We start from the raw sequence: 72,089 nt of genomic DNA, 5'->3' as shown, positions 1-72,089 counted from the left end.
TTTTTAGGTCAGGGATCCATATTTTGACTATTAGAGCAATTTATGCACATTTAATAGTGAGAAAATATTTTTATTCTTTTTTCTGTGTTAACAGAAGAAAATGGAAAAGGAAGGTAATCTTTTCTTTTTCTATTGTGTGACCTTGCTCTATTGAACTTAATGACTGTTTTTATGTGCTGCTCAGTAGGAGCAGAGCCAGCACTGACTGCCTCCCACTAGAGTAACACTGAGTGGATTTCCTGAGCTTGCTGTGCTTCATCTCCTTGGTGTGACCCTGCAAGCTACTTGTGGCATGGGAGAGAAAAAAGTGAAAATAAAGGGAAAATAAAACCTTTCCTGCATGCATTGGGAAGGAGTAATCATGGATGGCTTTGCCCTGGTGCAAGTGGTGTGGCTTCAGGACCTGGTCTCTTCCCCAAGCCTATGCAGAAGATGTGGAGAGGTTTAGATCCCTCTGTGAGTAGGGATTCCCATTGTGCACAGCCCTGGGCAGGCAATTCCTCTACTCAGCTGGAAGCTTCATGTCTGCTTTATATCTTTTGCTCACAAGCACCAGACACCAGGATCCTGGTTCAGCTGCTCCGTGAGGTGCCCTGTGGAGCTGGAGCTGCAGAAGCAGCTGGTGGCCCTGGAGCTGAGCAGGAGCAGGTACATGACAGCTGCCTGGGGAAGCAGTAAGCAAGCTCCATGGCACAGTGGCTTTAGGGGTCCTGCAGCAAACACCTCCAAACATGGGGCAAATCTGGCCTGTTTCTGCTCAGAGGCACAAGTGTCTCACACAGTGTGTCCACTGGAGAGTGTGGAGCAATGCTGAGAAGCTGGAGAGTCAAAGGTCTGAGACCTTCCCTCACTACCTCTCTCCTAATCTCATCCCTCTTTGCCAGGGCTTACAGCCCAAGAACTGCCCTGATCCTTTGATCCTCTCCCAAAGTCTCTTTTCAGACTATCTCAAAAAGTGGCCTCCAGCACCTTTGGAGCATCTGGCTCTATCTGTGAACCTAGGTGAGAAGCTAAATAGAATTACAACAGCTTTCTTCCCTTTTTCCCCTTTTATTCTTCTTTTTCTTTTTAAAGCAATTTAAGCTATTTTTAAAAGACCAAGATAATTTTATGCTTTAAGCAGCACTTCTCTGATTTATCTATTTACACTGTAAGCACAGAGAGGGTTTAAAGTGCCCATTGTCCAGGTTAGCCCTTCTTGTTTTTCACCTGCATCAGGAGGGCTTTTTTGCTCTGGTTTTCCTTCATTGTCTGGACAGAGCTGGATGTTGAAGAGATGAGACTTTATCCAAATAAAGCAGCAGTATTTGGACAGTTCAGATCATCATCATAAAGCAGAGAAGGAATAGGGCCAGAAAGCAGACATTTTAGCCAGAAAGATCCATGTATTTATAATCCTGGGGCTAGTTCTTGCTAGTTAAAGCTCAGAGATGATGCTTGAGGGACTAGTAATTTTTATTTTCATTTTTACCTGGAAGAGGTAAAACTAAGCTACGGCTGCAGTTAATGATCAAAGACATAAAAGTACAACTCTGTGATAGAGCCTGGCATTAGGGGAGCATGCACACTGACCACAAGAAACATCTGGGCAGGCTTAATACAGATTAACTGATACCTGGTGGCAAGGTAGTGCTGTCAAACACCGATTTCTGGGCATTAGCTGAGCCCTCAGGATAGGTCTGTGCTGTCCTGTTAATCCCTAGCAGATGCTGGGGCTGGCACAGCCAGTGCCTGGCTGCAGCTGCGTGACCTGGTGCAGAGAGGAGCTGGTGCTGCAGGGGTGGCTGCCCTGCCTGAGGATGGGCAAGCCTGGCGTGGAAACCAGGGCCACTCGCACAGAGAGTCCTGACAAACACTGGTAACCTTTCAGGGGAGCTGTGCAAATGATCCTTGTCAATACCACCATTAGATTAGTGAGGGACAGGGACTACTCCAGGGCGATGAACTGCATTACAGTCACTTAATAGAGCTCATTGGTACTAAACTGACTCGGTGATTTGCTTTTCATCAGCTCTGCTGGCTTACTTGAGCCTCTTCTATTCAAATGGCATGTGAAATCCCTGGTGTCAGCTGGCACCTGTGGGGTTATTTAGCAGAAGTTCACATGAAGTCAGCCAGATTGGTAGCAGCCATCGAGGTGCCTGTGAATTGTAAGTAATGCTGGCAAGAGTTTGGGATTTCTCCTCTGTCAGCTTGCTTCACGTGTTTGTGCAGAAAAGGTACCTGTCTGATATTTTCCAGTCCTGTTGTTTGCACATGTCTATATGTGTCTGTGGTTTGCAGCTTCAGAGTTTGTCCCCTGGGAGCTGCTGTGGCAGTGCCAAGGATCAGGGACAATGGATGGAGGGGTGGTAGGTGATGGAAAACCACCAGCTCTCCTCTTTGGCTTCTCCATATACACTATAAGCCAAAGGCTTCAAATAATTACCATTTTCTGCCAATCTTTGGTTCATATATTTGTGTGAAACAGTAGATAAAAGATGGTTGTATACTCAAACACCCTCTGAAGATGCTTTTAGCTTGAACAAAATTGAGTTTAAAAGCCTGCCCATCACCTGAAACCTGATTCATATCCCTAGAATCAAGGTAGGGGAGATCTCCTTGTTTCACAAAAGTAGTTGTGTGACAAGTTATGGATAATGTGTAGGTGTGCAGAGGCTTTTCTCTCCCAGCACTCACCCAGGGCTCAGACAGCCTGGCCAGCAGCAGGGCTGGGAGCCTGCAGCTCCTTGATGGGAGTCCTGCTTGCAGGCTGCTCAGTGACCTCTCCCAGCTCCTTTAGCTTTGTGTCTCCACCTTTCCCTTATCGTCCAGAGGGGTTGTGAAGACAGGTTTATGCTCAGAATGATCATGAGCTCAGTTAAAAACTGCCTGAGTGTGATTATTGGCTGCAGCAATATTGTACTTGGCAGCAAGGTGGCCTCTTACAATTATATCTCCAAGGATCCTGCAGATACATAAATGCCTCCAGCTCTCCCACCAGGGAAAGGGGACTGTGAGCTGGCCTCTGCAAGAGCATTTTGTCCATGGAGGTTGGGTTGTAGATGTTTACATCCCTCCAAGAAGAGAACCTGCTGGTGAGCTTGAGTACTGCTCTCTACCAGGAGTTCACCTGGCCCGGTGGAGTGTGCTCAGTGATCCCATCACCTGTTTTGGGGGGGCACAGGGGCCTCCAGCCTGCTCTGTGCTGTGGGACTCAGTGCTGCAGCTCTTCTGGGAGCAGCTCCTAAGGCTCAGGCTGCTCTTCCAGTGACATGGCTCATTTCACTCACAGAGGTGGTGTTTCACTGTCACCCTGCATCTAGCAGACACAGATCAGCTCTTTTATGCCTTAAAGAAAATATAGCCATATCCCAGGGTTTAGTGATGACCCTGCTGAAAAACTGGATGGAAAAATTTGTTTTGTTGAAATGTTATTATAGTTTTTTCTTATTATTCAAAGTGCAACTTTTTTATTTCACTTGTGGTTCGTTCAAGCTGTTCAGAATTGTGCAGATGTCTCAGAAGGATTTTATAGAGAAATGCTTCATTTTGAAGTGTCACAGAAAAGATCTGAAAATTTTAGGAAATTCTAGGGCTCAGTTCGAAATCCAATTTATTTGAAATAACAATGAACAGCAGATTTAGTTTGGAAAACATCACTAAGATTTTATTTCAAAGTTATGGGATGAGGATAAAGAAAAAAAACATAAAGGAAGAAGGATTAAAAATTTCTTTCCTCACAACATGCAGTAATAAGAAATGAGAAACTTCTTCTGACAAGTATGACTGTTGTCATGCTTTCAGAGGGATTTTTATCCTTTGGAAAACCAGTGTTTTAGGCAAATAAAGCTTACCCAAACATTGTCCTGATTAGCATAGCTGATTAAGAAGCATCAGCCCACATGTAGCAAAGGCTGTGACTGTCAGCCCCTGCACTGCAGTGGGGTGCTACCTTTAGGTTCAGAGTCCAGGTGATGCTTGTGGGTCCCTCTATCCTGGCTGGAAGGGTGGCTGCCCCCTCCCTGGGGTCTGGTGTGGGATGGGAGATGCTTTTGAAGGGATATGTCCCTGCCTGGAGGGCCAGAGGATGGTCCCAGTAACATCTGCCCCCAGCTCTGGCTCCTTGTTGAGCCACAGCCCGGGGTGTTGCCTGTCCCAGGGGCAGGCAAACCCTGGGGACACACAGGTAAGGCAGCAGTGTGCTTCAGGAGAACTGGTTTCCTGTCCCTGGGTGACAAGGAAGTGTACTCAGCACGTCACCCATGTCTGGTGAGCAGTCACCCTTGTGTGCTGTACCCTTTCTGTTCCCTTGCCACTCTGTTTTCAAAGGAAATCTCTTTGGGAGCAGAGATTCTATTGATTTCACTTGTCTTCTCACCAGAGTAATCAGGACACCATGGGCTCACGTGAAAATTAAAAGGGAGGTGACTAATTTGCTGAGTCCCTAATGCAGGGAGTGAGATGGAAATGGTTGTTAGCCATTGTACATCACAGAGCAGAGGTGCCACTCACAGTGAAACTCATCCCAATAAGAGAGCTGGCAGCTCTTGTTCCCCCACAATTCCTGCTTAAGAGTGAATTGCAGTAATCCCATGTTAAGGTGACACAGGTGTAGATTCATTTCCAAAACTGCCAGTCCCTCTGGACTCCTTGTTTTTAATTACTTTTTTTTTTCCCCACTGATGTCAGTACAGCAGCAGATTTAAATGCTAGTACTGCACTGATTAAAATTGTATTCCCAAAATAACTTTGTCCTTTGGTATCATTCTGTGGGATGCTTTTGTTTGTTTTTGAATTGCAAGATTTTCAAAGTGAAATCTGAAGCAGAAATTGGATAGGAAAGTTTCCAAATAACTTTGCCACAGGTATGTGCTGCCTGTCCTTGGACAGTCTATTTTAAATAAAAATAGGCACAGCCATTAGTAAGAGGAACAATTTATTCATATGAGGACTGCTGAAGGAGCTGGCTGGTGTCTCCTATATATTTTCCCCTCTTAACATGTAAATCTGTATTACTCATATTACCTTTTTGTGAACATTTCTATGCACAGCTGTGGTAAGTTGTCTATAGTGTCACTGGTAGTGATAAGTGACTTTCATTTGCTTTTGGTGAAAATCTTGTGCTGTCCTGAGAATATGAAATACAACTTGTTCACTGGGCTTCAGTTGTTGTACATTCCTTGTGTTCCCCTGGTGTTTGCCTCCTCCTGGATGCACCCAGCCTGAGTGACCACCTTGCCTCCTCTTCTCACTCATCTTGCACCTCTGGACTCTTTATTTCTTTTTTTGCTTCCTCCTTTTGAGCTACACAGCACTAGGCAAGGACTTTACTCCAGGTAGCACTAATACTGATTTTCAAAATCTTCTCTTTAATAGTCCTAAGGCTGCTGGTGTTCCTCACAAATGACTATGGAGAAGAAAAGTAGCTAATTCCTGTAGGACATCCCAAAGTCCTGCTTGCTCAACTCCACTTCTAATCTAGATTTTCTATTTAGATTGACTGTTTCAGCTAATTCAGCTTTTTTCCTCGTTCAGGAGAGCAAGAAGGTGGCACTTGTTACTTGCTGTGGTGGCACTGCTCTGGGTCCTCTGTGAGGGCTTCCTTACCTCTGAAATGAGCCCTTCATGGAACTATGTCACCATGACTGCTAACCAGTGTTTCTCTTCATGACCAATTTTAGCCCTATTTTCCTGGCTCACTTTCCTATTTGCATGTCTCATATCCCTGGAAGCAAAGTTTCCTGCACCTTTTACCTCAGAGGACCTCTGTCAATTTTTTACTGTCACCATCATGCTTTTATCTGAAATGAGTGAAAGGAGTGGTGCCATGCTGTGGATCTACCACAGGTTGACATGACTTCACAGAGAATTTAGACTCTTCTGACTATGATTTGGGAAAATTGGCAAAAGGCATTAAATAGAGCTGAATGAACTTTTGCACTTTTGGCAACACCATTTCTTCTTTCTGGCATGATCTGGAGCTGCCATCTGTTCTGTCTGATTCTATTTCCTGCCAGAAAACTTGGATTCTTACCTCTGGCTGGTGTGCTCTTTACATTCAAAGTCTAAAGAACAGGCTGACCTAGAGGTTTCCAGCTCAACCAACTTAACATATTTCAGGGAAGGAGCAGAAAAGCCCCAAACTTGGATTCTTAAAAAGTCCATGAGAATTTTTCTCCATAATTCACTCTCATCCATCTTAAAAATTTTGTTTCCCTTCTGTTTATCATGGCAAAAGGCTAAAGAGGAAGGAGGAAAGATTTAAATAACAAAAAGTGGTAGTTTTTAACTCTTTTTGTCCTGTTTTATACAGAGGAGAAAGAGGTACTAGAAAACCTACATGAAGTTTCTGCCAAGATTTGCTTATATTTTTAAGAAGTGCAATATTTCAGTGAGAAATTTGTGACTCCCCCTTTTTTAACAAGTATCACTGAGAGCTGTATTTAGAAAATATAATGTTTCATGTATCTGCAGGTTAAATCCCCCATATTTGTCAGCAATAAACACAGCACATGAACACACCATGGATGTCTGATGGCTCTTTATAAATTAGAGCCCAGTGCTCACCTGTGGCTTTGCAAGTCTAACAGCACAAATCCTCCTCTTTCCATCATTAGAGGAGAGTTTAGAAGAGACATTACAGAGGAGGAGAAGGCACCTGCTTTTCCCATTTGCCCATTAGATAACATAAAACTGTAAAATATGGAATAACTTTAGAAGAAAATGCTGAGATTTATCAAAGAGAGACAATACTGATATATTAGCTCAGGAGATGATTATATTTGCATCTTCTGAGTGAGGGCTGTTTCAGCTAGTGCTGATGGATTTGTCTGACCAGCAGATCCACTGCTATGATAAAAAGAGAACCCCTGACATGACTGTCTGCATGAGAATGGTGACTTCTGGGGATGGCATTTCCTAGGAATATCTTTTATATACATATGAGCTTTAGCAGAAAGGTGGGTTTAGTGGGATTTACCCAAGTGCTCAGTTATTTAAACTCTGAGTGGGTTTGTATTCATCGTCATATCCTTCAGCCGCTTTGGAAATCTGGCCTTGAAACACCCAATATATCCTTGTGGGCACATTTCAGGAGCTCAGAGGAGGATGAGAAGTGGGTAAGGAGAAGTCACAATGGTGTGAGGCTCCTGCTGGTAGAAAGAGACCATGTCAATAATGCTTGTGAGGCCTACTCAAATCTGTATCAGAGAAGAAGTGAGATTCATGAGTCCTTTTTGTTACAAATAGGAAAACACTCTAAGCATTGTTTTCTAAGTGATTTCTCGGATCACTAGAATTAATTATTTTTATGGTTACTCCTGCAGAGCAACAAGGCAGATTCCCAGGAAGGTATATCCCAACACCAGTATGTAGTTGGAGGATTACAGACAAAATTATCCTCAAAGGTACTGAAGTAGTGAGCAGGTTGTGGGGGCACAGAATTTGCTTTTGTGGTGAAACACACCTTAGTGGGAACATGGGGCCTCAGCATTGCCTTCACTGTGAAGAAGTGCAATATGAGTGGTTACCACAGGAGGTTGAAAAAAGGCCTTGTCCAGAGCATGCCAGCTCCCTGATCTTTTGGCACTCACTTCACAATGAGGTGAGGCTCCATATATGTGCATTTATTGTAATTGTTATTAACTATTATTACTATTGCTATTATGTACCTGTGCTCTAAAATGCCTGCCTTCTCCTACATGAGCCTTAAGATGCAGAGACACAATGGATTGTCTCCTAACTTGAGTATGTGATGGAAATTTCCAGTTTCTTTTCATTGTTTTACGTGTTTGTTTTTTTTTAATATGACAAAATTAAATGCAAGAATCTCATAGCACAGCAATAAGGAAAAAAATTAATTGAGCAGAAGTCAGCAAATGCAGAATTATGGTTCCCCCAGCAACTGTAATGAAGGCAGAGAACACATATATACACTGGAGTTGGAGCTAACACCACACACTGCCTGGAATACAAATCCTAGCTCTGTTCCAGGGGCTGAGTGATGATTACTGCCAGAACCATAACTTTATGTTTCCTGACTTTTTGCAATTAAAATCTCAACCTGGATGATGCATTAGCATAGGCTTTGCATTTAATTTGCCATTTTCTTTAGAATGTATGTGTGTGTTGATTGTGTTTGAACATTTCTTAGCTTTTAATATCATTATTCTTTTGTAAGGGAAAAATCAGGGCAAAAAACATTTGCCACATTAGCTCCCTTCTTCTCACAGTTGGGGGGGGCTGGAGGAGAGAGGGAGGGAAGAAAAGAACAAAAGCCTTACTGCAAGCAGTGCAATTAATTGCATTTTTAGCTCCAAGAGACATTTGCTGACAAACGTAAATGTCTATCACTTCTTTTATGTTAATATTTGTACAGACTAGCCAATCCATACAGGGATGGGTCTCCTCCAGATCTTTAACCCATACACAGTTGAACTAAACATCATTTGCCTTACCATGACCTTGGAGTACCAGAAGCAAGTCTGACAAGTTCTTTGGTGGCCCCAAGCTCACAGTTTCTTTAGCCCATGATGTTAAACTCAGGTCTGCAGTCCTTCTGACTGTGTGAAGCCCCAGTGACTTGAAAAGCTCAAACTTGTGAATGTTTGAAAGTGTGACTGCACTGTAGGGACTCACCAGACTCTTCCTATGTCCTTTCTGTATCTCCTCACTTGGCCACAGGGGAATTTAATGATTTAAGGGGGTTTCATGTCCTGGCTAGCTGATATGCTGTGGGTTATGGCCAAAATCCCAGTGCTTTCAGTGGGAATGGTATTCTTGTGCACGATGGAAGATCAGACTGAAATCCACCAGTGCTAATGGGATTAGAATGTTTTTCTTTCATTTTTATCTGTCTGGAAGGAAAGTAGTTTTCTTTCACTGCCTGCCTGAGCCTTGAAGCACTGGCAACCTTTCTTGCAGAGCCCAAGGACCAAACTAGCCAAGTCTGTCCCTTGAGCTTGTCCCACACACCATCTCTGTAAAGAGGCTCATGCTCCTCATCATCACCCTGGCCAGGAGCAGTCTCTTGTTCTGGACTGATTTATAGTCTGTGGGCTTAATAGAGATCAGCAAGAAAGGAAGGATCAATGCAGCTGGCTCTGTTTATGCTGCAAGTTTTATTTTTTGTTTTGTTTGTTCTTGATGCTTACATAATTTTATTTGACCTTTGCTTTTGTTCTTTTGCACTTTCACCTTTCATAGTGGCTCTTTTTTTTGCTTTGTGCTCAACTATTTCATGACAGTGACTTAAGTCTATTCCCTTTGTTCTAAGCCTTGTGCTTTTCTATCCCACTCCCCGTAGAGCCATCAAATTTCTTTTAACCTAAAGGGCCTCTGCTACCAAAGGTAAATCAGCCTTGTCTAAGCTCATTCACTTGAGCCCACCAAAGAGAGATTGCCCTCCCTTTCTGTCCATCCTCACATGAGCTCATGTCCATGTAAAGATGTCAGGCATCAAAGTTCAAAGAGAAAATAGCTTGGCACACATTTCCCAGATGCTGTCAGGCTGTTGCTTAGGCTCTGAAAGAATTAAATTATGTGAGTGCTCATGTGCTGTCAGAGGCCTGACTATTTCCTAGAACAAACACTGTTGTCTTTAAACATACCTAGTGTTTCTGAAAATCACAGAGTTCTACTTATTGTTTAATTTACCAAAAATCCAGAAAAATGTGAAAGCCTACTACTGTTAATTAATGGTGGTGTGTGGGATGGATATGTACCAAAACACAGGGATCCCACATACCTCTATTAGAAATGACTGAATTCTGGAAAAATAGATGTGACCTAGAGCAATATGGCTTAAAGCACTAGAAGGAATGGCTTCCATAAGAGAAGTATTTTCTCTTTTTATAGATAAAATTTTTATATTTTATTTTGACATAGTAGGTTTGGAAAACCTTCTCATGCCATTCCTAGGACAAGGAGGTGACAGACAGAATTAATTTCGTTAAAATATTTACTGTGTCCCATTGGCAAACTGTGTTTTTTGTCAAACTCTTTTGTTCCTAACATGCACAAGCGACATTTCATCACATTTTTTGTCAACAGAATGTAATTTTATTCCAATCATTCTGTCAACAAAAAGAAATATCATAAAATCACTTTACTCACAAACTTAAATTATATGTTCATTTTGTTTGTAGAAGAAATGGAAAAATCGAAACTTTTTTCTGTGGAGACAATGAAGACTGATAGCATTTGTTCTGTGGACAAAATATTTGTGTTACAGGTAGCAGTTTGTGATTTTTAGGCTGGCTGGTGGGTAGAGCATGTATGAAATTCAAGGTGAAGCAAAGAAGAAATGTTTGAATGTGTTTATTCCAGCCTTGATTCAGGACATTGAGATGAAATCGATGGAATTTGAATCAGACCTTTAGAGATGTGATGCAAGGCACTGCAAGCACAGGAAGCACAGAACCATGAGAGGAGCTTTGCCTTTTTGGAGAGGTGGCTGGGATGGAGGATACTGTAGGGCATTCCCATGGCATGAAGTAGAGCATTTAGAGGGCAGAATGAGCTCCCAGGTTTGCCCTTCCATTTCATTGTCTAATGTCCTGATGTTTTATTTCTTTCCTAAGAAAGAGCTGCTTCCTTGCACAGCATAGGCAATGCATTAGAGTCAAGATACATCTTTTTAAAGTGGATTTTTACAGAGTAGGGCCATTGCTCAAGAGCCTACATACTCCAGCAAGATATGAGTAAAACCTCTGTGTATTTTAGTGGTTGCCAGCTGCTTTCCATTTCCTCCATTACAGCACATGAACAGCTCTTCTTTTGTCTCCATCTTTCAGCCCAAAAGTCTAAATATGGCAAAATAGACATCACAAATAATTGTTGGATTTTGAGCGTTTAGCTCACAACTGTATGTGCTTTCTGATGACTGGTTGAAAGCATCTGTACAGAATACCAATTTCACTCTGATGTATTTGGGGAATGAACATTCATTTTAGCTACTAGCTTTTCAAGAAAATTGGTACCCAATCAGGGTATCAAGAAAAATAATGCTGTAAGACTGACTTCTCACACCACAAATGATCTCTAGTGAATAAGCAGCATAAAAAAAGGGTACAAAATACTTCATCAGTTAAAGGTGATTGTATGGATGGTTTTGACACAATTACAAGCAATTTTCACAGTAGGTTTTTTTGTTTGTTTTGGTTTGTTTTTTTTTTTTAATTTTAATATAGTTTTTGCATGTTTGTTTGCTTGGGGTTTTTTTTTGTTGTTGTTTCTTTGGGGTTTTTTTGTTTGTTTGTTTTGTTTTGTTTTGTTTTGTTTTTTCCTTTGTTAAACTAATTGCAGATGGAAAATAAGGTTCAAGACCTGTACTGGACAGAGATTTGTGATCCTTGAGTTCATTTGTCAGCACTTAACTGCTGGGAACAGCTTTAGGGAAATTGTTTCATCCTCCTCTGTGCAAAGATCCCACCTATAAAAAAGAGGTAATGGTTTATATTTCTCTGGTGCTTGATACTTGTGTAAGAAATGCTGCAGAAAAAAAAAAAAAGCAGATTTTAAAATAAATAAATGACCGTCTCCTTTTTGGTTTTTCATGCTCCAACACCTTCCCTTCCTTCCCTGTACATTTGGGCAACAACTTAAAGCTCATGATGCTTTCAGAGACTCTGGGTCTCAGAGAGGGGTTCCTCTTTTGTTTCTTGTGACCAAGATAGGCTGCTCTGCTCCCACTTGACTGCAGGCTATTTTCTTCCTGGCCTTACCAGTTTCTCTCTATTTTTTGTTGAGGTGATCCAAGCCACTGCTGCCAGACCCTTACCTGTGCTCACCCTGTGACACAGCTGGAAGAGCTGCATCTGAATGTCACCTCCCAGCCTCCTGGAGTTCTCTGATCTCCATCCCTCCTTGGCTCAACTGCTCAGCAATGCCAAATGTGCTGCCAGCACAGCTTATTGATTGCTCTGTGTCCAGCACTTGCCTTTCCCTCTGACCTCTGTCCTGACCCTGCCTCTCCCTTCTTGGCTACCTCCAGCCCCCATGGCTGGTGCCCTGGAATGTCTTTGTTCTTAGCTGCTTCCTCAGGTATCTCTTTGGCCTTTGCCAATATTCATGGTCCAACCTTGAAAATATTTCATTTTCCATTAATTTCTAATAATCCTGCTTCTGTTTGTATTTGGCATCAAGTGATATGTCACAAAGGGGAAGAAAACTGTACTTCACCTGTAACTCTGTGTGGAGCTTTCTGTGCTAGAACAGCTAGTCCTTCACTGTAGCACCCAGTGACTTGTGTAACTCTGAATGCAGAAGCATAAATGTTCATAGGAGTTTAATACTTTAGGATTTTAAAAGTATGGGAAGAAGAGATGAACAATTAATTTCTGAATACTGAACAGTGCAGTAAAAAGCAACCTGTAGAGACATAGGGAGTTTTGCAAAATGTCAGAGTCCTAGAAACATTTGAATTTTTGAATATTTGAATCTTGTTTGCTAAACAAGACTTTTAAAAGATTAGAAAAAAACCAACTCCTAGTATTCTGTCTTTGAAAAGTGTGTTACAGTTATGAATTAACACCAGAAAAAGGCTTTAAGTTAACAATGAGTAAAATGGTACAGTAACTAGATTCAAGCATGCAGACTCACAGTTCAATTTTATGTGTCCAATAAGATTATTTTCATGCTGCTTCTTAAACTGTCCCAGAAGAGTATGGTATGTCAGTTCATGGGCTTTTATCACTGAGAATGGTGTTTTAAAGTACAAATATATATTCAGTCTTAAGCTATGATATATTATCTCCCTTCAGAAGTCAACTGGAAGTCAGAGAAGAGATAAATTAATAATTACAAATGTTTCATAACTGCACATCAAGTCCAGTAGCCTTGCATTAATTGAAAATCCGAGCCCTCATGAGATCAATGGGAATTTTCTGTTGACCTTAGTAGGCAGATAAGCTCATATACACTTTGAAGGTGAGCTTGCTTTCCCAGATTGGTGTTGGTTGCAGTTCCTTACCTTGCAATGTCAATGTCCTTGAAGCAGAAGAGTGATCAGATTTTACAGCCCTTCAACCCTCTGGGTCTGCGTTTTCCACCCTTTCTGCTTCCCTCTGCAGTAAAGCTGTGAACTGTTCAGCCTTTAGCCCTTCTTCCCACATGATCTCTCTCATTTCTGCAGTAATTGGCTCACCTCAGGCCCAGCTCACTCAATCAGGGTGCAGTGAGCTGGCCAGAGGGTCTCACAAAGGCACCGATTAGCCACTCCAGGACTGTGACCCTCTGTCCATCTCCTGCATCCTGCAGAGTCAGAGAAGGTGGGGACTGCGTGCTCAGCATGAGGAGTTCATTAACAACTTAGCAAACAGCTTCTGAACAGCAAAGAATGGGAAATGGCAGCTCTGGCAACACCTTGAAGCTCTATCAAAACAATGGGGGAGCTTGATGGATGCTCTCAGCTGTAGCAGTGGCAGTGTCCCCAAGGTGAATATCAGGCAAATCAGCAAGGGCACACTGATTCCTAGGCTGGAGGATGGTGGCTGAAGGGATCCCTGGTGCTGCTGCTATGAGCAAGGGCACTGAAACCTCTCTGCATTGAGTCTTGCATCTGGATCACCCATTTTGGGGCCCTAACTTGGAGATTTGTTTGCAGCTGGAGGACAGGTGACAGCAGGCCAAATTTGGGAAATATATCTGCACTTTTGATGTCCTTCTTGAGGTAATTACAGGAAAGACAGGAGGGGTTTTGTTGTTATGACCAAGAAAATGGAGGCTAGTCTGTATGACAAACTGTCCTTTAACATCATCTGTGGAGGAAGCCATGAGATTCCCTCAGCCCATTCTCTTCAGTCTCTGATCAAAGATGGAAGTCAAGCAGAAGACAAAATTAAGCGTGCAATTTCCGATTCATTCTCACCAGGTTTGTGCTGATGGCTTAAACAAGAAAATATATCAAAGCTGGGATTACAGGCTTAGCAAGGGGAGTGCATATTTCAGCACATACTGGGCTCTTTGTTGTTCTGTCACACTACTAGAATGAGACTATTAATGCATTGTCCCAGGCAGGCTGCATTATAAAGCCCAGTGGCTAAGTTAAATGAAAAAGACCACTAAGAAAAGCAGTGTGCAGCTTCCTACTGCTCCCTTTTTCTTGCAGAACTGTCTAGATGGGGCAGGGGAGAGGCAGTGGATGAAGCTGTAAGAACATTTCATACATGAGAAACTCGTAATACTCAATAAGGTTCCTTGGTAGAGATGCCTAGCATCTACTCACTTTCCTACAAATTTTCCTGACATTCTGAAGTGCTATGTGTCAGCAGGCCACAAATATTCCCTGTTTGTGTGCAGGGAGGAATTACATGGTGAGCTGTAGGTGTTTTCTCCTGTTACCTATTCAGCATTTCCCAAGGTTCTGTGGCACACAGGGGCACAGGCATCCCATTTTTAACCATAACATAAGGATGAAAACAAAGCCCACACCTCTGAAAAGAGCAAAATTAAAGATTGTTCAACATTTTTCACCAATGTGAGTTATCTGAAGAAAGCTTGCCTGGTATGCCTGTGGCAACATGTTCTGGTATTCCTTGCAGAGGCCGTGAAGACCAGCGGTGGCTCCAGTGCAATTTAGGATATCTGTTATTAATTCATGTGTGGTAGTTAAACTCCCTGGCAGGGCTGTAATCCCCACTTTTTCTTGCCTCCTAGATGCAAAATTCATGAGTGTCTGGTGCTGAGACAGCCAGCCAAAAACTTGCTATTCTCTGAAAAGATTGGTTGCTAAATAACAGTAACAACCTGCTCTGAAATAATATTATGACCTTTAAGTTTTGGCCACCCAAAATTTGAGACCCAAAGCCACCACCCATTTCCTTAGCACTGCAAGGATGAAACAACTTCCCTTTCAGCTCTACCTGTGTGCTAGACTGCTCAGCAGAGACTGAAATCAGCTTTTGGGGAATGGCTATTCACTGCAGCTCATAGCCAGTGCATCATTCCACTGCAGTGGGATTCAGGTCTCCTGTGAGACCTGCCATTGCTTTCTGGAGTCATAAATGAGCACAGCAGTGTCCCCAGAGCACCTCCAGGGCAGGTACTGCTTGGGCAGCAGGCTGGGGGATCCTGGTGCAGGCTCAGCTCTGCTGGGGTGAGGTGGCAGCCTCATATGGGTGCACTGAGTCCATGTCTGCTCTGGGGTAGGTCACAGGAGCCACTGTGCCCCTTTTGTGCCCAGATTTTCTGTCCCTGCCTCTGAAAGCCACTCCCAGTGTCATCCGAAAAAACCCATTCACCAGCCCATGTCTCAATTCCAGGTGCTGCCAGCTGTGTCTGCATAAATGCCTAAAATACAAACAATGGGTGAGCACCATCTATTCCAGGCATTTCACAGAGAAGGAACAGAGGGTAGGTTATGTCAGGTAGAGCTACTCTTTTAATGCACAACTTAATGAACATTTATAAAAGGCTTTGAGTACCAGGGTTTGTAAGGGTGCTTTAAAAGCAGAAAATATTGTTTTGTCACAATGCTTCTCAGCTGTATTTCTTGTCAGCACAGAATGAGCTGGGAATGTCTCATTTTTTTCTTCCCCCAGTGCTTACAATGCTTTGTTGCCTTTATTTGTATTTTTCAAAGGTATGTTGCAAGCAGGAAGAATCACAGATATGAAGAAGAACCTTTCCCTAGGTTTGCCATGCAGAGCCAGCTGGTTCACAGAAAGGCCACAGACAGCTCCTGATGGACCAGTGCATAAATCCTCATGGCTCTTCAATGCCATCTGGCTGCTGGGGTTGCTGGGGCAGTTTTGGGAAGCCCATCCAGCCCCAGCCCTGCAGCCACTGCAGGCAGTCCAGGAGCACCCTACTGCAGTTGGGTGGTGACTGGCAGGACCATCCTCCCCCATTTCCCCAGCCTGGGAAAAACTGAGCTGCTTTTTGGGCTGCTTTTAAGGCAGAGATGATGTTAAATAACAGTTGATCTGGCAACCTGTCTTCCTATTGCTTAATTCTGAAGGAAAACAAGACTGAAATGAAAAGGCCTTTTCCTCTTTTATTTGTCATTTTACTAATTACAGTATTACAGCATTTTCCAAGGCCAATTATGTACTGTTTGGGGAGATTAGCAGAGTGCAAAACCTACTGTGACATATTATAAAGTGGTGGCTCATGGAAGAAAAGTAGTAGAATTCAAACCCTTATAATTTCATGTGTTTATCCTAATGCAGATTCTATATATACATATATAATAGCAACTGCACAACATTCAGCAATGCTTAAAACAGAATTTCTTTCCCATGAGAGAATGAATAAATCATTTGTCATATGTTTCCTTTTAATTCATGGCTGCAGAGCATTTTAGAATTGCTTGATGTAAATCTGTCTCATCTATTTGACAACTCTGATATTGAGTCATTCATTTTTATTCTATGACTTAAAAATTTCTATATTGCAGCTAGAGATGGGTGGCTAAAGCACTAGTTTTGGACTATGGCTTGAATGTAACAATAGCTTTTGACCCTAGCTCCAGTCCCAAGGAAAGTGAATTTGGCAATCTCATTTCAATTCATAGTGAATAGCTGTTCACATAAAAAAATCAGCACCTACCATTTGTCATACTTGGCAGCTTCTGTTTAAGAATGGTCCAGAACTGCATTACCATGGAAACTAAATTACCTACTCCTACTCCTGGCTCAGAAGGTGATTTCAGCCGGTGGTGGAGGTTTCATATCGCTGACAAGAGGGGGTGGGGGTGGCCTGGGGGAGCTGTGCTGTGTTCAACCCATCAGCACGCTTTCCTCAGCCCCTGGTTTGAATATTGCCATCCTCTGGGCACGTGCCATTGGGCTTAGACCACATGGGTTTCTTACACACCATGATTTATTTACTGATTTTTCTTATGGCAGCAGCTCCCAGCTCCACCTGGGACCAGGACTGTGTTGTGTTTAGTGCTGTACATACATATGTTTAAAGACAATTTCTACTCTGAAGACCAGGCAAGCGTGAGAAGCTCCATATAGTCCTTTTAAACTTGAAAACTAAAACAAGATAAGTGATTTGCTTGAGATTACACAGGAAAGTGGAGGCAGATCTAGCAAATGAATTCCCATTCCTTCATTTCCAGCACCCATCCAGAGTGTTATTTAGCCCAACCACTTTATCCTTCTTCAGAATTACTACTTATTTATACCAGGTGAGTTGGAAATACCACATGGTTAGATAATTTTTGTTCCTGTCATCTATGAAAAGGCAGCTGATCCATAGGACAGTATTTTATTTCAAACTGCTCAGTCCTGAAGTGAATAAACTATGGATTAGAGATCAGTGTTTACTGGACACTGAACGTTTTAAAAGTTATTTAGATACTGTTTGTTCTGCTATTGTATCAAAAACTGTGCTATAACCACTCCATCCTTCAATAATGACTGAAACATAAGATTATTTCAATCTGCTGAGCTCCATATACCACCCCTTTTCCTCACAGATCCTGCTTCTTAGTAAGATGTATGCTAGTGGATAGGCTAAAAAATAAATAAACATAAGAAACCAACAATTATATGGAATTCTCTTATGCTCAGAGAGCTAGAAACTCAAAGAGAAACAGAAGTTTTGCCATTCCTAGTGTGGTGGCTTAGGTGCAAAGACCTATCAAGACTGGGTGAGGCTCTGAACAATGTGGTGCAGTGGAAAGTGCCCTTGTCCTGATTTTTATGGTCCCTTCCAACCCAAAACCATTCTATGAGCATCCTCTGAAGATCTGGCTCTTAGTGCATCAGATTTGCACCATGGAGCAAAAGAGTGCTTCACTTCCCAGCTGGAGGTGGATGCTGCTGGGAGAAACAGGGTCATGAGCACCCATCTCTGCAGGGCACCCTGGCAACCTGTGGCTTTCCACCCACAGGCTCCTGCCACATCTCCTTCATCCCTGGGCATGGGCTGCTCCCATTTCTCAGGGCACAGCAACAGTAAGGGATGCTGAGTGTGGACACCCTTCTTGCTTTGCCCTTGCCAAGGCCCTGGCAGAGTATTTGGGTCTCTTCTGCTCTGCCTTTGCTTTTTATATGCATCTTTCCTATTTAAGTGTCACAGATCACTGCACCAGCTGATTAGCCTATACATGAATGGAATATAAAAAAGCAAGTCCCCAAGTTGTAGGTAAGACCTTTTGTGAAATTGACTGGCTAAAAATAAAATGGAAATTGGCTGTGAGCTTTTGAGAATCTGTCTCTTCCTCAGGCCACAGGAAAGAAGAGCAAGGGGTAGCACTTCATAATTAATTATGAATTTATAATTAATTTGAACCCTGAATCAACGACCTAATAGAGGAACTGCTATTACTTCCTCTGGATTCCCAGAGAGTTTGATCCTAGCAAGCAATTTTCAAAATTTCAGGGCCTCTTTCTACGAAGTTTGATTTATTTTTTTTCTTAAGCATCATAGTGTACAAGACTGGTTTTTGATAGTTCTTCTGTTTAAGGGACCAGATCAATAGCTGTATTGGGTCTCTAGGCTATACAAGGGAGTACAAATGGTTACCCTCAGTGGGTAGGAGTGATTTGTTTATTCCTGTAGGTTTATGCATTGTTTTGAAGGTTGGTGTTTTTGACAGATAAACAATGCAAAAATATTCTGTGTTTCTGCAGCACATAATCTGATGTTCATTGTATACAAGACTCTTACTCAGTGCTATAAATACAGGAGAACTTCTCTCCCCTCAGAGTCGTGTGGGGTTTATGCAGACTGGTGGGGTGGGATTTTGAAAAGCAGTCACGGCTGACCTTTTCCTGCCTCCCCCCTAACGCCCAGGGTAAAAATTCCTGCTGACTTCAAGGAGAGTGGATCTGGATCAGTGGTGAACACTTCTGAAAATCCCACCTGTAAAGCCTGCAGAGTTCATTATAGGGGCAAAATTTTGTATAAAGCCCAGCAGGGCATACAGAAATTGTTAGCAGCTTATTAAGGGCCTCCACAGTGGATGTGTGTATTGAATTTAATTGGACTGCATCCCAGTGAGGTCCTGATATGCTTATGATTAATTTTCTCTACACTCTACCTTTAACTTTTCTTTGAAACTGGATGGACACTCCATATTTGCACTTTTATAAAAGACTGGCAGTGAAATAAAACATGCAGGTAATTATGCCCCAAGGAGGAGCTGTGAGTGAGAGAGACCCTCAGTTAATGTAGCTGGATAGGAGCAATTTGGTGTCAATCCCTCTTGATGTCCTGCTAAAATAAAGCAGCATTCAACGTTAAACCATTTAATTTTTGTGTGTACAGGCATGGTTAAGTCTCTTTGTGTAAGGTCTGGTTAGTAGTGTGAAGATGTAAAATAAGCATGGAGCACAGTGACACACTTGAAAGGGCAGGTTATATTTATTCTGTGTTGTGTCAAGGGCATGCTGCTTGCTAACTGTAATTAGACAGTGTATCTGGAGGTCTGTGGCCAAATAGCAAAGATGTCTTTGCAGAGTATAAAAGGACTATTGTGTTAGTTCCTGGTCTCAGAGGGTATGAAGATGTTTCCCTCTCCTGTCTGTTATTACACATACTAGGTTACTTTTATGTAAATTCAGCCATGAGGAAAGCTGACAAGATTGTGACATGAAGAAATTTCACCTTTTTCACTGAAACAGGGCTTTTATTGTCTAGTAATACTGTCTTAGTTCTCTGCAAAGGAAAGAAAGAGATGTTATTGAAAATCCCATAATTAGCAGCTTAAGGTATAAACTATATAGAACCCTGTGTTCTATGATAAACCCCCTAATTAGCTTTGTAGGAACTGTTTGAAAGGAAGCACACATGCATCCTTATCATTAAATAATTATTTGCAAATAAACTCTTTCTCAACATATCTTAGGAAAATACAAGATTATTAGTTGGCAGAGTTAAGCCATCTGAGTAGCTGAAAAAGCATGAAAAGAGCTACAGAAGTTCTTTTCAGAATTCTGCTCTCTTTGGCATTATTTCTCTAAAGCTTGATTTATCAAGAGGAGAATACAGTATTTGGTTTCCCCACAAGTAAGCTCTTTTCATGTTTTGTCTTTGAAATGAAAATGGTCTTTTGGAACAAATATCTGCTCTATCAGATAACTGCATGCTTGTCATCCCTAACAGTGTGCTGGCAGGAAGACTGGGCGAGGATTTTTCTGCAGTACATTGAGTACACAGTGCTGGCACTAGATCAAGAATCAATTCCTCTGATATCGAAATATTGACTTGGCATGGCCAGTCTGATTTAAATGCTTATCATTCTTGACTTTGTAGGCTACATACATACTGCAAACATTTTTCATTGTGGGTCTGAGAACAAACATCTTTACAGCTGCCTGGCCATTTCTAGCAGAATAACAAAGGGGCTGTGTGCATGCATGGGAGCCTGTGTGTGTGAGCAAAATTGCCAGCAGATTAATGTGACTGTCACTTCTCTGTAGGGCCTTTAGAAAAAGTTGAGAAGGGTATTTTTAATACTTGGAATTGCACAGTGCTGTTTCTCTGAGTGCAACACGAGTTTCACTGCTCAGGCCGGATAGGTGCTGACCACTGAGCCGACGGGAGGGAGAACACAAACAAACCCCAACACAATCGTCAAAAACATTTTAAAATCTTTGCAATGTGAAACAATACTACTGCTAATACTCCTAATAAAAAAGTAAAGATGATTTCCCACAGGCAATCAGAACACCTATTACGTTAGCGACGGCGTTTAATTGGCATTATCGCATGCTCCAGTGAGGAAGACAATGGATCTTGCGGGTGCGCAAGTGGAACGCATTTGCATTTCATAGATGATTAAAATAGATTTGATTGCATTTGTCTGCAGCCTGGCAAGTGAGGGCACATCTGCTGCATTGGCCGTGCCCTGCGTTTGCTGGGACTAATGGAGTGCACTGAGTCACTGTGAGACGGGCTTTTACCTCTGAAAGTCCCACGGCACCTTCTGCTGCATGGCCAGCTCCTTTGTTAGCCCTGGAGACCTCTTCTTATAAAGAATTGATGTAAAGTACAGCAAGAAGGGAAGGATTTGAGGCAGTGAACTTGTCTTCATCTGGTTATGCAAGAGCCCTTGGGCTTTCTGCTGCTTCAAGGTAGAATTTATAAGGTGAGATGAAAGGTAATTTAAGTCATTAATTTGCGTTAAGGGCTGGCAGGACAACAATGGTGCATTTAATCTTGCTGTGGAAAGAATTGGTGATTTGCAGAGTAGGGGTCAGAATTAGGGGTCTGATTTCCTCTTCCACTCAGCTTAAAAGGGGCTGCTTCAAAATGGAGAGTTTATTTTACTAGAAACATAAAGCTGAGTTAATTGTCTTTGATAAAAAAATTCCAAGAACTTTAAATATAATATAGAAACCAATTAATTAATGGTACTAAAATATTTTCCTCCTGTTTTTCATTACATTCCCTAAATTTAATTTCCCTAAATCTAAATTCAACATTAAAAATGCATTCCTGGCAGCACTTCAGCTCAGACTTGTCACCTACCACCCGAGCCCTGGGAAGGACAAGGGCTGCCCTGTGTTTTGCAGGGGGCAATGCCCTTCCTCTCCCGTGAGCCCACCTTTCCCTCCCCAGCCCAATGGCCACTTGGCAGTTTTCTTTTTGGCAGTGCTGTGCTTTTTCACCAGCCAATGTAACCACCTTATGGTTGATGCTATTGTCCTTCTCTATTACTTCCTCCGCTGCCCTGAGTGTGTCTTACTGGGGTCCTTGTCTATAGATTCTGCTGTTTATTGTTTTTCTACTCCCAGGTGCCTTCTATTTTTGCTGCCTTTGTGCTCTTTCTGCTCTTGCTACATGTTGTGCTCTGCTGTCCCTTATTCTCATGGCATTGCTCTCTTTCATGTGCCAAATGACTGCTCTTCCCCCTTTGAGAAATGTCTCTTATAAACACATTGCCCTTACATCAAAGAGTGAAATAAAGAGGAGCTGGTTTGACTGGGAGAACCTGGAAAATATGCCTCCTCAGCTGATGAAAGCAGTTTGTTCAGGGCACTAATGTTTCAGAATAGCTGGATGTGTTCAACAGCAATTAGGATGGGTTATAAAGGAGCAGGGCTCCTGGGTGGCTCCTGTGCTGCCAGCCCAGTGGTGCCTGTGTGACTGTGGCCATGATTCTGCCCTGCACCCTCTGCAGTGTGGGCTATGGTAATTCCTCTCTTTCAGTCCTGCTCCTTGCTCATAGCATCCCTGCCATCACTGTGATCAATTCTGGCATTGCTCCTTTCCTGCCTCTCCCTCCTTCCACTGCTCAGTTCCCTCAGGAGCAGCCCTGGCACTGCCCGTGTTGTGGGTAGTAGAGCTGATAGTCCTTCTGCCACCAGGAGAGCTCAGATACCACCTCTGCCTTCTGCTCTTCACTGGGATGTTCCTGCCTCCCCTACTCCCCCACCTCCTTTTCTTCTGACCATGGCCATGCCTTGTTGGTCTGGACCATCCCTGTAGATGATGTGGAACAAGCTCCATGGGCAGGGCAGCAGCCACAGGGAGATCAAACCCAAGTGCTGGAATTTTTTTTTAAACTATGTTACTTTTGGAAAGAAAATTACTGGAGATCTATGTCACATTGTTAAAACAATAATTAAAGCTTGCCTGTTTTGAGTCTTATTTTAATTATGTACATGTTGCAATTTCCCCCTTTTTACTTAAATAAAGTATTCCCATAGAGAAAGAGTGCTTATAAAAAAAAATTCTCACCATTTATTGGCAATACTTTTCCCTTCAGCTTTGTTGCTATTTAACTGTAGACCCTGGAGACAAGTTGCACATATTAACCTGTCAGAGAAATGTTAAAAATGCATGACACTTAGGAATATATTCAGAAAGTCCATAAAACCATCACAATGGTTCTGTTTTTTCTCCTCATCTGGTCATGTACTTTAACAACATTTCCCCATGTACTGTATCTCTCACCCTGTTGTTTTTTAATGTGGCCTCCCAGATGGAAATGGCTGTTTGGAGGTTTTTTGATCACTGGCCAGAGAAATGTGGGCACTTGCTTGTGACCATCACCTGGCCAAGGGTCCCTAAGATGTCAAGACAGACAGAAGCCATAATTCAAAGCCTCATTTGAGTACTTCTGCTAGGTTATAGGTAAAGCACCAATACAAAAGCTAGAGAGGTGCCCTTCTGAATGCTAACTGATGGAGCAGTGTGGGCTATGATCTCCATAAAAAAACTGACAAGCTGCCTGACCTGTGACTGCTTATGCACAGCTCCTTTCAAAAATTACGGGTGATATTTGTTTGCTGTGAATCCCCTAATGGACCAAGACATCTCATTAAGCTGTGGGGAAGATCTGTTTCCTTGGGTGCAGCCAGGCCTCCTTTCTGAGGATGAATGGAAAAGTAAGGAAAGGATTGTGAAAAATGGTGATCAGTGGTCTCTGCTTTTGAATAATGTTTTCACTCACAGGACTGTTAAATACAAATTTGGGCATCCAGCTTTAGACACACAGTCTAGGAAACATTTCACAGGGACACTCTGGATCCTGCAGTCAAGAGAATTCCCCACATAATACAGATTGCTGTTTCCACATGGCAACACAGACACCAAACTCGGGGAAATATGGCTTTTAGCTTCAACAGTGTTTATCTGTGGCAAATGCCTGGGATACTCTTTATCAAGGCACATAAATAAATGTTAGTGTTTAGGCCTGTTCTTCAGGCAATGCAGTATGGAATATAAAAATCATACTTAATACACAGGTCATGAGTTTGTAGATTTCATTTTTATTCTAATAAGGAAAAATGTTTTTTTATGTAAGCATGTACATGCTAAAAAATTGTTTACCATGTTTCAGAAACACAAACATAAGGCTAAATTAAGCTTGATCAGTCAAGTCTGACTGTATCCTCTTTAATATACCAACGCTGACAATTCTAATCATCAAGCTTGCAAGCTGTAGAAAAAGCATAATTTTTATACACCTTTGGGAGAGAACTGTAGCTAAGAAGTTTCTCTCCCTGTTTCAAAAAGAAAAATGTTCATATGCAACAGAAAGATCTTTATTTGAAGGCAAAAATAGCACCTCTCTGTCATGTGCTCTAATTAACTTGCTGTGATGTCGCTCTGGTGATGGACACAGAAATAGACATTTGCTTTCCTAAATCCTGAAGTAGAAAATGAGGCATGAGTCAGGAGGATACAAGAGGGCAGAACTCATTTTCTTTTAATTACTTTTATTCAGGTTATATCATCCAGCAGCTGCTCAAGTTTCATTTTGAGTTGTTGGATCCTCATGAAATCCCAGCATGTAATTTTTGATGGGACTTACTCTCTTCTCCTTTACACATATATAAGATTTTATATCTAAGTGCTGATGGGGAATGTAGACATGGTGAACAGTGTTCCCATTCACTGATGAAGGATGTAATTGCCCATCAAATCTCTGACAGTAAAATAGAGGAGGCAGAAACTCTGCAAAAAATGTGGCCAAACAATAAGAGAGTTCTCATTACTAATCAAACAGCCAGGGAAGTGTCACACTGTTCCTGCAGCTGGCACACACAAGGTCTGCTCTGGGGAAGAGCAGCACAGTTCACAGCTGCATGGCAAGGTTTGGATGAAAAAGGCTTCACCACAGCTCTGCTTGGCACCTGCAGGAGCTTTCCTCCCTGTGGCTCTAGATGGAGCTGCCAAAATTAAAGCTGTAACCAGGTGGATGTTGCTCCCAGTGGCTCTCTCTGTTATAGTCTGCAGAGCAGGTTTGGCTGAGGGCAGAGGAGGTGCAGTCCTGCTGGAGACCTACCAGGATGCTGGCTGATGCCACCAGGGTCTGATTCAGGTCCCCAGTCCCAGTGCCTCCACTCATCTCCTCTGAAATGAGAAAAATGTGACTGTTTTGCAGCAACATTTGAAAATAAAGACATAATGCCTTCTGAACCACCACGTGCATTCTGCAGCTGGGCCCACTGTGTGTCTGTAAGTGCTGCTGTAGGCAGTCAGTGCCCTTGCGAAGAGCAAACTTAGAGAGAAGGCAAGGGATGGACTTGCAGGGGACTGCATGAACTTTCCACTTCATATGTTTCCAATGATTTTCCTGCTTTTTTGAGAAACAGTAGGAAGAAGTGAATAACTCAGAAAATTCTGGTTTTCCGTTCCTCTTATGTTGTGGATGGCTTCTTCTAGTTATGGACAAAGGACTGAACCTTCTATGTGTGTCAGTGGACCTATTTTTCACTACAAGGTCTGTAAGCAGTCTCTTGCAGGAGAGCACTTCTGTGGTTTTTTTGTGGATAGTTCTTTTACATGCCCTCTTGGGATATTGGGTGACAAGTAACTGCCTGGCCTTCTAATTTCAAATATGACCTTGAAGGAGTACAGGGTACCTGAGACAGCATGAAAAAGGCTATAAGAAAAACTTAAAAGAACAGGTTAAAAAAAAAAATTAAAAACCTGAAAATAAGAATGTCTATGTAGAAGCCACATTATCTGTGCTATTTGAAGCTATTTGAAAGTCTGTAAGGTCTCTGAAGCCTATTTTCTATGTACATTTAGGATGCCTTGACAACATAAATCAATATTTCAGTATTTAAAATAAAATGTGTATAAAATGGAACTGCCTGAATGAATTTTGACAGCTCTCCTACATGCATTATTTATTTTTTATTGTTTTATTTTTTACAGATGTGGATGGTGACTGAACTGCTGCTGTAAACTTGTACCCAGGTAGCTTTAAACCACATATTATTGGCTGAGTTCATAGTAATGATGTAGTTTAGTTATAAAACAGCTTTTGTTACAAACAACTTTGCAAGCTTTAAATATGAATCAAACTACTGAATATATGAGAACCATTTTCATCTATACCTGAAATACTCTTATATGGAGTGGGTGATTCATAGCAGATCCAGAACACATATAAAACTTCTGAGAATATATTTAGCAAAGGAAGTGAAGACTATTTTAAATTTATGTTGAGCTGGAATTAGAAAGTGCCTACAACAGTGCCTTAACAGACAAACTCCACCAAAGTGAGAGTGCTGTATCCTTGGGATTTACACACTGTCCAGGGATTTGATTTAGTTCTCTGCTTCCAGAGGGCCACCTTAGCCCAGCATCACAAGCAGCATGTTGTGCCTCTGGTTTCCCAGCCCAACAATGGCATCACTGTAAACCAGCACCTCCAGGTTTTACAGCACAGGCCTGTGTCCTGAGGGCCCCATGGGACCTTTGGCCATCCTTGCTCAGCTTCACTGTTGCTGGCATCAGTCCCTCTGAGTCAAACACAGAGGCTCAGTACCACATTCAAACCCTGAAGTCTACTCTGTTTTAACATTTTCTTCTTTTTAAAATTATTATTTTCTCTTTAAGCTTTTTTTCCTCCCCCCTGCAAGCTCCATACATTTAGGATTCTTCCAAATGGATGCGAATGGCTCTTATTAGAAAAAGAGAAACCAGAAAATCACTCCAGGACAAAAGCCATCCCCAGCATGTTTTAATGTTCAAATTAGAGTACACTCCCCAGTATTAAAGGGGGTTTATAATGGAAATGCTGACATCCTTACCAGACCCTATTGGCCTGTTGCTCTTTTGTCCTGCAAGTTATTAAAATCTAGCCTGGTTGCCTGAGAAACAGGGTAGTTACTTAGAAGATATTTAGCCATCAGTAAAAATTAATGTCCAATGTATTTATTGGAAAAATACACTTAATTAAGGGCTCAAGTTATACAAGCCACCCACCAACTGCAAGTGTGTTCTGGCAACAGGAGTGTTGTTGTTACCCTGGTTCTGCTTCGTGATGTTATTTTTTTAAGTAAATGCGTTTTCCAGCCTAACAGTTCTGGCTGCAGCATATTGATAAGATAACTCTGCACTAAAAGGGAGATATAGTATTTTTAGTCTCCTTTTACAGTTACCAGTAGTTCATTAGTGACACTGTTGTGAGAGTGTTGATTCATTAAGAGTCTTTTCATCAACAGTCTGACATTCATATGTAGAAGAAAAAGCCAGGAAAAGTAACAAGGTACTCAGCATTTTCTTCTGCTTCATTGGTGCTTGTATCTTTCGTAATGTCAACAGATGAGCTGGAAGCTTTCAAGACTGTAGGTTTTAAGCCAAACTTGAGTGTGTGCTATTTTTTCTCAATTTGCACACTAAATGTGATTTCAGGGGCAAATTTTTTATTTTTATTGTGTAAGAGGTAAATAGGAATCGCATCTGAAAATCAGATGTGAAAGTTCTGTTCCTAAATTGTTTTTAATTGGAGCCTTAAAGGCTCACATGGAAACACTGGGGAAAATATGACTTTTGCTGTGCTATTTAAATAGGCTCTTAGCCACATCCCTAAACTTTATATGGCTTTGGATAGATTAGGAGCTCTCTACTGAGCTATCAAATATACCATACTCATGTAAATTCCTAGCAAATATATAAATATGTGTTTTTCATTGTTTATAATTGCCATTTAATTGTAGGACCAAATTCCATAGCTTAACATTTAGATAATGCCTGATACTTTAAGCACTGCACAAATATTAACTAATTAATAAAAACATTTGAACAGCTCTTTTGAGACTGTCAGATTCCAAAGAAGTAAACTCCTCTTCTTGAAAAATGGGACTGTTCAAGCAAACACACTGTAAGCTTTTAAATGGCAAATCCAAAATGACACAGTGGGACACCATTTCATGCCTGAAATCTGAGCACAAAGACTTTATTTTTCCAAGATATTTTTTTTTCTTTGGTCTTGTAAATAAATACTAGGTAATGACTTAGGAAGCAGAGGGGAGGCAGGCCAGAGATGAACTTGACATTGGCACTTACTTTGTTTTCATCTGCATATAACATTTCATTGGAATATAATATTACATTGACTTATGTATTCATTCAATCATTAAATTCAACAGGACTCTTCAGTTCTGTCATCAAAAAGCAAAAAAACATCAAAGCAAACTGTATCGATTTAACCTTTGCTCCCCTTCATGAGAATTCATCAAATAAATGTGTGGCCTTTAAGTACTTTATTTTTTAAGTATTTTATTTTGGCTTTGAAAGGTCTGATTTAGTGATGCAAAATTATGTGGTTATCTCTGGCTTGCAAACAAGTCTAGAAAGCTCAAATCCAACCCATAACATATTGTTTAATAACTTTAAGCTACACTGGTCCTTCTGTTTTCCTGCTCAGGGCTTTGCTTTCCATGATAATCTCACAATTCTGGTCACCTGTGTCTCAGTCAAAGGGATGACATTTCAGAACACATGACAAGCAAGTTGTCATTGCTGTGTATTTTTATATTTGGCATTGTGTCAGTAGAACAATCAGGACAGAACAAATCTCCACAGTTGGCATGATGCAATTTAAGGTGGACACAGAGTGGTAAAAGATGGGAGTGAACAAAGGGCAAAAGCTGGCTTGAAGAGAACAGTGTATAACTGGATTATTTTTTGAATTTTTTTCCTTGGAGGTTATCTTTTTGAGAATACTTTTTTTCAAATATTTTGTTGTTTGAAATAAAAACATTAGTGATTAGTAGTTTTTAATTTTTGGTTTCCTACTTTCCTTCTTCTTACCTCTGTCATCTTGGGCAGTGTGGAGACAATATTTTTTTAATTATCATTTGTGAATTTGAGAACTTAGGATGCTCTTTATGCATATATATGATAAAAAAATTAATATGCAAGATGTTTATAGTAATATTTCTGTTTTCTGAAAAGCTTCTAAACATGGTTTGCATTTTGGGAGCAGCCATAACTGCAAGGCTGCAAGCATGGCATAGGGGCTGCAATATCACCTTAGGTTTATTTCACTTGGGGAATAGTGTTAAGGATGAATGCTTTGGTAGCAGGGAGCCTCAGAATGTAAATCCAAAATTAAATTGCCAAAAGGGGGTTGAGGAAATGAAAATGACACTGACATAAGCAGCTGGAATCTCAGGAACCATCCAACAGTTTGAGCTGTAGCCATGTTGTCTGCACGTCTAATTGAAGAGCTATTATATATATAAGACAATTTTAAAATAATGAAAAAATATCAAAGTCAATGTAGATGTGATTTCACAAGAGATGTGCCATTTATTTTGTTTGCCAGCCAGGGATAACTGAAAGGCACTGAGAGCAGGAGGGTATGATGGCAGCATATTCATTACCTAAGTAGGATTTCAGCTCTAAAACACCTTTCTGCAACTTCTGATCACAGTTTCCCTTCATATTGCTCAACATGCTACACCAATATTTATACTTTATTATATATAATATTATAATATTTATAATATTATTTATTAATTAATAATTGTATTTTGTTTTGGATAATCAGCCAATATCCTGCAGCTCAAGGTACTTTTTGTGGTGTATATTTTCTTTTCAGGGAACTATGTTTAAGCTTGTATATCCATGAATGCCACTTCAAGCATAAGCTCTGGTCTCCCTTATAGCAAGATTTTACTGCATGGTGAAGACAACAGTTTAATAGGATGAGATGAACAGAGATTTAAAAAAAAAAATCTTCAGATGAGACATCCTACTCAGAACTGTCTAGAGCAGAAGGGAAATTAATAATCACTAAGTGTGAATTTACAAGGTCTCTTCCCATTAATAAATTAAAATACTCTCAGAAGAGAATCAACAGATCTTAGCAGACTGGACAACAACTATGGAGCTGAAACAAAAAAATAATTAAGAAGTATTTAAAAATAGAGGGATTTAAGATTGGCCATGAATGACCAAAGCTGTTACTTTACTTGAAATGGAATCCCTCCAAATAGAGGTTAAGGCCATCCCAACCACAGCAAATTTTTTTAACCTAATCAATCACTGCACGACAGTGCCCTAAATCTGCAGTTCTTTAATATTCGATAGATATAATTAATGCATTAACAAAAAAATGCATTTAATCAAGATGAGGATATTCATAAAAACTATCCCCAGATATTCCATATGGTTTTTGACTTACATTAGTGTGGTGTGGGAGCCCAAGGTTTATTTTCAGTGCTTTTTCTAATGGATCTTGTCCTGCCTTGAGCCAGCCACTGGCAGTGAGTTTGCTATACAGGGGCTGAGCAAAATGTGCTGCTTTGCTTTATGGGCTGTGAGGCACCCCAGAACCCTTGTGCTGGGAAAGGAGAAAAGCACAGGTGCCCACCCACCATTTTGCACCTTTTCACGTTCTCAGGCACAGTTTCTTGTGACCCGTATAAAAGATTTCTTATGTTATTGAGGAGGACTAAATAATCTGTCTTTTTGTACTCTGATTATAATTTCATCAGAAAGCTGAGGTATTCTGCTCCAGATCCTCAGCTGGCAGAAATCAGTAGCTACCACACAGCTGCAGTGGGTCTAGTTTATCTCAACTTTTGGAAGTTCAGTGGCACAATTTTTGGAAGGCATTTAAAGTTCTATTTCTTAGTGTACTTTTTCCTAATTGCTTTTTAAAATCTGTTTGATTTTATTTGTCTTTTTCAAATGTTTTTTTCTGTTCTAAAATCCAACCTGCTCACAAGTAAATGAAGATCCCTATTCTCTCCACAGCACTATCTTAAAATGACATTTTGCTTTCAGTTAGAAACTGTGTTAATGGTTTTGACTTCTTTCATTTTTCTTATTACTACTGATATTGCAGCTGCTGAAATTTTTAACATGCTTATAGTTGGAAGTCTCCCAGGCTGCTGCTCGAGAAATCTCACAATTTACAGTTTTCAGTCCAATTTCCATTAGAGAGCACTGTGACATTCAGCACAGGGCACTGTGCAATACCAAGGAGTGGAGAAGCCCCTGGGGACAGTGCAAATGGTGAAGGGGGGCACCCACAGGAGACTGTTGTGGGATTCTGCCACTGGAAGAGGTGAACTTTCAGATGCATTACACAAGCAAAACCTAGCACAGTTTCTGCCAATTAATGTGGCTGTGCTACTCATGGGGCAGCTGGTGAAACAGCAGGGGCTGGGTGTGCAGGTGAAGGCAGCAGTTGAGGTGGATGACAATACAGTGACATGTCTGAACTGAGCTGAGCTATGTAAATATAGGTAGAAAATGAGAGGAAACTGGGGTGAATAAGAGCATTTATCAGATATGAAGTTACTGGGACCAGACTAGGGAGTGTTGTGCAATGCCTGGTACCACTGCTACCAGCACCTAGTGCTTCAGCAGTGGGCGCTGACAATGGGCATCTCCTGATACAAGACAAGGTCCTGGGGTAGGTAGAGCTGTTCAAAAGCATCTTCCAGGCCAGTGGCAAAACCTGGGGTACATCTCACTCCAAAAACTCTCCATTGCTGTGGACACAGAGCCTGAACCTGAGCACTGGCATCAGCATTGGGACAGAGCACCAAGGAGCCATGAGAGGATTTTTTGAGTTAGCTTGGACTATGATTTTTAATCACACTTCTGGAGACCAAGATGAAGAGTACTCAGCCCTTTTGGCTAACAGTGACCATAAATTGTCTGAATAGCATCATGTCCTCACTCACCTGACACTTTCCCAGACAGCTGAATTCAGATATTGCTACATATTTTTAATTTAAGGAACAAAGTGTCAGGAAATGGAGGAACAGAAAGGGAAAAAGAAGTGGCAAAGATGACAAGGTTTTGTGTATGGCTGAAGGGCAAAGATGATACAGTAGGGAGAAACCCTGGAAAGGGGAGGGGAAGGGTGATTAGATAGCCTAATACATTATTTTTTTTTTCTTCTGTGTTTAATTTCCTTAGGAGTACATGCTGCATTTTATGTCAGTGACAGATAATGAAGGAGTCAAAAGATAATAAGCTTGGTATTCAGAGAAGATCCCAAGAAGTGGTATGTTACAGGGCTGTTTGGAAATCTGAAATTCTCTGGTGATAGGAGATGGATGAGTTGGCTGCATGCCCCATGAGATTTTCCTCAGTCAATCTAAAATTAATTCCCCTTCATAATTAAAATACATTTGATATTTTTAGGAATGGCTGGCTAAGTGTTTCTTTTCTTTTCTTCTTTTTTTCCCTACTCCTTTTTACTTTGTATCAGAGTCAGCTACTTTAATTGCTAGTTTGCCTGATTTAGGATGAAAAAAATCCCAGAATGTTCATGGCTGTCTGTCTTAGCTACTCATTTGATCTTGTATCCATTTCATAAGTTATCACACATCTCTTTCTGCAATAGATCTTTAAAGCAATGATCTGCAATTATTAACTGGTGAATAGTCAGAGTTTCCCAAGGTCCCAGGGTGGTGGGTGATGGACTAGGATTCTGAACTTCAGCCTCTCCTTTTTTGGACTGTTTTTCCTACCCAGTAGTGCAGAGCTGATAATTTTATCAGAGTTATGTAGGTGACACGTGGATCCATGAAAGTGGCATTCAGTCCAGTGGAGCCTCATACAAAGGGCCAAATGGAATTTTTGAAAAGATGCTGCTCTGCTTTGTGCCTGATCCTCCCACAGCTGTGGATAAAGCCCCCTCTGGTTTCAGTTCAGATGGTTCCACTTCTGAAACCCTCTGGAAAAACCCTAAAGCGAATCAGTTTTTCATTCAATTTTATGGAAACTTCTTCTGGGGTAAACCCAAACCAGCTCTGTCACCTCCCTCCCATTTTTCTCTCGGGTTGTTTAACCAAGAATATCCCAGTACTGACCCCAGCCCAAAAGTCAGCTTCTTTTTCTGCTAAAGGCAGTGAAGGTCCAGCATCAGCATCTGACCCTAATTTATACTAGTTGCCAACTGAAAGATGGAAATTGTATATATTTTGGCAGATTTCCTGGTGTTCCCAGACACTGCATCACTGCAATTCATCTGAATTCTGGTTTACCCCATAGGAATACAATGAGTCAATTAACCCTTTAAATAAATCACCTAATTCCAGAGCAATCACACGGCATCTGTTTCAGCATTTTATCAGTTGCATAATAAAAATCTTCCCCTTGTCTTTCTGTTTCCTATTGCATTCTGTGCTTTGGATAAATACCACCAGTGCCTGCCAAGTCACAGTTGCAGAGACCTACTGCAGAAAATGGAACCAGAGACACACACTGGGAGAAATCCTCTTTAATGCAGTGCTTCAAATTGAATGCCTGCAGTGCTACACAGAATCACAGAATGGTTTGGGTTGGAAGCAACCTTAAAAATCATCTGCTTTCATGGCAAATTTAAAACTAAAATCCACACCTCATTAACAATGAATCCTGATGAGTAAGTTAAGTAGAAGAAACATTAATTATTTATGGTGATGAACTCAGCATTTTCCCTCTCCTTTTTTGTGTTGTGTCTGTCTTTGGAAGCCTGTAGCTTGTTATAAATGAAGTACCACAGATGAGCTAGAAATAAAAAGCTAGGAGGTTTTCCAGGGAGACAGAGAATAAATACAGAACCTCCACAAATGCAAACACACATGCTCTGGACTGTTAAGAATTTTGAATCGCACTGTGTTTTATCTTCTCAGAATTTCCCAAGTGGCAAAATATATCCCCAGGAAAAGACATGACAGCAGACAAAAAGCAAAGAGAACCAGAAAATAAAATTCAAATCAGAAAGTCTACCGTAATACAGTTCAGAATTACTTGTTCCCTGAATGATAAAGGAAAAGTAGTAGTCATGACAATGATCAATTTTGCTCAGAGAAGACTAGCAATTTAACAGTGGGTAGGCATCTTAGATATCCTGGCTGAAAGAGAACAGAGGGAATGAACCAAATGATTAGATTTCAAAGTGTGAATTAGCTTATGCAGTTTTTAACAGAGTGTTTTGGAATAGGGTCCCAAAAGCATCCTTTTAGGTTGGTGTTTGTCACTCTGTGATATTTCTTCTGTTGCCTAACCCAGACTAACCTCAGAGTTTTATCCCACAGTAGTTCCTGGGTCAGGTATTTTATGTGTAACACTAGGAAGGACTTTTTCTAGAGACCCTACTAATGTTGATGAACCCTTTTATTCACCTTTATTATTGTTACCTTCCTTTTTTGCATAAACACTTGGCAATATATTTTCTGCTGGTAAAGGACATTATAGAGTCAAGTGTTCTTTTGAAAAAAAATCTTTATTTTTCACAGACTATGCTAGTTTTGTTATCTAGAATACAATAAAAATCCCTATAATATTAATATCATGAAGCTTTGAATGAAGTAATTTCTTTGTTTAAAGTTCTCAACTTTTTTCATTATAAGTTGTACATTCTTTTATTCAGGACCATAGTCAGGAAGCTTTCCTAATATGAAAGTCTCCTTTGCCTTTATTTTAGGTAGTCATGTTCATTAAAGTGGGCTGCAATCAAACCTCAGTCCATATGCTTGTAGTCAGTGTAATTTTCAGGTGAGGCTGACATTGTTTCTGCAATCGCTAAGAAGAAATGTTGAGGGCTGGAATAGAGTCAGCATTGTCCATGGTAAAAAGCAATAGCAAGTGTTGGTAGTCAGTGGGGAAAGTTATAAGGTGGTATAAACCTTCTGGCTCTAGTGAATCCATGGTTTTCAAATAGCCAGAACTAGAGATTTTTATGTCCAGGCTGATGTTGAACATTGATGTCTCTCTTGAGTAACAGGATTAAGAGACCAGTGGTGTAATATTTTGGAGAGTGAAAAGTGCTTTCCTACTGGTACCTGAATGTTACAGCCCTGTGCTGTGTTACATTGGAGTTTGCTCTGGGAAACAGTGATGGCTTGGTTTCTCAAGGGTGGTTTCAATGAGGAAAGAAGGGTCCATGGTCATACACCACCCAGCCTGTGGGATCCCTGCTGGTGATAGTGGAGATGTGCTGTCAGGTCCTGCATTTATTCCTCAGGCATGGTCAGGTTCCTGGTTTGTAGATGTTAACATCTAAGATTACTTTAACAAAGTTGGGATGCTGCAAGGAAGGGAAGTTTGATAAATTTTCATTAGAATAGAATTATCTTACATTTAGTTATTGGTATAGGTCAAGGATTAGGATGATAAGTGAGCTCTTCAGAGTAACATTTTGGCAAGTTCAAAGTGGACCTTTGAGATTGGAGAGCATTGAGAATAAGGCTGCAAATATTTATTTTCCCTTATATATCTGCTAATTTCATTCACATAGGTTTAATGCTCTATTAATATTTTTCTCTAACAGGAGGTTGTTTGTAGGCTATCAATCATAATATTATATGAAGATTTAAAGGTTTAGAGACAGGTCTGTGAGAATGTAATTTAATTAAACTTTGTTGTGACCTAAATCAGATGGAAAAGCAGAAATTCTGGTTATTAAAGTTTGTTGCGACCTAAATCAGGTGGAAAAGCAGAAATTCTGGTTATTAAAATTTGTTGTGACTAAATCAGATGGAAAAGCAGAAATTCTGGTTAGTCTCTGGCCATAGTAGGAGAGGTTATGATGCCACCTTGGGTAAGGGTACAGAGGTACAGACTGGTGGCAACCACAGTGGCAAGGATGACATTAATATGAAGGTGAGTTAATGGAGATGTCATATAGTTTTGTCTACACAAATAGTAGGTAAGTAAAAGTGGTACTTTTTAAAATTGGGTGAATCAATTTGAGTTGGGTAGCAGGGTTTGAAGAACCTCTTTGGTCATATTACAAAAAAAGCTTCAACCAACTGAAGTTGTCTTGGTTAGTCTTCTACTGATAGATTCTGCAGTCTGAAAGACAAAAACTTTTATGCCTTTATAAGAATTATTTGGACTTAAAAAAAATAATCCTGTTCCTTTACAATGAAATTAAATTTTTTCTTTGTTTAGTGCTTTGCATAAGAATAATTGGCACTTACTGGTCACAGAGAATTTAGTGAAAACCCAGAGGATCAAAAGAAATCATAGTGCAAAGAGGAAAAGAAGAGGAAGGTGAGAAGTTATTTTAACACTTCAAGTGATATGATATAGAAGCATGTAGGTTAACATGTTCTTAGTAAAAAAATTAAAGTCCTTTTATACACTAATCCACGATTGCTGTACAATAACTGATACACAGAAAGAATGAAGCTGTTACCAGACACACCAAAAGTTTAGTTCTTTATCAACAGGAAAGGAACAGTGCTGGCTGTATTTTCAGTGCCTGACTAGAATGATAATAACAATTATTTCTCAGGAATTGTTTTACAGAGAATTTAAAGATGTATGGTATGTGTATCATATAATTGGCATCTGTATTGCCTCAGGACTGAATCAATGTAATCCAAGACTGCAGCTACATAAACTTCCCCTCTCCTGCAAGGGAAAGTTTTCTTTGGGTGATGTTAGGCTGCAGAGCCATGATGAATTGCATAAATATCTATTTAACTATTTCAAGGCTGAAGTTAATAAGAAAGACTTCAATAATTTCAAGGGTATCTTTAAAAGTTTATTTATTTTGGATTGGAAACAAAGATGAAAAGACTTATGAAGAAAAATAGATATTCCACTGATTTTTGTATCATTTTGGTACAGAGAATCGTTTTACAATTGTTTTTACAATTTACAGTACTTTTGCTATTTATCTTAGATGTGGGTTTACCAGGTATCAGGACTGAAAAAGAAGTTTAGGACCTGTGTCTCTCCCAGGCATGATTACCCTGACCTCTTGCTACTTCTAACTGCAGAAATCTTCTCTCCCTCACAACCCAGCTTCTCACATTTAGGTCTGAAAGTGGCCTTGCCTGAGCTGATGGGCCTGGGACACTCCACAAAGAGAAAGAGCAAATTTTTCTTCAGTTTTGATTGCCCAAATTCAGCTGGTTGCAGTGCTTCAACTCTCCATTTCCCAGGAGTAAGGAAGAGGACTAATCAAATCAATCCAAACAGATAATCACCACCATGCAGGCAGATATTGCTTTTCAACCCTTTCCCATCTACTCTATTCAATCCCCATATTCCTACTGACACAAAATAAACACCACTCTCCTGCCAGGACTGCCAGAATGGAGGAAGCATTCAGTGATGGAGATGAATAAGGTGGGAGCAGCATTTCCAAGGTTTCTCTCCTTCCCTAAGAGACATTAACCTGCATCATTAGGGACTGAAAATTGCTATTTTAAGATGAGTTGCAATAAATTCTGTCTTGCTTATTGCCTCATTGTGGTTCCACAGTATCAATATCAACATATGGTTTAAACACCAGTAAAGCAGAACACAAATCCATGGATGACTTAATCTGTTGTACAAATGTTAGTGAAATAGAAACAAAAAAGATTTAGTGATTAACATCTCTGGAGAACATGTGCATTTTCAAGTCACTGTTATTCTAGTAGTATCTAAACTACAAGAATAACAGGAAATTTGACTTAACAGGGGATACAAAAGAGGCATTGAATGTGGGTTGCTGTATTTTCTCCCCTTTGGCTACTGAAGGTTACCAGACTGAATGACAGAACATTGAGGTTTTGGTAGTTATTTTACTCATTTACTCAGTCCATGACATCCTTGACTTAATGTCTCAAATCTTAAGATTTGTAGAAAATTTTCATTAGGCTTTAAGGTGTTTCAGTTCAGTAGAGTCCTTGGCATAAGCAGAGTGTCAGATGTCAAAGAAAAATTAAGAGAATAGTTTTGAATGTTCCATGAATCCTCTGGAAAGCCAGATAAGGCAATGCTCCAAGGTAGGTAGAAGAGGAAAGTGAACAGACTCTTTATGGTAGTTACTTGATAACTCATCAATAACAGCCTCCTATATGTTCTTTGGGTCCTTGACACCATTTTTGCCCTGTGCTGTAAAATAATCCTGAAACTAACTCAGCTGTAATCTTAAATCAAAGAAGAACACTTAGGGGATGGGTGGGAGTGATAACAGTTCAAGGAAACAGAATTCTACAAAAAAAAAATCCTTAACTTACATGAAGAATCAGCATGCACAGATACCTACTTTAAGTCCTGAAGCACCTCGTTTGGATCTGCACTTTTTTTTTTTTAATGGGAAAAGTACCCGTATCTTTTTATATATATATATATAAAAAAAAAAGAATTTCTTTATGTGGACAATCTTAAAAGAGGGATCTGATCATTTGGACTCAGTAACAATCTTCCTAGGTCATAGAGCATTTTTAATTAACCTGATGTTCCAGTTATTTTAATTACTCTTGTAGTTCCAGGTAAAGGCAATATTCACTGCTTCCCCACCTCAATTTAAAAGCAGTGATGCTTTGCACATTACACCACAGTGCTTCTGTTGTTCCCATGGCTCAAGGAACATATTGAAAAAAAATCTGTAAACATATGTTCAAACTGGGAAGTATTTTGGGATGAAAGACAGTATGGAAGGGGAAATTATGGTATTAATCTTTCTCTCAGAAAAATGAGAAAAACCCAAATCCTAAATTAAAGTATCAGTGAGCATTACAGGAAGTTCAGCTTTACCAATAAATGCAGCCTTTATAATTGCTTGCTGAATGAGAGCAGGGCATCAGCACTCCATCCTATGTAAAGGGTGATGTCTGTGCACACCATTTGCCTTTATTTTAAATGGAGAATCTGAATGCAGTCTGAGACCATCTGAGGCAAAAAAGGAGGGTCACTGGCTCAGATGACAGTCTGGGTTCAGCACAGCTGGCCTGGGTGGGGCTCCCCTCCTGCAGGAGCTGCCAAGTGTCTCACAGGCTTCCAGGGGTTCCCCTTCATCAAATAACACCCTGGATGGTCCCTAAGCCAGTCCTACAGAGTCAGTGGCTTGGTACCCAGCCAGCATCTTGTTATAAACTTTCTGGCACAACCTAGTGATATTTGTAACAAATTCTATGGATGTGTTAACGTATGGAATTTGGAAACACTCGCTTAGAGGTCCCAAAAGACAAAGAACTTCAGTACTTTGGCAACTTACTTCATGAAGATCTTTCCCAAAGAGAACATCATCAAGACTTGTACTCAAGAAATAACCCAGAAAATTGTATGTTTGATTAATGCTGCATGGTGTCTTTTGTTTCCAGATAGTGGGCTATCCATAAGCAGGTCATGAGTGTCTCTTATGTATGTATGACAAATACTTTTCCTCTGGATTGAAGAAAAAAAGTTTGCACTCACATAGCAAAATTCAAAGATTGTTGCTTAATAGCAATTTGTAATGTAAGTCACAGGGTGCTGTTTTTCTACATATTTTCCAAAATTGGAAAAAGTGGATAAAGAAGAAATTCTGAAATGGCTGTTTTGAGACAAAAAACAGGCTTCCTGTCAGTAGACAGATGCCTTACTGGACACTGTTACATCCTCAGTGGATCTCCAAAGGCTCTGTACAGTGGTAAAATTCATCCTAGGACATGCAGCTGCCTTCTAGTGTCTCTAGCTTAAAAATTGGTTTGGCAAATTATTGTATATATGACTGAAATTTGGGGCTGTGCCCCTAAATCATTTGTGACTGACTGTTTTTCAAAAGAGAAGAGAATTTTCTTGAAATGAAGGCAGGTTACAAAGCATTCCCTAAGATTCTTGGAGCAGTAATTTCTTATGAGTAGGTAGCAGAATTATTCTCATGGTGTTGGGAGGCCACCATGAACACTGGAGTGTGTTGTAAGAGAAATGGGATTTGATGTTTTGACTTTGATTTGGCTGGAGAGCTGGGAGGTGTCTAACCTCACTGCAGCTTGTAAGAAAAGGCTCCACTGCCCCAAAGCCATGCTTTAGAAATAGTGTAGTAAAGATATCCAGAGCATCTCATGCTACCTTCTGAGGCAGCTGGAGAGTTTCAGAAGGGTTCTTACAGATTTATACAAGCCATGCTCAAATAAAACACATGGAAATGTGATGGCATTTGGTAACATGCGTTAAGTATGCTGATTTATCCCACAGCTAAGGCAGGCACTTCTTTTTGTCATCCTATTAGTCAATTGTAGTTAATTATTGATATGGTGGAACTTAATATGACTATATAGTTTTGGTTTTTTTGGAGGTTTTTGGTGGATTTTTTGTTAGGTTTTTTTGTTGTTGGTTTTGGTGGGTTTTTTGTTCGTATTTGGCTTTGGGTTTTTTTGCCTTTTTGTTTTTTTTAACTTATGCTTATAGAGGTCAGTAGATGCAATTATTTGTGTGGCTCATTCATGAGTCATTGTTTAAGACATGAGGATGATGATTCACTTTGCCAAAAGCTATTAATAGGTGGCCAGCACTATATTTTAAGGTCATGGAAGAATCAGTCTCCTTTCCTTCCACAAGGAACTATAGTTTGCTAAGTCCTCTCCTAGTTTAGCTATTATGCCAGAAACATCATTTCTAGGACTGCCCTCTACGAACAAGATAACATAAGAACTAAGACAGGAGTTTAAATAAGAGCTGACTTAGTCAACACATGCAGGAGGATACATGACCTAGTGATGGGTTTGGGAATAATCTTTCTCTTTTCTTTTCTTTTCTTGTTAAGCCTTTTTCCTGTCCCCCTGCATTGCACATGGGCTGCTCATAGGCTGTGATCATATCTATCAAAGTATGGACAAATGTGAGTATCTCTTCTTGGACTGAGGGCAGGCAAGGCAACTTTGGGCTGCTTGTGTCAGGAGTTTCATCAGTGCAGTGCTACTGCTTGAGATTATTCATTCCTTTTCCCTGTGGGATTTATTCACTGGGGATATGCTGTGGACTATGCTGGGATGAAGCAGAGATCAGTCTGGAATTCTCAGACATTGGGCAAAGTCTTTGCTGGTCCATGTGGATCTGTTTTTTGGGTCTTGTATGCAGGGGCAGGGTCCCGTGCTGGAGGTGACTGCAGCACAGACCTGCATAACATCTTATGTAGGAGGGACATCTGGCATTAACCTACTAAACCCTGCTTTGTGAAGGCCAAGCCAACCTCAGCATTAGCTCAGGTCTCAGAACCTGTTCACCAAAGTGCTGCAACCTTCCAAACCCAGAGCACCCCTGTGAAGCTGCCTGGGCAGGAGTGCAGCCAGCAGGACAGATCATTCCCCATGACATGGCACTGGGCAGAGGTCAGGGGGAGCACTGAGTCCAGTTCTGCCTTTCTCAGCACAAGAAAGGTGTCAACCATGCAGAGTGAGTCCAAGAGAGGGGTCACCAGGTGGTGGGGGGCTGGAGTGAGGGATGTAGGAGGACAAGCTGAGGCAGCTGGTTCATTTTAGCCTGGAGAAGGAACAGCTGAAGAGAGGTCTCCTGGCTGCCTGCAGCTACCTATTGGGAAGTTGCAGGGAAGATGAATCCAGATTCTTATGTGAGATCACTGTGAAAGGGCAAAAGGCAATAAGAATGGCTTGGAAAACAGGAAATTCTAGTTAGCTAGTAGGAATTTTTTTTCACTGGAAGAGCAGGGAAAGGTATGGCAGATTGGCTGAAGTACTGGAGTCTCCATCCTTGGAGATGCTTAAAACTCAAGAGGACAAGTCCAGAGAAAGCAGATTTAGTTCAGCAGATCTTGCTGGAATTAGATTAGATTACTACTCCTGTTCTTTCCAACATACATTTTTTTGCAATTCTGTAATAGTGGATCAGATAGATCAACACTATCTCAAAGCCAGCCTTGCACTGCATAGGCAAAGGTGTGTGACTACCCCTCCTTTCCTTGTCAGAGGGTGTTGAATGAGTGGGAGAGGTGGAACATTTGGGTTGATTTACCCAAAATCTCTTAACGGAAAATCCTAAACTAGCAGGTAAACAGAACTCTAAAAGAAAAACATACCAAAAGAAAGATAAAGTATTTTGAACTGATCGACATTTTGTTAAATTCCATATAGAACTTGTTAGTCTCAGCTGATGTTTCTTTTTCCTGCCTTTTTTATTACTGAACAGAAACACAACTTCCTGCATAAAAAGGCCATGTGATGCAGATGTAAAAATGTATAATCAATAATTGAAAATATTGAAATGAATATTCTTCTTTCATTTCTACCCATGGTTTGGGATTATTGTAGTATAATCTGATTCAAGACTTTGAGACATTGCCTGAGCCATCCTCTGAGGCTGATTTAGACTCTTTCAGCAAAAGTTCTTCTCTCTGGTAATTTTTTGTCAGAGATCTGCACGTAGTTAGCTAATTCTCTTCATGCCACAGTAAACTTTAGTGAAGTCAATAGGTACTCTGGCAGAAAAGTAGAAATGAAAGAGACTCTATTTTCAGAACTCTAAAATAACCACTGATCCATCCTTTGGAAAATACTGCTGTCAGGGGGGTCTGGTGGAGTGGTGTTGGGTTTCCAAATGGACAGAGAAACAGACAACTGTATTCCTGAGCATTTCATGCTGACTTTCTGTGAGGTGACAAGGATGGCTTCCCTGGAGGGCTGGCTAGCTACAGGGGTGAGATTAAATAAATGACTTTGCCCCTCCTAAATTATGTGCCAGAGATATTCCTTCCTCTCTGTTCCAGTGCCCACTCACTGGAACTTCTGCTGGCACCAAGGTCTGCTGAACGTGGTAGCAGCCCTGCCACCAGGGTCCCCTGCCACTCAAAGCACAGATTTAAAGGCAATCTTGAATCCAGAAGGGAGAAAGGAAGAGAGTGTAATGCTGTGCTGTTTCAGCTGCTAATTGTGCCCAGATTAGTTAATTAGATAATTAACATAAGAATGCTCTCTTTTCATATTAGAGCATCATACATTTACAATAGAGCTGTTCATAAGTAGAGTGCTATGCTGTGGGAAACGCTAATTAATTTTGCAAATTTGGACCTTTAATTACTAAAGTGCTGTGCTTTCTCAATGTTTGTTTTAGAGTAATGTTAACTGATTAGTGCCTGTTTGGAGAAGTATTTATTCTCTCTGCCAGTTGGACATATTCCTCTTGCTGTGAGACCAGAATCCCAGTTTATTTGCAATTTAACTGCATTGCACTTCAGAGGAGCCTGCAAGAGATGAGATTGTCTGTAAGTCCAGCTGACATTGGACCCACTAACTGCAAAAGCAATGCAGCCCATCATTTCCAGATAGGACACATCCCAATCATATATCTCTGCAGCCTGCACACTCGATTGTTGGAACAACATTCATCCTGGCTTCAAAGCAGAATCTGGAAAAACTGCAGCTGGCAGATGCAACCACCTGCTTCCTTTGCAGCAGTTCTCAGAAAACATCAATCCACGTACCAGGCACTTTGCTGGCTCCCTAATGATCTCTGAGTCAATATTCAGGCCTTGTGCTGAGTTCTCAGAAGCTCTTACGTGAGCTGGGGAAATGTCAGCAGTGTCTGCAGGGTCTTGATGGTCTGCTCCTTGCACTCCAGCTCCCACCACCACAAGAGGATCAGATCTTTGGGCAGCTCTGCAGTACCAGCTCCATCCCCTTGGCTCGAGGAGTAATTCAACCATTACTGAACCAGAAAGAAAGCAAGCCTCAAAGAGATTCTCTTGCCCAGTAACTTACATTTGCTTGGGTAAAGGGAGACATGGGCTTGGTTCCTTCTCCAAGGCTTCTTTATGCAACATATGAAACATTTTGAGTTAGGAAATTGGAGCAGATGCCTTCAATATCCTTTCCTTACCCTTAGCTAGGGTCATTAGTTGTGGCCACTTTTTTTTCTGGTGTCTATATGGGCACAGTGTTCCCATCCTTGACTATCATGAGGAAACACAAAAATCTCCAAATTAGTAAAAGTTCTGTGTGTTCTCAGAAACAGATTTAAAACTTTTTTTTTTTCTTCTGGCTGGCATCTGCAGTAGAGCTGAAGATGCTGGTCCAAAATTCTTACCATATTGCACAGAGGGCTTAGCTGCCTAGCTCAGGGATATTGAGACTAATCTGAGCAGGAGATGTCAATGTTCAGAACTTTCTGAATCTTTTGGTGAGTGAAAGCTGACTCAACTGCATAAAAGTCTTACCTGTGACTAATCACTGGCTGAAAAGCTTCAAGTTAGCCACTCATTCAGCAAAACTGAGTCAGCAAAACTCAGACACCAAAGCTGAATACAGGGATGAGCTCTGAAGAAGTGCTTTCAACCTTTTCTGCTTGTTCAACTAATTTTTCCAGTACCTTAACCAGCTTCAACAGGGGAAAAAGAACAGAAAACAATAGAAATATATGCTGAATAGATTCATGTGAAGATATTTTTAATATGAGCTTGCTGATTTTGAGAAATGAGTGCACATATTCCCACTGTGATATTGTTGCACCTTGAACCTTAGCAGCACCCCTGGAAGAAAAGAGAAAAGAAAATATGTCATTAATTGTGGGACAAAAGGTGTGAAAAAGGACATTTAGTAGGGGAGGTGCTGCATGACAGTGGAAATTACATGATACATTTACTTGTTACTTGTATTTTGCTTTGCACCTAAACTGCTGCTGTTTTCTTTGCAGGCTTCAAGTTGCTGCAATCATTCATTGAGGCAATAGTACAGAGCTGCCAATTTGAAAACAAGACTTTGCTCAGTTACTGAAAAAAATGAAAATTCAAGGGTAAGTCTGAAGATTACAAGGACTTTGAAAATCCTACAGAAAGTGAGCCTTTTAATTTAAGCAAGAAAAGAAATTAAGGTACAGATTTTGCTATCTGCCTGCTGAGTAGTCCTATTGATTCCAGGTAGGCCACACATTATTAAGTACCATAACAGGTTTTAGATAATTACAGTATTCATCCCTTGGGCAGCATACTTTTGAAGGTTTATGTCTTGAGCTTTATCCCCTAGATTTTTTCTGGTGCTAGGAATTTTTGCAAGCATGAAAAGACTGGATGAAATGTTTCAAAGAAGCATCTTCAATACTTTTTTTGAGTGTAATTATTTGGTCTGACATACCTGGTTCATCCAGTGAGTTCTAATTTTTTTCTAAACCTTTACATTTCTGAACCATCAAGATTCACTTTTGCTCTACTGAGAGGCAGGATATGGAACTCATGTGCTTGTTTCGTTATATTCTGAAGATATGTCTGTTCCTAATAATACAGTTTGTGAATGGCTGCATTCTTCTGACTTTTACAGAATTTTTCCTGAAGCAAAGCTCTTCACTTACTCCAGCTCAGTGTTTACTGTGCTGCCCAGTAATGTTTTCCAGTGTTTGTTAGGATTTTGATTTTTTGAAAACATGCTCCATAATCTTTGGAAGCTTGTGCTGGCTGTGTTAAAGTCATCCTTACCCACAGAGGTCAGAAAGCAGAGATGTGCAGAAGACAGCCCTTCCAGCAGGCAGCAGATGGGAGAGGTTTCTGCAGCTGGGGGAAGTTTAGCTGGATCCCAGTGCTGTAGCATCTGCAGTGCTCACTGCCTGGCTGCAGTGAGGCTTGAGGAGATAACACCTTCTCCCCCTGCTTTCTTCTCTCTGGTTCTTACCTGTGCACACACATTGCCCTTCCTGCTGAGACACAGTTCAGCTGCTATATGTGCAAAAGCACCAGTCTTGTCTCCCCTGAGATTATTCATTTCCTCATGTGCACAGGCTGTTCCATGTACCAAACCATGCTTCAAGGTGACCTATTTGTAGTAATGCTCACAGGAGACACTTTTTGTGTTTCTCATCCTGGGTGAGAGAAGTAAAGTCAAAGCTGGTGCTTGACCAAGGCCAGGCCTCACAGGGCACACCTCATTCCTATTGAACTACTGGATTTGGATGTCAATTCTTTCCCCTCCACCACTGTAATGCTGTGAATAGCACAAGTGTGGACTCCTTCAAAACTAACATAAAAAGCTTTGCTGGTGTAGCTTAACTTTCAAGGAGGAAAAGGCAGAAGCACAGCTCCATCAGCAGGAGCTACATCATTACAAACAGAGTTCCCCATCTGGGAAGAATGTTTTCTACTTCTTAGTGTCAGTGAAACTTGAGTGGGAGTTCTGCAATTACTTGGGAGTATGGGGAAAGATGTAGCCATGGAATTAACAAGGTGTTAAGATGGAAAGCATGTTCTAGTAAAGGATTGTCAAAAGCATTGATGACTGAAGGTGAAAATATAAAGCAACTCTGAGTTAATATTTTGGCAGAACATTTCTGTATAAGATGCAGGCTATTTATGGCAGCTTCTCAAGGAATTAGTGACCTCTGAAGTGGTGCTGAAGTGGCAGAAGCAGCAGAGTGACATTTGTTGTTTCCTGTGGTACTGATTCAGACATGCAGTGTTGACTTTATCAAGACATTCTCCTTCAATCTAGGTTATTCGATCACAAAAGTACCTGGGCAGCTATATATTTATGTATCTATAGATATAGATGATATAGATAGAGAGAGAGATTAGATACAGATGATATAGATACAGATATAGATGACATAGATAGATACATCTGTGTGATATATTTATATGTGTGACATATCTGTATATCTGTGATACATCTATGTATGCATGTGTGCATATAAAGACATAGCAAAGGAACACTTTGAGAAACATTGTTTCCTAGCCTAATATTAAATATGGGTTAATTGTTAATTCTATTTTTTTTTTAATTCTGGAAATTTTGTTGACTTGAAAGGGCTTTGGCTCAGATGTTGAACCAATGGAGAGATGACCACTTTGGTACAAATATGTTGATGGAAGAAGTTGCCAGTTTTGTGTACTCATTGCTGACTGCAGTGGTGATTACTGTCCCCAGCAATTTCCCAGTTAAAGTCACTTAAGCTATCTTAATTGATTTTTCCTGAAGTAAATTAGAGTACTCTGACAGCCTGCTTTGCTAGCCCTCTGATGAAGGCTGCAGCCTACAGAAGGGAGGTGATTCAACTGGCACTTATGGATCTATAAGAGGAAAGGGAAGAAGTATGGTTTTTGTCTATGCCATATCAGATAACAATTACCAGGAACTTTTCTTGGCTTTTAGATTTTTAAAAAATTTTGTTGTTATCTCTAGATTATAAACAAGATAACGTACTATGCTCATTGTGGTGTTTTTTTTTTAATTCTATGTCCATTTTTAGCTATGGCAATATTGTTTTTAATACTTGTCCTTTGGAAAATGCTGTGATGTTGAAATCAAAATGTCCTTCAAGACATTATTGATTTGAATGAGATCCGGCTGTGAAAAATGGCTTAAATAGAGCTGCTATAATGTGTTATGAATTTTCTGGAATAGAATAATATAATTTATCATTTTAATGTTACTTTTTGAAGTTTATTTTCATATTTGTGCTGAAAGAAAACATTTTGATTAAGCAGACAAAGGCTGACCCAAAATGTCTTCTTTTGATTAAGAAGCTCTAAGCAACAAAATGCCTGTGTGCTGATTTGTTGTTGGACAAACATTAAAAATTGCAGAATTATTATGAATCTTAAAAAATATATCAGAGTAGGAACATGGGGTAGGTGACCTCCTTAGGAAATCCTGGGTTTCAAGTTTTAAGTCCCCAAAATGAGTGTGTTAAATTATCAGGATGTCTAATTTAAATATAATCAAATTCTAATAAAATTTTTTGTGTGGATACTACTGTTGTGCAAGCAATTTTATACTGTGATGTCACTAAAAGGGTTTATTTCTGTCCTTGCTTTATTGGCACCATCAGTAACTTGAATAAGGGGGTCTGCAATAAAGTCAGGGACCTTTTACAAAGGCATGCAGTGATAGGGTAAGGGGTGATGGCTTTAAATTATCAGAGATCAGATTAGATTAGATAGAAGAAAGACATTTTCAACAATGAGGATGATGAGGGACTGGGTTCCCCAGAGAGGGGGTAGGTGCCTCATCCCTGTAAGTGCTCAAGGCCAGGTTGGATAGGGCTTAGAGCAACCTGGTCTAGTGGAAGATGTCCATGCCCAAGGTGAGGTGTGGGAACTAGGTCCAGCTAGGTCTTTAAAGTCCCTTCCAGCCAAACCATTCTATGAATTAGTTCCATCAATAAAATCTACTGATAAACCTCCCAGTAGTGTGCCTGAAGAAGAATGTAAAGTTTGATTCTGGTTCCATTTATTTGGGTGAAAATATAAATTAATGCAGTTCTTGCTCACCTTTTAGCTGCATTCCCTTGTAACATATAAAGTGAAAGACAATAAAGCTCAGATGCAGTAAAGTTTCTTTACAAAGAGACTGAAAGTAAAGCCCATATTATTCCAAGGCACAAACTGCTGCTCTGAACATGTTGAACCCTTGTTTATTGTGAACTTCTCATGAAAGGGAAAGGAGTGTGGCACTGGGCATCCTGCTGTGCAGAAGGACAACACAAATGACTACAGCACAGAGAAGACAAATGAGCAGACAGAAGGGCACATCAGTAATTGTGACCCTCATTATTAGGCACTGTCCTATTCTGTACCATAATTTTTGTGGTAATTACTACTAATTGTTTTAATTTCTCCCTCCTGAGCTTTCTTAGAGTTCATACCATGAGGTCAGTTTTCCTTGGCTGCCTTCAAATATGATAATTGCAAATTTATTTTTTTATACTTGAGTCAGGACTTTATGGAAATGCTTCTTCCTTTTTGTGCCAGTCCAGAAAAGAGGCAGGAGAATATGCTTGGGCCTCCCCTGCATTGCTTTGATCCTTCTCTCAGAATTATTAAAAGTGAAGCCTCTAAGTAAACAACTGCAAAAATTAAATCTCTACATGGAGTTTACAGGAACTGCAGGGTCAGCTTTGCAGCTGTCTGACATTGTGGTGCTACCTTCATGCCCAGGTTAAGGCAGAAGGAGCAGCAGTTTCAGCTGCACAGTGCTGTGCCAGGGCTGTGATGTCCATCCTGTGCCACCTGCAGAGCAGATGCTTGGCAGCTCCTATTCCCACCTCCCCTCTGGAGCCCTGGCTGCTTCTCCTGCTCTCCCACCTGGCTGTGGGAGCTGGGAGAGGGACACATTCCACCAGGGCATCACCAGCCTGCTGGAATAAAGGTGGATCCTTCATTTCTAGCTGTCCTCTTGTCCAGGTGAAAGGCTTTCTGAAATACATTTCCATCCAGGGGGAAAAAAATAAAGAAAACAAAAACAAACAAATGGGAAAAAAACCCCAGATGGCAACTACAAAAATTAACTAAGATGATCTGAGCTGCAAAGCAAGGCTTTCTGGCCTTTAATTTAATAATTCAAGGGCAGGGGTGGGGGTCAAAAGGGAACTAGATGAAACTGCAGAAAACTTCTGAATATTGATAAGTTTCTCTTTAAAGGAAGTTTACTTTGTGTTTCTCTATCTTCTCAGTTAAATTGGATGTTTCTATAATATTCTTTTCACTACAAAGTAACTTTAATTAGCTCGCCTATGGTGAAAGCCTTTCCAGCTTAAAAAAATACAGTTACATTAAATGTCCATATTCTCGGGCTTGCAGCTGCCTGCACTTGTGAGGCAGCCATGGAAAAGGAAAAACACAAAATTGAGGAGGGGGAAAGGTTTTGATTTGGACTCTTCCTGGTGTGAGCAAGTCATTAAACAAATGTTCAGTTTCCAGATTTGGAAAAATTACAGAGTATATTTTGCAGAGCTGCTTTAGCAGCAACTGAGTAAGAGTGTGGCATCTCACTGATAGGTATTGCCTTTGAATTTAGAAAAGGAAATTTAGGAATATTGAATTTAGGAAAGGAAGCAGTAGACTGTGACTTTGAAAAATCCAAATCAAGGCCAAAGGCAGGTTTTGGCTTGCCAAATAGAAACAACTTTAATCTAAATGAAATAGAGTTCTTTAAGTTCTTGTTTTATGTTCTCTTTTCATTTTCACTCTTTGAAAGAGAAGCAAAGAAAATGCCTAAATCTGCAGACTGGGGGAAAAATAGCTTTTGCAGGCAAAGAACTGATATTAGTACATGTGGATACTGCTGATTAAAGTAGGAGTGTTTGGTTCAAACAAGGACAAATTAATATCATCAGTTTTTATCTTTGGTGCAACTGGGAATTCCTGGCCATCTGATTATGGGCTGGCAACACTTTTATGGAAATTTATCAACTTGCTTTGAAGTTTTCTAAGCTTCCACTTGCATAGTGAACACATTGATAAGAGGTCTCATGGTACTGTGTTCACACATTAAAATTATGTGCACTGTCAGAGCAGCAAGACTGCAGTTTAAAAAATGTGATAATGTGGCTTTAACCTGAGCTCCTTGCTCTCACTGCATTAGGCCTTCCAGGAGACACTTTGCATTTCCCAGGTATTTGACAGTTGCTATCAGGATCAGAGCTCTACTGAGTATTCTTTCATGGAAAGTCTCCACTGACAAGTACAGTTTGAAAATACAGTCAAAGGGTAGACTTTGCCATTTATAAATTTATATATAATTTTCAAAACCCTTGTGTTCCACAGAAGATTTTTCTTGCCTCAGAGACAATATGCTTCCAAATTTTCTGAAAGCTTACTTTTATAATAATGTAGTCAAAACAGAAATTTCCAACAGCAGAGAGTTTACTTCTTCATTTAATGGTCACTGCCTCCCAAATCAACATTTTTTTTACAGAGGAGAACACAAAAATGTCTGGAGTATGTAAGGATTCACAGCTGTTCAATAGTATGGGGACATTAGTAATATATTATGTATTTAGAAAAGAGATGCTATCTTATGGAATAGACAACATGAACTTTACTGCTATTGGCAAAGAATCTTTTTGGAAGCAAAACATAGAGCCTTCTTAAATCACACAGGTATTGACATCTGATTCCATGAATGCCCCAGAAGTATCCCACTAATTTACTGTGATATAGCTATTATTATCCTGATTCTAAACCACATCTTTCATTGCCTAATTAATCAAAACTCTGTGAAACTGAGCAAACACATAATTTTGCTGAAGTCTGCCCAGCTGTCATCTGTAACTTCTAACCCAAGTAAACCTGAGTTAGGGCAAATTCAGAGTTGTTTTTTAGGATAAAGCTCAGCAGAATGGAAATAAACATCTCACTCAAAGTTAGGGTCAGTCTGGTGTGTTCTATACTGGGTTTAAAAATTGTTGGGCAGAAGGATTTCTATTTCTTTCCTTTGGATGTGCTCCCAAGGGCTCAAGAAAGCCCCTATAGAGGCAGGCATGGGCTGCTGGCAGCACCAGCTTGCACTGGCCCTTGGGACCACAGCAGGGAATTCTGACCACAGAAATCTGTACTAACAGTGATGGGTCATGAGCATGAAACAACACTCAACACACAGCTGGGAGGAGAAAAAATGGCTCTGTTGTTGTTGCTCTATTCAAACATACTGGCTTAGATTTTGGGGTTCTGCCTTGGCTGCAATGCTTTGCAGCAGAGGAAAGCACTAGGCAGGAGCTGATGTTAAGCTATCTTTAGGCCCATCAGTTCTGCCTGGCTGGTCTCTCTTCCAGCATTAGACCAGTGTCAAGAAATCCTGCTTTCCTGCTCACCCTGGCCCTGGAGAGCAGTTCTGGGAGCTGTGATCTGCTGTAGTGTGGGCAGAGGGCCAGCCCAGGCACTGGCAGGGTGTGCACAGCTGTCCTCCACCAGCAGTGCAGCAGGATTGGAGCAGGCAAAAGCAGTGCTGGGGGCATGGGGGACACACTGGGAACTGGTTTGAGCTCTCCCCATCAAGGGACAACGTGCTGGCTGGTGGGGGAGCCCATCATTCTGCTTCTCTGCACAGGGCACCATCCAGATCCCCATGGCCAAGTCTTCCCTTGCTGGGTGCTGCCAAGAGACCTTTTCTGCCAAATATTGTCCCCAGTCTCTGTTGCAGCATAGGTGGAGGCTCTCTCCAGTCTTCCCAGGATGTGCTGGGACCAGGCCTGCCATGGTTCAGGCTTGATTTCAGGATTTGGTTTCTGTTCTGCTGTCAGTCATGGAAAGCTGCTGGGGAGAGGAACGAGAGGTTGCTTAATGTTTTTCAATTGACAGTCCTCAGATTTCATAGATTTAAAGAGTAGATCCACTGTGATATAGACTATTGTTATTTATCCAAAAACATGGAAATGGTACAACTTTTTTTAATTGGAAAAAGCCACCAATATTTATATCTTGAAACATTCATCAGCTGCTCAGTGAGACAGCTATCTGCATGGCTTTACTTCCAAGAAGAAATTAAATACTTCATCCTAGAAAAATCCTGTAAGCCTGTTTGCTGCTATTTTATACCTAGATAAAGAAAATAACTTCAGATTGTCTTTAGATTATCCCAGTTGACAGTATATCAATGAACATGTCATTATCAGATTATAAATGTTGCTATTTTTATGACTCTTGCAGTCCTGTTTTTGCCAACCAGCACTGTCTGTATCTCAGCTGACATCTCTGCATTAGCTCTGCACCTTCCTTACCAGCACAGCATGCAAAGTTTTGCAAGTGCCTTTGCTACAGCAGCCATTAGCAGCTCTATTGCCTATATGAAATGATACTCTGGGATGTATTTCTTTACTCTGCTGCAGTGATATCTGCACATGATGACTACTTGGAGACAAAGAACAATGTCAAAAAGAAAGAAGTAGCTTCAGAAAGTTGTGGGGAAATGTTACTTTGCTCTCAGCAAAGAGTGAGTTTAAATTATCTATCTGCTCCGTGCTGAATACATGATAGGACTGCTTCTGGAGAGGAAAAACAATTTAGTCCTTGCAGTGGATATACAAGCCCTTAAGGCAGGCAGAAAGCTTATGGATGTGTCCCTAAGGAACCAAAAACACCCTAGCAAACCCATAGAAAATTTCTATAAGGTTTTCCATCTTTTTGGAATAGACAGTCTCTACTATCTATTTGATATGCAGAGAGATTGAACCCACAATTCAGAATACAGCTGAAACACCAAAGTTTTGCAGATATGAAGAAAAAAATATAGAAGCAGATAGATAGCTATATGTGTAAGTAAACAAAATTTATAAATAGAGATTTAAAAAATTGTTGTAGCCCCAAGCATTTCAAGTAGGTTGTCCATCTCGACATTTGAGCTTCTGATTGCTGGTGTTTTACAGAAGAGTAGATCCCCATTTCCCTGCATCAACCCCTGCTTTGGTCTTTTGCCAGGATGGCAACCTTTAGAAATTTCACAGCTGGCTTTCCCCAAGTTATATGAAACATTTTGCACTTGAAGAAAGAAATTGTCTTGACGTCACTGGGATATAAAGCAAATGCTGCTCCATGTTGCTGGTAGAGATGGAAAGGAAATATTATTTGATGTCCAGAAGTGAGGGAGAGAAAGGAGGGGAAGGAGCTCGTATCAGGCACTGACTGCATTACAAAGGCATTAGTGACAGGTGGGGACAGCATGCACAGCAAAGAGAAAGAATATAAAATAGCTAGTCACTGGTTTTACCACAAAGGCCAGACCTTGGCAGTTTCTGCTACTGAAGAGAATTAGACAGAAACAGTCTCCCCAAGCATCCTATGATGCCATCTGGCTTATTACAGAGGAAATCCCCATTGGCAGTCTGGGTTTTTTTTCCCTTCTTTCTCTTCACAACAACCTGAATGAGTGCCAAGATTATTTCTCTCTCTCATGCTCCTTCTCTTTGGCATCAAAACATTATTCTGTAGCAAAGGGAAATATGCACTGCATTGGCTCAGAAGGCAGCAATCTAAGGAGCAGGAGCCTTTGCAGGCTTTGAGATGGAAGCAGGGTTGATAAAGGAGATTAAACACGCTGAGACCCTTTTGATGAACAAACTGAACCATCTTGGTGCTGCAAAAGTGGAGATATAGTCAATAGCTCTGATATACTGTCTGTGCTTGCCAGGAGAGCTATCTATTTCCATTATTAGCCTAAAGGGTGATGTAGGCAATGAAAGTGAGTCACCAAAAAGGAGTTCAGGTGAGATGAAGGTAGCATGAGCAGGCAGCACCTCTTTATTACAACTCTTCAAATCACCCGCTGCGGGTAATTACTTTGTCACCTCCTTGTCCTTTCTGCAAGGTTTCCTTCCCTGAGATTAGCAATGTGCATGCACAACAGTGGTCTGTATCTGACAGACAAAGACACGAGTAGTGTGGTTAGTTTTAATTATTTTTCAGTGAAACATCCACATCAGATGCAGAATGGAGCTGATTTAAATTACAGCTTGCCTGGAAACTGTGATTGACCTGCAAAAAGGTCCTACTATGTTTAAAAATATGATTATACTGGAGAGAAATGTTGAATATTTTGCCAGACACTGAATATTAATTCTTATCCTAAATACCTAGATTTGCGTGTTTGTGTAGTAACACATGCATATACACAGAGCTAGATTTTGTATATATTTTTTATTTTTTAAATATCCTTTTTCTCTAGGTAAATACATGTTTTGTGAGCTCCCCATAATCTCAATAGTCTTTTCATTGCAGAAATCTTTGCAATGAAGAGCAGCTGATATTTTTTGCAATCTAATAATTTTCATGTCAGCGTGAAATGTTAATGATTATTTTGTAAATAATGTAGTGTACATAAGGGATTTGTATATGTCCTGTATGGAAGTCTGTGCCTTATTTTCACACTGTGGTGAGGTAGGACACTGGCACAGTTCTGTCCCTGATACAATAATCTTCCTTCAATCTTTATTATTACCACATCATATTTAATCTCTGGATAGAAACAGAACAGCCACATCTCCCCCTCTCCTTCTGGTTTTTGTCCAGTCATGACTAGAGATCTGTCTCTCAACCATGCTACTTTTTAAGATTATGGTTCAATTGCATTATTGCTGTGTTTTCTTCCTTTTTTCCTGCAGCATAAAAGACACTGAAGTATTTGCTTTAAAAACATAGAACTTGTTCAAAGTGGTTATGTTGTGAGTAAAATAACCTATTGATATGAAGACATCTGGGGAAAGAGTGTTCAACAAACAAAGGGAAAAAGCAGAGCACTCAGCAGGTTTGGGGGAGCTCTATCAGATGTCTGCAAAGCAAGTGTTCTTATGCTAACACTAGTGCTTCCTGGCTTTGAAGAGCACTGTAAGTACATGAAATGTATTGCCTGAAGTCTAGGGGTATTTTGCACTTTCTATTTCACAGTGAAAGTTTCTATAATTTCTTATGTCACAGAACAACTGTTTCTAAATTCAGAAAATATTATCAACAGTTCCAGAAAAAAAAATCTTATTTCTGTCACAGAAAAGGAAATAAAGCTAAAATAAGGGCTTTCAGGTATTACCAGAAGCATCCTACTACTACATGGAAAAAAAAAATGTAGTAGAAAAGGGAAGAAATTAAAAAGGGAATTTACTGTTGGGTATGAATAAAGCAAGGTGAGTTCTGCTACCTGACAGATTTTGGTTTTGACATAAGTTCTACACATTTTGTTAATTAAGAGTGTTTCCTACTGTTATAAAAGTTTCTGGCAGTGGATTTTAGCTCTTCCCTGAGATGCTTCCTGCAGGAAAGGCCTGGCTGTATGCACACAGCAAATACCTGGGGCAGCTGAAGCTGCTGAGTGGTACCACTGTGCAAAGTATTCACCACTCACTGCAGAACTGAGTGAAACCCAAAACTATTTACAGCCAGAGACTGAGGTCAGGAGCCAGAGGTGTCTTTGAGGACATGCCCTTTATGGCTTCTGTGCAGCATAAGCTCACAGTGAAGGGACTGACATCTCCTTACAGAAAACTGTACCTTGCAAATCTCAGCAAACTGTGATTTGATGATCTCAGCAAATAAAGGTTTTGTCTGCAGTGCTTGGTTCTCCCCCTCCTCATGTGGATCCTGCTGCCAGGTGAAGAGATATTGACTGCCCAGGGCAGACACTCCAATCTGAGTCCTGGGGTGTAGCTGGAGGAAAAGTAGAAGTGTTAGCAGACAGCCCTGGGGAAAGACCAGAGAGCTAGGAATAAAACTTCCTGCATCCATCTTTATGTGGGTGGCCTCTGGAAGGGACAGTTTCCCTAAACCTCATCCTGTTTTTTTTCCAAAAGGGAATTTCCCAGGCAGAACTTCTGAGCAAACCCCCACTGGTGAAACAGGAGGGATCAATCACCAAGACCTGGGAGCCAATGTAGTAATTATTGTAGTAATAAAGACTCAAGATCTTTATTAGTTTGCCACTGTTTGATCACTGCTAGTCAATACACCAGTCTTTATCTCAGCAACCCTTGCCATGAAGTTGAAAAATGAAAAAATAAAATAGCCAGCACCTAACCTGACAATCTCTAGGTCCAAAGCTAACCCAGGAGTTAGCTTGTTCAAATCTAATGAACTGCCTTGTTGTTTGAACAGTGCTGATATGTTTTTGAAAAAAAGGCCTTGTATTATTGCTTTTACACAGTTACATCGTCTTTGCAAAAGACAAATTGCTCAAAAAAGAGGACAAATGTACTTCCTCAGATGTATTTGCAGAGAAAATATATACAAAATTAATGAAATAAATTAAAAAGAAACTCATAATAAACAAAAGAATGACATTGATGTGCAGGAGACATATAAAAATCGCCTTTGCAATAGAAAAGACATCTTGATTGTGAAATTGGCTACTGTTGGAATAGCACAATTTAAGTAATCTCTCTATCCCAAGCACAATATTTTATTCTTATTTTCTTTCAAATCTATCACTCAGTTTTCTTGACTATAGGAGTTTTCACCAACAAACATTGTACTGACTATATCAGTAATTTATATCTGATAAGAAATGAAAATATTCATGGATTCCTGCAAACTGTGTGCTGGAAGTATGGCACAGAATGATGAATAGCCCTGACTATCTGAAGGTATTTGTGTCTTCTGTTATCTTTAAAAAGACAGATTTCAAAAACACATGAGATCTAATTTTTTACTTTGTTACAGTAGTCTTAAGTAGTGCAGTTCATGTTTAGGAAATGAGAAAATATTCATATACCAGCAGCACCATAAACTCATGTTCCCCCATTTTCCTCCCCTGCAGACTAGGAGGGTTTCTAGGTACTGTGTCTAGCCTTTGCTGGAATTAGTGACTCTGAAATGTATTTTTGCCTTTTTGTTCAAATACTGGGCCTGGAAAACAGGCATTTGGATAAATTAGTGACTGTTTGGTAGGTAGAGCTCTCCTTTCCTCAGAGCAGACCCAAACACCCTGATGAGCTGTGTGAGCCTGGCCCAGCCGTGGTCAAACCCCCTTGCCAGCTGTGCAAACTGCATCATCCTCTGCCTGCCTGCATGGGGCAGATTTTGCACTGGGACAGGGAGGGCACAATGCATTTGGTCACTTTGCAGTTGTGGAGAGTTACCATTTTAACTCAGGTAAAATAAAAGGGACATGAGCATTGTGTAACCTCAAGGCTGGATGTTGACAGAGAATGGATGATATCAAAACAAGAGCTGTGGCTGCACCCTTACCTGCACTGCTTTTCCAGAAGCACAGGAAGCACCAGAGGTAGGACAGCTCTTGCTGCCTCCTGCAGATCCATTTGGCTGTAAAAAAACCCACTCGTGGTGTCTTGCAGTAACTGCTGCTTAATGGGGAGTTCCAGGACAGTTCTCATCTTTCTGAGAGCAATCAGTTTAAGAATAGTTCAGATCTTTCTCAGCACTCTGTGTCCAAATATTTTGTATGTACTGTAGCTTAGCAATGCCTCCCAGGAAATATTACTCTGTCAGTGGGCAAACAATTGCTTAGCTTGAAAGAAGTGTAATTATTTAAGGCATGCACAAATGTTTTTGGCTGCGTGGTGCCATAACATTATTAACTGTGGGGGGAAAGCTAGCTAGCTCTTTTTTAGAAACTGTATTACCATTGTCCTAAAATGCAAAATTGCTGTAAGTCCTATCCTGACCAGAATTCCACATTTGCTTTTGATAGTAGATTGGATTTCAGAGCAGGATTAAGTAAATAAGTCATATTAAAATGACAAAATGGGTAAATAGAATATAATGTGAAATGAAATGTAAATTGGATTTAGGCAAACACTTTTATACAGACCTCCCGTCAAACCCTATCAGACTGCTTCAAATTCCTACTGTGATTTCTGCTCGCAGTTCTATTACATGTTGCCACTCAAGGGCATTTGATGTTTTCTCTCTCTGGAAATTCATTTGCATTTAAATGATTTGAAATAATCATAAAAGCCAAGTGCTATGAAGTTTGAAATTAGTTACTGTCTATAAATTGCGATGCCATTAAAAGATGATTTTGAAGAGCTTTGCTGTCTCAAATGTATGCAGATTAAAATCTAACAAAGTACACCTTGTTACAAAACTGTAAAGAATGGTGTGACATGGACTTAAATTGATTTATTCTCCTACTAGTGCCTATAAACTTTACATACTTGGGTTTCTTCTGAAAGTGGAAAAAAACCCTTTCATTTGCCTGCTGAATCTGAGCCAAATTCTGTTCTCAGATGGGGTTTCATTGGGTGTATCTGACACCAGTGCTTGGCCCTCAGAGTTTAATCTATACGGTCTATTAAATTTCTGGAAATGCTGTATGAATAGTTGGGTCTCATAATTTTTTTATGGAGGGAATAAAAGAGTGGGATCAGGAACAATGGAGGCCATTTACAGTTGGCAGCATGCACATTTATACCTGTATCTGTTCGGTTTTCCCCCGTCCCTTGAATTTCAATGTTCTCCTGGTAGGTGTTTCTACAGGCTCTTCTCTCTGAGGCAGCTGGTGCTCCAGGTATGTCACCCTGGAGCCAGCCTGGCCTTCTTGCCTTTGGAAAGGTGAAACCTGGTTGGGAGCACAAATGCATTTTGAAATACTGAAGCCCCTTTTGAAAGAGAGCTTTTTCTCCATTCACCTCTGGATGAGCTTAGGAAAAATAGAGCTGCCACCTCATAAACTCATCTTCTACCTCACCTCCCCTAGCACTATTCCACTTTTAACCTATTCCTGCTCTCTGCCTGAGGCCTTGTTGCAGTATACAGACTAATATAAATCCCTGCTTTCTCTTTGTTTATACCATTGGGATACTATAACTTTACATTTTTGGATACCAACAGTACATTCCAAATATATTTTCCTATCCCCAAATAATTTTAAATGGACTTAACCACAAATATAAGCTCAACTATGTCTAGTTGTATAACTTGATCTTAAGATGTTTGTAACAAGGAAAGCGACGTTGCCTTGGTTTATAGGTCTCAGAACTCAGGGATGGAATTACCTCTTTATAAGCATATTTATGTGTGGATTTTTATTATTCAAAAGAAAGAAAGAAGTGCATAGAACATATCTTAAAAGGCAAAAAAAGGTTTTGGTTTTGTATTTCCAGTCTAGTGGTTCAAAAATTTCTGGTACAGTTTCCTTGAAGATAACATTGCCTGTACAATTCTTACAGTTTCTAGTACAATCAAAAGTCCTACCTGTTTGTGTATGAGTCACAAAGCAAAGCAGCTGTGTTAACCACCTCTTTAATAAGCAACTTTTTTTGTCTGGAATTTTCTCAGTGGTTAGTGCAAACTACCAGATCATCCTTCCTGACGAATCCTTAATGCAAATTTGTCTATGCACACTAGTGTGGGGACAATGCCTGGTCTCTCAAGTAGAATTTATGGTTGCAGGGTCCGATTAGTGATGGGGAGTAGGGGAAATGAGAAAGGAGCGAATAAATTTAATACAATATTGTTACTCTAGCATGCCACAGGCCTTTTATCCTAGTGTTCTGGTAGAGTCCTGATGCCTTATCAGAAGGAAAATCCTTATAGTTTGACTGTGCAGCTCAGACTAAATAGTCCCAAATAAAGGACGAGTCTGTTCAGTTCTGATCATGCCCAGGAAAATCAGTTGGAGGACAATGGATTTTGCATAGATAATGAGAGGTGGGCTATTTGCCCTGGGCAAGTTTTCATTGGAAAAGCAATTTTGGCTTCTACACAGGTTTTGCTGAAAGCCCTTTGCCTGAATCATTGATCCAAGATCAAGCATTCTTTCAGTCCAGGATGGTTTCATCCAAGCAGAACTACAGACTACCAGCATCTCTCTTTCATTGAAATGACCTGGCCACTTTGCTAACAACCATTTACTTTAGTCACTTTCCACAGGCTGCTTCAGGAGCTTGGAACAGGACAATTTTGTCTCTACCCATGATGGGAGAACCCTGGAGCAGCGGCACTGAGACACTGGGGATAGACCCTGGAAGTCTGAATGTGTGAGAAAGTGCTGAGATACAGCAATAATTTGGACAGGGGTGAAGGATGCACCTGTTCACTATTGAACAGATCCAAGTGGTTACTCCAGGTGCCTGCTTTGCCCTCATGAGAGAAAAAAATGCTCTTGAGGACAGTGGATAGTCTGTCTTCCAGTGGGAAATCTTTTCTAGCACTACTCTATAGAAAATTTGGAAAAGCTTTCTTCTGAGCACAGTTGTCCATCACAGCAGGGTTTACTTAAATAAATTAAAAGCTTATGAAAAGACTTTATTTTTGATGCCTCTTTTACATATGTCCTTTTAAGAAAGACATCCAATAAATGAGTTATGGTCATCGATTCTGTCTTGCTTTAAATCAATATTCACAGACCACTGAAGAAAGTTTTGCAAATCATCTGGCTTTGAGAACTCTTACTACTCAAAACAAGACCTGGCAAAACAGATAAAAAATTACTCATAACTGCAGATGAAATTGTGGCAGGAGATTTAACTGAAAAATATAACATTTTGTGAACTCAGGGCAAAACAATATCTCCCAGAACATATTGCAATCCAATCTCTGCAGATGTTATTGAAATAATGCAGAGTTTGATAAAAATGCATAAATTATACTTTATTGTTGTGGATTATAAAATATGTTCTGAAAGGGATGGTAAGCACAGCAGGCATTTTGCTTTATCTAGTTTGACAGCACTTCTTTGCCATTAAATGAGGAGGTACAACTTAAAATGTGCCAAAGGCAGAGAGGGAAAGGGCCTGGACTGAAAACTGTCCAAAGATGGGGACTATTTGCTTGTGTGCTTACACAATGCTTAGCAGAGAGACCCTTGAGTGCTCAGTGCTCTCCCTGGCACAGACACTAACACAAACAGCAGGAGAAACTTTCTTTATTCTAAAATCATAATGTTTTCTTCATATTTTCAAATCCTCATGTTTATGGACAGAGTCTAAGTGTCCTTTTGGTTTCATCTGCCAGTTTTTCCTTACTATTCCCTACAGGTATTTTTTTAGCTCTGCTTTGGCCTATGCTAAGGAACACAGAGTTTTGGCTCTCCAAACATGTGTAAGTTCAATACTGCAGCTCAGACTGGTCACTGCACAACATGGGTTTGAGGGCCAGAACTACAGCACTGAATTTAAAACAGTGGGAGGTAACCCCATCTCTTATTACTGAAATGATGTTTTTAGTTTTAGGGCTTTTTCCCTTCAGGCAAGCATTTCTAAATGTTCTGGAGTAGAAACTAACAGATGGGAATTCTTTAAAAAGATACAAACCATAACTTAGGGTTTCAATAAGATTTTTTTTCTACCAGAAGGTAGGTAATTAATGATTCAATGTGCAGCCACCATACGCTGGAATTTAAGCTGCTGGAAATCTCATTTGTAACCATAAGAATGCAAAGGGACACAAAAAGCTCGATTTGTTTTTGTGGCTTTTCTGAGTTAAAATTAAACCCATTACCAAGAGCTGACAATGCAATATTGTTGCATTAAAGCCATGTTTATACTTTTTCATGCAGAATGTTTCCTGTGAATAACGACCTATACAATTTGTGGTGTTTTTTGAAGGCAGAGGTTAAAGTTATTATTCTGCTCTTGTAATATCTGTTTGTAGCCACACATGCTGTGCCTACTGCCAGCATATTGTCTCTACTGCCTGCAGTTTGCTACCCTGATCACTGCTGTTAATAGGGATATTAGACATTCACTAGACAACACAGTTCCTTTTAGTTATCCAGCAGGAGACTGAATTTTGTGAACATGCTGATTGTGTCCCAGATTTATCTTTCTGTAAGTCAGCTCTCTTTGGAGCTGGTGGGTTGCTCATTGTGCCTCTGTTCTTCTCATTCATTTTTGAAGTTGCTCTGTTACAGAGTCCCCAGCTCCTGTTTAGTCAGCTGTAAACAGGAGGCAACAGCTCCAGAGGATAGTCACGTAATTAATACATTGATTTGGATTTGTTTAATATAAACAGGAGAATAAATTTATTTAAAGGTGAAATACTTGGTTTCTTCTCTGGAACTCAATGCAGCAGTGTACTGGGGCAGAGAGTTATCCCTTCCTTGCAGAGACAAGAGCCTTGTGCCTCTTTTTGCACAGCCTCCAGGGAATGAAATGGCCTCCAAGAGCATGGCACTTGTCAGAAAAGGAGTAATTGTTTAAGTCTAGAAAGCATTTAACAATATGCTTAACTTTAAGCATTTTTTTTTGCAGTCCCAGCAGCCTCAAAAGGATTTAACAAGGCACTTAACATCCTCTCTGAACAAGGATACTTTCCTGGAGTTGGTTTTAACAAGGGAACTTGCTCCTTCCTTTTGCATTCTAATGCCCTTTTGAGTTTTACCTCTTCTGCAACACCTCTGAGGAGCTGACTCTGCTTTAGGCAGGAAGATGATGAAGGCAAAGGTTAAGTAACCAGTTGTCAACATATCTTTTCATACCATTTTGGTCATCCCCTGGCTGGTGGTTTCTCTCATCCACCCTTGGATCTTGCCCAGGAAATGACATGGAAGGTCACACTTGGGGTCCCAGCACATGCACCAGAGACTGACCACACACAGCACACCCTAAAACAATGAAATAAGTGCAGGGAGGGGTCACTCAAAAGGCAGTGCAGAATTGCTAACTGTTTTCTCGTGTGATTTTGGCCAACTGTTTGTCCATATCTAATTATGCTTTTCCTGTTGATTTAAATTGCAACTCTACCAATATTTTCACATGATCTTTGCTTAGGGGGAAACTAACCAGAAGAGTGAGCACTGATTAAGGGAAATGAAAGCAAATCTGTTTACTGATAATATATATGGCAATGATGAGACAGGTAAATGGTACTCAGGGATTGCTCTCTGCTCATGTTTATGATCTTCAATATATTTGTGAATTTCTCATTTACTGCCCAGGCAATGTTTGCATTTCCAAATTGCAGATGTATCATGACAATTTTGGTCACAACAAGCTTAAAAATTCTGTCATTCAGCAGACCTACACTGCTACTTCTGAATGGGATTTTACTGGTCTCTGTTCTTGTTGGAGAATATACTAAAATTCAGATTAAAGGTAAATGCCTTCTTTATGCACTTGAGTTTTTCATAGCTCCTTCCTCAGAGAAGCTTTTATTTTCCCCATTTCATCTTGAAAGGTCATTTTAGGAACTAAAAAGCCTTGTTGCCAACTTTTTAAATAATTATGATCTCCAATAAAATGCCATCTATTTTTAACATTGTACTTTTTAATGTGCCTTTTTTAAAGACACAAGTAGATGACTTTTTCCATGAATAATGTATGACTTCAGATACTTTGAATGCTATGACATAAATTATCAACTACTTTTCCACTGTTTGCTGATAAAGTGGGGGTGTTTTCCACACACTCTGTAGTCAGATCATGTTTGGAGTCGGCTTCATTTTGTTGCTGTATTTGAATGATGACATTTCATCATAGTTTATACCACTTAATAGCATAAAATGTCAGAAGGAAATGATCATAACACTTCTGCAGGTGACAAGTATTCCCTGCCTCTAATCTGTGAAGTAAACCATGGTGCACTCTGTAAAGTAAAAGCAGACACACTGGCAAAGGTGCTGGGATTGGGAGCACAGAGTGTGCCTGGTTTAGCAGTGGAAACATGTAGAACATACATCTCAAAAAATGGTTGTTGTCTTTGAAGGATTTCCAGGGATGGGCAATATTGATAAAAGAGAGAGCTCCCAAAGCTGTGTGCAGGGTCTGGTGGAGCACAATGGTTGGATTTGACCACTGATGACTGAGTGACCAGAGCAGAGCATCCATGGGCAGTGCAGAAGTGTTTCAACATCCTCAGGTGTCAGGGTCAGCAGTAGTAGTGATGTATTTAAGCTGGAAATTTAGAGATGAAGCAGGAAACACTGAAATGTTTGAAAAAAAGAATGAGAAGAAAAATGAAGTGCATAGCTGAGACTGCATTGTGACAGTAAAATATTTAACTGGCTTAATGTGCTTCAGGAAATAGTGATGTTTAGGATGAAGAGGAGAAGAAAATTAGTAGAAGTGGAGAAAACCAGATAACATTTTTTTTCAGGCAAGAAGCATATTAAAGCAAATAAAGAACTGGAGGGGGAGAGTCTGCTGGGACCTGGAGCTTAACAGAGAAGTGGTAAAGCAAATAGCAGAAGTTACAGAGAATAGGAGAGATTGAAACCAAAAGGATAAAATAGCCTCACAGCACATGGGAACAAAATAATGGAGGAGACCCTGGGGGACACTGGTATGGATTTATGTCCTGCAATTATAATTAGTGAAAATGAGGGGATAAAATGAGATTTTGAATTTTTAGGAGCACAGAACTATTTCCAAGTTTTAAAGTAAGTTTTATGTTCTAATTTCCTTCTGAACTCCCTGATCCAATCCTTGTCTTTCCAGAAAGCATCTTGTCTGTGACAAACCCTGGGATGAGCTGCACTTGTCAGTGGAAGACACAGCAGGAAGAAAACTGCAGAGAAATTGCAATATACATGTGTAACAAATATAATAAATATCAACAAATTGCATGGTCAGAAATAGCACCAACATAAACAGGATGTGTCAACTGGAATGAGGATAGTAAACTATGCCCATCAAATGATCAGATTTGCAGTGGGACAAGAGTATTTGTATTTTTAAAAATGGCATATGACTGTCAGATCCCTGGAAGAAGGTTATGATTTGTGCTGAAAATTCATGAAGTAGTTGGACAGGCAGAAATGTGAACCTTTCTCTTTGGAAATCTAGAAATGTTTGAATCCTTTGGCAGGTTCTGGATGCTGCAAAACAGGCCCTACATTTGCCTAATACAGTACTTGCAACATCTATTTGTTTTTTGGTAAGGAAGGCAATGTAAATGTGAGGAATTTGTGTTCTTGAGTCCACACATCTTGGGAATGTTTACAAGACCATATATTTATTAATTTAGGATGGCTGCATTTTACAGAGTTCTTGCAACTTCTTGTTACCTTGGAAATCACCCAGTCAAAATCATCATTTAAAAATATCTAGTCATTGGATATTTTGCAAAAATAATCTAAGTAACTTTGGAGAATGGACAGTCCTGGAAAACTCAGAAAAGGTGCCTGAATATTTCCAGTATTTTACTATGTATAATTCATTGTAGACTAGCAGCATTAATGTCAAATCCAGCTAGTTGCACAATAATTGAAGATTCATAAAATGTTTCTGGGAATCACCATGTAATTACCATTGTCTCCAGTGGTGGTACAGGAAAATAATATGCAGTATTTCAAGATATTTAATTAAGAAGTGTCAGTGAGTTACCTTGAAGATAACTTCTATCACCCCCATATGACAGGCTTGTGTATGAGCAGATGATGGATGAGTCCCTTCAGTATGAAAGACAGATGAACTGAGGAACATCAACGTGATATTCAGAACTCAGTATGATGAAGTATATATAATTGTTGTTTACTCTTTAAAGGTGACCTACACATACAATGCTTCATGGTTACTTTTCTTGTCTTCTTTATAATGTTATAAAAAACTCTAAAAAAGTTCTCCAGTAGAAACCATACTTTTTTCCTTCCTTAGAAATTCTTGTCCATTGTGTTTTTTCCCCAAACACCTCTGATCCATGAAGGAATTAACAGGTTTATGGTATCAGATATCAAGGAAAAAAAGATGTTTGTGTGAGAGTAATTTCTTATGTGGTCTGCTTTGGATGTGGGAGTTGTTATGAATTCTTGTGTAGTTCACTAGTAGTGTCAGCAGCAAAACCCATCATCCCCATCTTGGGAATTGTAGAAAAAAAAAATCTTGTAGCTTTCAGAATGAAAATGTAATGTGAGATCCGGGGAAAACAGAAAACAGGATTTAAAGAAAGATGGGTTTCCTAATGGTTATTTCTGTCAAAGGAATGAAGGAACCACCAGTTTTTGTTTATGCTATTTAGCATAAACAATGGGCTTTGTGCTCCTTGCTCAAGTAACTGCTCTCTTACACTCTGTGGGCTGCATTACCTCACATTTTGACTAACTGCAGTTTTTTCTGCTGTCACCACACAGCTGACTCAATCACAGCCTTTAGTTTGGGAATCCTTGCTTTTTACTCTTACTGTTGCTTACTAGCCCATTTGTCTTCTACTCTATCAGTGCCCTTCTCTGTGGACCCTAAGGTGATAATTACATTAGCTGTACTTCATCACAAGCTTGTTAGGGCTTGACAGTTGATTTTGGCTGACTATAATCAGCCTTGTCCCCACTTGTCATTGTCCCTTTGTGCAGTGGTTGAACATGACTCTTTCTACATTAGAAAGCAGTGTGCTCCATTAGGAGTGGATCTGCTGAGTGAAATAACCTACACTGACCTCTGTGATACGTGTGGTTTTGGGGACTTTGTGCTACTTACAGCCTGGTCCTGCAGGCTGAATGCTCGTTAGTGCCTGGAGCACATCTTTGGGTTTGTTTTCATCTGAGAGAGGCCAGTTTGTGTGCTCTGAGACAGGAGTTTTGTGGAAATCACAGCACATAATGGGGAGATGGTTGGGAGATTTAAAAATGCATTTCTGGCCATTGGTGTGATGAAGGTGCCTTTTCAGCTTGCTGATGTACCCAGGGCAGTACTGCTTCAGCTGGTCTAAAGTGAGACCAGATTCCCAGGGCTTCCCTGTGTTCTGGGTTAAAAGGTAGGTGAAAATATGATTTTCTACAAGTAGATTTTCTCTTCCTGAGCTCATTTAGAAGAAGAAAAGTGCTCTTTTTTTCTCAGTGTTTGCATCTTGACAAAGTGTAATCTGGGTTTATTCCCATGGAAGTATTGCAGTGTGATATCCAGCTGACTCCAGTGGATCCTCTCAAAACTAGAACAGGTGAATCTTCTTGTCCCTTCTACCTCTTCAACATGGCTGGGGCCCTTTTTATTTCCTTAGTCATAAATTTGGACATGAAAAGGAGAATAATTGCATGCACCCACACTTTTCTCTCTCTCTGGATTTTTGTATGTCAAAGTACTTGATCTGTGTTGAAGTCCATAAATCTCTCATCTTGGACTGTGCATATAATTAATTAAATTGGAATAATTAAATAATAATAATAGTAGTAATAGTAATAATACAATTAATAATAAAATATTTCATTAATTCTGTCAGTAACTATAAAATTAAAATAGACTAGTGGAGTTCATTGAAAGATCCTACACATTAAGTAAGAATATCTGCGGCTGAGACAGCTGATGTGTCAAAGTGTGATTGAAGAAATTCTTTATTTATTTGTCCGAAATATTTATTTGAAACAAGATTGAAAGCAAGGGCAGAGTCTACTTTTTGCAATTGTTGCAACCACCAATTCTGGAAGAAGTGCAAGAAGCATAGGAGTTGAGAAAACAAACTGGTTGTGGTGGGCTTTGCATTCATAGGTCATGGGTGATGTGCTGAGAGTAAAGTTGAGTCCATTCTGATTCTGTCATGAAAAACTGCTCATGAGAGGTCTTTGTCAAAACAGCATTTGGTTCAATGGGGTCTTGGTTCATACCAGAGATCCCACAAAAGTGCTCAGAACACAGTGCTACTTTGGGGGAAGGCTCTCACCAATGTGGTATTTGCTCATTTTTCTGTGATTCTGAATGTGACCTTGTGTAAAACACATGCAAGATGACTTTGAGTAAACTATTATTTTATGAAAATGTAGCATCACTATTCTAAACTCTTTATCTCCTTCCTTTCCTTTTTTCTCTTTTTCCCTTTTTCCCTTTCTTTTCCTTTTTTCTCTTTTCTTCCATGCAGGTATTTTGTGGAATATCCATTATTTAATTTATTTCATTCTGCATTTTTTCCTCAAATGTTTCTTAAATTAAGCTCTCTACTTTTTTCTGTGTTGTAAGTCAAGACTAAAAGCAAAAATGATGGTTCTCCTTTTTCTAACCCAAACACATACATGTGAAGACTCATAAATAACTTTATTATCAATAAGCACAAGTAAAACTTGTTGACTGCACAGGAGATATATTTGCAGACAGAATGAAAGCACAAACAATATGTAATCATTGTTTCAAATCAAAAGAAGGTCAGCACCAGGCAAAAATTTTATAAGCATTGCACATCACAAAAGTATTTTGAGAAGTTAGACACTAACAACCAGATCTTCAGCTATTAAAAAATGGTCTTAACATGGCTGATATTGCTGGAGATATGGCAATCCATACCAGACTGTCCTGGCCTTCTGATTTTTATTCTGCATTTTATATATAATTTTTGTCATCAATCTCCATTTATGTCAATGACAAATGCATACTTCACACAGTCAGAAGTAGACAAAGAGGTGCATTCATTGTTATAACTGATAAATTAGTGTCTTTGTTCAAACAACTTGCATTTACATTCACTGTTAGAGAAGGGAAAGCTTCTTAAAAATTTATAAGCTGACTATGCAGGTTAACTTAAATGTGCAGTTGTACAGTGTTGACTCAGAGTTATATTTAGGAGCACTTTGCAAAACTAGTGGAAAGTAGAGCATTTGTTCAACAACACAGACTTGCAAATGGTTGAGCTAAATATATGGTGAGCATTCAGTCACAGGTCAGGCTCAAACAGTGTGCTCAGAGTGCTTTCTGTGCATCGATTGATCTTATTTTGGAGATCATTTTGTGTTTTATTCAAAACTAGACAAGGCTGGGAGGAAAACACGGACCTATGGGATACAGAAAAGGACTGATACATAAAGCATGATGCTCTGCTTCTGTTTGTGTGCCTTATGTAGCCATTTCTGGAAGCAGTACTCAGCTGCCCTGGATCAAGTTCTCCCTGAGCCTGTGAGATACCTCCAGCAGTTACTCTGGGCATCCCCAGCCCATCTGACAGCAAAAGGATTTTAGTTTATCAATTATTTGGTCAGAGGCCTCCCCCAGCTCTTAGCAAACTGAGACCTGGGCTTTCAAACCCAGACATGTACTGTCTGAGTAAATGTGTAATTCATGTGTGTAAATGCACATTGTGCTCACATAAATCAGTTGCTCTCATCCACGGGTGACCAGACAGCTGCTTAAATGGCCATGTTCCCATACAAATACCTTATTTAGAGACAAGAATTAGGCACCCATGATATATGGATGCCATTGAATGCCCTTAAACTGATTAATGGGAAAATCATTTTTCACCCTTTATTTGTTTCACATTCTCCCATCTCCCTCTAACCTGTCCCAGGTTTTATGTCCCAGGACACAAAACACTCTGCAATGACCATTCAGCCTTTCAGATAATAAATTCCTCTGGGGAGCAGGATTTGCATTATATGTTTTCTCCTGTGAGTCCAGTGTACTCTCCTGTGCAGGGAAGTGCTTGAGTTGATGTCTGTAATTCTCAGCAGGACTGGTGTCCAGGGGCCATGAACTCACATGCCAGCCCATCACCTGTCCCCAGAGGTGCCCTGCAGCCAGCCTGCAGCCAGCCACGGGTGCTGGATGTGTCCTAAGGAGCTTGGTCCTCAGAGGGTGTGCAGAGGCTGTGATGGTACCTGCTGAGCTTGTGCTTACAGCACAATGTTTGAAAACAGTCCCTCACCCCTTGCAAAGGGTCCTTCTGTCACAGGGCACTGCTGGGGTAGAGGCCCATACATTCCTGTTAACTGATTTCAGCTGGGAATGACATTTAGTCAGATCTAACCAATTTTTTTCAGCATGACCATGTTTGTTTAGTGCATCTAGCAGCTGCAAAGTCATTAAAGACTCAGGTGAGTCCAGCTTCAGATGTTACTTGAAAATGAATGATCAGTCCTGCCCAGGCATAGGATGTTTCTAATATATTATGAGAATGGCTGCAGAGTCCTTTTTGAACTTGTTATTTAGCCAATGACTTGCTGACATCTGAATCAGTGCAATTTGTAATGAATAATTCACACCATAGAGAGCAGAAAGTGTGATTGAATTAAAAGGCAAAAAAATGCTTAAAAATGCTTTTATGATCATTTTTATTGCTTAAAACTTGAAGATCAAACAAGAAAAAAATGCAGTTTAGGATCACTTCACACTGTACAAGGAACCAGCAGAGTTGCAGAGTTGAGCTCATTGGGTATATCCACTTCAAATGGCATCTCTGTAGTCAGTCAGGACAAAGCTGTAGACATTAACAAGAAAATATTAACATTTACTTTGTGTGTTTTTACTTGCCTTCAGAGGATCATTCAGTTGGATCAGGTAATTTATGTTACCAGATAGATTTTATTCCATCATTGTGTATGAATTATCTGTTGCACACTAATTAGCCCTGTTTTTTTCTGTTTCCTTTTCAGCCAGTCTAAGAGGTGCAGAGATACAGAGTCCAGAGCAATGTTGGAGTATTTTCTGAAGTTTATAATGTATGTCATTTCTCAGAGGCTAAGTTAGGAAAGTTCAAGATTTCTGCATTAATCTTTGTTGTGAGGAGGATTGCCAGATTTGGGGTTTAGGTTACAAGTTAATGGGCAGTGGGTGGCAAAGGAAGATCAGTGTCTCTCCTCTCTGAAGCACCACACCCTGGTGGTAGCAGATGGCTGGATGCTGGGATCAAAGAAATCATGCTCTCTTTCACTGTGATAATTGCAAAACTCCTTGCTGACTTCCATGTTTATGATCATGAGTGAATTTGATATATTTCAATACAAAAAGGTCTGGGAAAGTGTATTTTATGTACAGTAATGAAGAAAATTATAATCCTGACTAAAATACATGTGCTCAAGGTTGTAACCACAGTGAGCAGTGGCTGCTGGGCTGGATGTGGATGTCATTGCTCTCAGCAGTGAGAAGTTCCTTTGCTTATGTTGTGGGTGAGTGAGTGGGGTTTGTGCAGCCCATCCCTTCATGAGGCAAGAGGTTACTCTTATCCAGGTGGAGAGAGCTTCACTTGTGCCCTGTGGTAAAGAACAAGCAGCTGGGAGCACTGACCATAAACCAGTGCTTTTCTGTTAGCTGGCATTTTGCAGTTACACAGCTTTTCAAAACTAACTTATAGGTGTCTTGCAGGTCAATTTTTATGGCTTGCTTTGATGCATGATGGGGGACACTGAATAGGCCAAATGTCTATGCCCATATTTTCTTGGGGCTGTAAGTATTTAACAGCTTAACTGTGCAAAAATGTGTATTTAATCCCTCCCCACAAAGGCCATTCAGTTGTAAATATCTCTAGATTTTTGAGTACAGAGTTTGAAAGATGAGGTCACCAGAGTCCACATGTCACATGCAGATGAAGGAAGTAGCCAGGAGGGATTTCTGGAGCATGCCATGCCCAAGTAGGGGTCATACAGGCAAATGGCCATGACTCAGCTAGCACTGAATTAAACAGCTTCCAAAGAGCACTTACCCTGCAGAAACAGAGAACTGACCTAAGCCAAGCACATGGTTGAAAATGTGTGTAAACAGCACTTATTTCACTCCACCACTGCTATCTCAGGACCAGGAATGGCAATGAATGAGGGTGCATGAACAGCAATAAAATTTCCTATTTGAAGACTTGGTATTCTGCAACAGCATTTCAGAGTTCCTTTTTTCCTTTTGTTCCCTGGGAATTTATTGCTTGAAAAATTCTCTGTAAAACTGTGATTTCTTCTAGAGGATCTTCAGGAAGATCTGTAAGCTGTTTCCTGACAGGAGATTGAGAGAGAAGAGAAAATGACCTGTTAATAAGAATGCTGCCTTGCTGTCTGAATTGCCCTAATTCATGAAGGGACATAAAGCTTAGCCAAAAATTTATGGTGCCTTAACCCTGGGAATGACTCAGTTGTTTAACAGCATGTTTGTGTTCACACAAGCATAGGATCTGAACCAGAGCATCTGCTGGAACACTGCCATGGATGGGCAGGGGCTCTTCAGGAAGGACCATCCAGGGGGATGGAGGGAATTGTCTCTGCAGGCAGCAGGGATGCATGGAGCTCTGCCCTGGCATGGAAGTGAGACAGCTCAGAACTTGCAGGTTAGGATCAGTGGGAGTAATAATGTGGGTGTTTTAGAGCAGGGTGTCTGCTACTGCCACCTGGACTGGGAAGAGCAGATGAACCCTTCTGCAGACAGCCAGAAGAAGTCCCATGTCTGCAAGCCCTGGTCCTCATGAGGGGCTCCAACCACCCAGAAACCTGCTGGACACAACAGAGCAGGACACAAGGGATCTGAGAGGTTTCTGGAGCACAGGGATGGTGACTTCCTGCAGCTGATAGAAGAGGCAGCAAAGGGAGACACTCTGACAGACCTGAGCCCAACATGAAGGCTGTGGGCAGGCTTGGCTTCAGTGACCATGAGCTGTGGAATTCAAGGTCCTGAGAGGTGGGAGAAGTGCCAAGATCAGTACCACAATTCTGAACTTCAGAACAGATTTTGTCTTGTTCAAAGACCCATTTGGGAGAATCCCATGGGACATGGCCTGGATAGATGAGTAGTCCCTAATGGCTGGCTGATTTTCAAGATCACCTCCTCTAAGCTTGAGAATGGCCCAGCCTGACAAGCAGGAAAGCAAGAAAAAGTGGCAGAAAGGCTTAATGGATAAACAAGGGCAAAAAAGCCTTATCCTCACTGAAACAGAAGTGGGGCAGAGAACAGCAATAACAAATTGTGCATGCACAAATCCTTGGACCTGAAGGAATTTGAAGGAATCTCCCTATAGAAAGAGGATTCTGTACTCTGAGTAGCTCTTC

The 72,089-nt window shown here is 40.4% G+C and overlaps 1 long non-coding RNA gene across 1 annotated transcript; it reads left to right on the top strand.

Annotated features, from left to right (window-relative positions):
* Nucleotides 1-20,757: 20,757 nt before the first annotated feature.
* On the top strand, nt 20,758-64,007 carry LOC306802845. The gene is made up of 4 exons (XR_013774488.1): nt 20,758-21,025; nt 25,552-25,593; nt 43,987-44,085; nt 63,874-64,007. It is a non-coding gene; the product is annotated as an uncharacterized lncRNA (long non-coding RNA).
* Nucleotides 64,008-72,089: the final 8,082 nt, after the last annotated feature.

Source organism: Erithacus rubecula (genome assembly GCF_903797595.1).
Source record: "Erithacus rubecula genome assembly, chromosome: 5".
Lineage (NCBI taxonomy): Eukaryota > Metazoa > Chordata > Aves > Passeriformes > Muscicapidae > Erithacus > Erithacus rubecula.
The sequence above is the reverse complement of the archived record's forward strand: the minus strand, read 5'-3'. Positions and strand labels throughout refer to the sequence as shown.